The following is a 72,089-nucleotide window of genomic DNA, read 5'->3' as shown; positions in this document are numbered from 1 at the left end:
GAAACAGCCGGCTGGAAGATGTCTGGGAACCTTGTTGCAGGCACAGGACGAACAGGCCGTGACGAAGTCTACCACATCCTGGCGCAGGGTAGGCCACCAGTAATGCCGGGTAATGAGCAGGAAGGTCTTCTTCTGGCCAGCATGGCCGGCTAGTTTGGATGAATGACCCCAGTGAAGAACCTTCTTACGATCCGTAACCGCTACAAACGTCTTACCGGGTGGGAGATGAGACAAGTCCAAGGGGGCCACATTCATCACTTTGGAGGGATCGATGATATGCATAGGCTCCTCCTCTTGATCGGAAGACAGGAAGGATCGGGACAAGGCGTCGGCTTAAACGTTCTTGTCCGCCGGGCGGTAATGTAGGGTAAAGTTAAAGCGGGCGAAGAAAAAAGACTACCGGGCCTGACGCGGATTGAGTCTTTGGGCATTCTGTAGATATGCCAGGTTTTTGTGGTCAGTATAGATGACCACCGGGTGCAGAGTCCCCTCGAGCAGGTAACGCCACTCCTCCAGCGCCAATTTGATGGCTAACAGTTCTCGGTCTCCTGTGGAGTAGTTGCGCTCAGACAAGGAGAAGAGCTTGGAGAAGAAGCCGAAGGTTACCATTCTCCCGGATGGAGATTTCTGGGTGAGCACTGCTCCGGCTCCGGAAGAGGAAGCATCAATCTCCAGAAAGAACTGTTTGTTGCTATCCGGACGGTGCAGCACAGGGACAGAAGAGGTTTGTTTAAAGGAGAGGAAGGCCTCCTCCGCTTCGGACGGCCATTCCTTAGGATTTGCTCCCGTTCGGGTGAGCGTAGAGATGGGAGCAGTCCGGGAAGAGAAATGTGAGATTGTCATGGTTGTGTCGCCACGAAGATCGTCACGATTGCACAGCCTGACTTCTCGCAGCTGAGTTTTTGGTGTTTTGTGCTTTTCGGCAGTGAGGGAGTTAACTCTCTCTCTCTGTGCTAGACAAGGTCCAGCCTCGCCCAGCTGCAATCAATTCTGCAGTAGTGAGATTCCTTCATATGTCTGCTGCTCTGTTAGGGAAGTTGTCGGTGAAAGCATTTCATGCAGACTAACAGAGCGGATCGTGGTATTTGGAGTTTCAGAGCTAAGTGTATTTGGAGTGATTTTTCCCTTCCTCGCTTTATCATTTATCTCCTTTCCCGTTGGTGTTCCCTCTGTTGTAGTTGTGTAGTTTTTGTATGCAAGGTGGTTTTGGTTTTACCCTTGTACTGTCTCGTTCGTCTAAGTACTGAGTGTTGGCATATTATTACCTGTCCCCTTTTGTTGTGATCGGGGTCCTTCTCAGGACTAGATTACTTAGGTGCAGGGATCCTCAGGAGGTAGGGGTTACGCTGGCGGCCTGGACCTCTGTACCTTTAACAGTACCTCCAGGTAGAGGGATTAGTCAGGGCCCCAGCTCAGGGTCAGCTTAGGCCCCCTACCTCCAGTACACAGAGACAGCGTGACATTTTCACCGACCACTTAGATTTTCTCCAGCTACCATGGATCCAGTAGCCGGTCTAGCTCGGCAGTTGCAGAGTTTGTCCATGGAGCTGGCAGACGTTAGGTCCAAGGTTTTGTATCCCCAGGAGCAAGCCGGACCAGAACCTAAGGTAGCTCTCCCTGACAGGTTCACTGGGGGGCGGGACAAGTTTTTTGTTTTCCGGGAGGCATGCAAGTTGTACTTTCGGCTGCGGCCTCGGTCATCGGGGAGTGAAGAACAAAGGGTGGGAATTGTCATCTCGCTCCTACAAGGGGACCCACAATCTTGGGCGTTCTCTCTTCCCCCGGGCTCCCCGGCTCTCCAGTCAGTGGATAGGTTTTTTGCTGCTCTGGGTCTTGTATATGATGACCCGGATCGGATCTCCCTTGCTGAATCTAAGTTACGTAGGATCCAGCAGGGAGATCGTCCGGCGGAGGAATTCTGTTCGGAGTTCCGTAGGTGGGCCACTGACACCCAGTGGAATGACCCCGCTCTTAGGAGCCAGTTTTGTCAAGGTTTATCCGACAAATTAAAGGATGTGTTGGCACAGTATGACTCTCCCGCGTCACTGGAAGCCGCTATGGCCCTTGCTATTCGCATTGACAGACTGCTTCGGGAGAGGTGCAGGATAACTCCACCCCCTGTGATGACTCCACCTCCTACAAGGTCCCCTCATATGGTGGTTCCCCTGGTCAGTCCAGAGGAGCCTATGCAATTAGGAGGGACATCATTTTGGGGGAGGGGACCGGTGGCACACCACAAGACTGGAAGGTGTTTCTTCTGCGGGAGAAAGGGACATTTTATTGGGGGGTGTCCATCCCGTCCTTTGCAGAGTAAAGAGTCGTCGGAAAACTTTTAATCCCAGGTTGTGTGGTGGACGGCAATCTGGAAGTAGGTATTTCGTCCCTGTGGTCATCTCAGTTTCTCGTAGTTTCCCTGGGGCCGGGAATACGGATGACCCGGTTCCTATCCTTCAGGAGGGGGTGGTAGTGTCGGCAGTATGCTCTGAGCTTGAGGAGGAGGTATTGGAGGCTCAGGGGGACGCCCCTGTTGGACCTCCAGGGAGACTGTTTGTTCCAGATCAGCTACGACAAAAGGTGATCGAGGCACACCATAACTCAGCTTTAGCCGGACACCCAGGAAGTAAAGCAACTGTGGATCTCCTCTCGCGTCGGTTTTGGTGGCCTAACTTACATAAGGAGGTGGTAACTTTTGTTGCGTCCTGTGGGGTTTGTGCGCGCTCTAAGACCCCACATACCCGTCCGTCTGTGGCCCTCTTACCTTTGAAGATCCCGGAGCGTCCTTGGACTCATCTGTCTATGGACTTTATTACGGACCTCCCGTCGTCTTCGGGTAAAACTGTCATTCTCGTTGTAGTAGACAGGTTCAGCAAGATGGCACATTTTATCGCTCTTCCTGCTCTTCCTAATGCTAAAACTCTTGCGCAGGTGTTCATTGGGGAGATTGTGAGGCTTCACGGGGTACCCTCCGATGTGGTGTCGGATCGGGGGTCTCAGTTTGTGTCCAAGTTCTGGAAGGCATTTTGTACTCGGCGGGGGATGCATTTGTCGTTCTCATCGGCTTTTCATCCCCAGACCAATGGTCAGACGGAACGTCTGAACCAGAGTTTGGAGACATATTGTTACAACTCTCCTGTTAGGTTTTTTTTAGTTTGCTGGTCACATGACCATTTTGCCTATTTAATCCGGCTCCGCCCTCCTGGCTTTGCTGGACTTCATTTGTATTTACTACTGTTGAGCTAGCTTGTTGCTCTATTGCCGTTCTCTGTTAGTTTTGCTAGGTCTTCTGACCTCTTTGCTTTTTGTTGTGTGTTTGTCTTTGACTGCTACTATTTCTGCTAGGAGGTGTCCAACTTATTCCAGTCCCTAGATCTTGTAGGGATCCCTCCCCCACATCTATAGGTCTGCGTTCAGACTAGCCGAGGACTTTAGCGGGTCTGATCGCAGGATCAGGTTCCCCGTTACATCGTAGGGATCTAGTTTAGTTCTATTGTAGGGACAGATCTCCTGCCTTTCCTTAGTTTCTGTAGCAGATCATAACAGTAAGTCCAGCCATAAAAAAATAATAATAAAAACAAAAAATAATAAGGGGAAAGGATTTTCTCTGGGGAAAGACCTCCAGTTTTCCATCATGATCTCGGTGCAAGATTTGGCTCAACGCTTGCAGGGACTCTCTCTGGAGGTGACCAAGCTCCAACAACACGTGAGTAGCTGTTCTGGAGCGCATTTTGTGGAACCAAAGGTACGTCTGCCTGATTTATTCTTTGGCGAACAACAAGATTTTTTTTCTTTTAAAAATGCTTGTCTATTATATTTTCGTTTGAGACCCGGATCCTCTGGTGATGAATCACAGCGCATAGGGTTCATAATGTCACTTTTGCGCAAAGATCCTCAGGGATGGGCCTTCTCTCTCCATCCTAGTGATCCGTGCTTTAGTTCAGTGGATAGTTTTTTTTCTGCTTTGGGTTTGTTGTACGATGATCCTGATCGTGTCTCATCTGCTGAGTCTGAATTAAGACGTTTGAGGCAGGGATCAGGTAATGTGGAAAAATATTGTTCTCACTTCCGTCGGTGGTCTGCCCAGGTGGGGTGGAACGATTCAGCTTTGAAAAGCTTGTTTCTTGCAGGCCTAGGTGAAAGGTTTAAGGATTTACTGATTGCTTATCCCACACCTGGAAACTTGCAGGAGGCAATGCAATTAGCTATACGGGTGGACAGAAGACTGCGTGCAAGGGTTAATGAGAGCAAATCCTCTGCTATGTCAGCTTCGAGTCCTGAGAGGTTCTGTGCTGACAATGGAGAGCCGATGGAAATTGGGGCGATGGCACCCCGCTCTCAGGAAAAAGACCGCCGACTTTCTGAAGGCTTGTGCTTCTATTGCGGAAGTTCTGGTCATTTTATTAAGAGCTGTGTGCTTCGTAAGAAGAAAGAAAAAAAAAAAGGTCAGTCATGCTCGTATTGCCTGTTTAAATTCTAAGGGGGTATTCCTATCTGCCACTACTGCTGCTCAGGATGAATTAATTGAATTTCGGGTATTTGTGGATTGTGGATCTACTCTGAATGTGATTGATGGGGGATTCTTGGAAAAACTTAGATTAGAACCTAAAACTTTGTCATCCCCTATTGCTGTGGTTTCTGTCGATGGCTCTCCCTTGAAGAGTGTTACTCACAAGGTCTGTGAATTTCCCCTCACTATTAATGGTATTCATCAAGAGAATTTGGATTTGGTGGTATTGGATAATTTGCCTTCTCCAGTAATATTGGGGTTACCCTGGTTAAAATTGCACAATCCTGTACTCAGGGCCGGCGTCAGCACCCGGCGCACCCGGGCAAATGCCGGGGCCCTGAGCAGGCAGAGGGGCCCTCTGGCGGTCGCGCACCCCGCTGGGCTATGGGCGGAGGAGAGCGGTGTCAGCGCCCGCCCTTCTCCGCCGCTTGCTCAGGGCCCCGGGAGCTGGATACTTACCTCTCCCCGTGCCTCCGCAGATCAGCTGTCTTCCTGCTCTGCGCTCCCTGTGACGTCTCAGGTCAGAGGGCGCGGTGACGCCTTTACACCGCACCCTCCCCTGAGTCATCACAGGGAGCGCAGAGCGGAAAGACGCCGCCAACGCTGGAGTTCGGACCCGGACAGCGGGCAGCGGGCAGCAGGCAGCAGGTAGCAGGTGAGGAGAAGGGAGGTGAGTATTTGATTTTTTTTTTTTCATGTTTGGAGGCATGGGGCAGTATAAAGAGAGGGGGGGACATCCTGCATGGGGCATTATAAAGAGGAGGGGTGACAGCCTGCATGGGGCATTATAAGGTGGGGAACAGCCTGCATGGGGCATTATAAAGGGGGGGCAGCCTGTATGGGGCATTATGTGGGGGGTAACAGCATGCATGGAGCATTAAAAGGGGGGGGGGCTGTATGGGGCATTATGTGGGGGGGAACAGCCTGCATGGAGCATTATAAGGGGGGGGCAGCCTGTATGGGGCATTATGTGGGGGGTAACACCCTGCATGGAGCATTAAAAGGGGGGGGCCTGTATGGGGCATTATGTGGGCGGTAACAGCCTGCATGGAGCATTATAAGGGGGGGACAGCCTGTATGGGACATTATGTGGGGGGTAACAGCCTGCATGCAGCATTATATGGGGGCCAGTATCCTGTACGGAGCGTTATAAGGGGACCGGTATCCTGTATGGAGCGTTATATGGGGGCCAGTATCCTGTATGGAGTTTTATAAGGGGACCAGTATCCTGTATGGAGCGTTATATGGGTGCCAGTATCCTGTATGGAGCTTTATAAGGGGACCAGTATCCTGTATGGAGCGTTATATGGGGGCCAGTATTCTGTATGGAGCCTTATATGGGGGCCAGTATTCCGTATGGAGGCCAGTATTCCGTATGGAGCCTTATATGGGGGCCAGTATTCCGTATGGGGGCCAGTATTCCGTATGGAGCCTTATATGGGGGCCAGTATTCCGTATGGAGCCTTATATGGGGGCCAGTATTCCGTATGGAGCCTTATATGGGGGCCAGTATTCCGTATGGAGCCTTATATGGGGGCCAGTATTCCATATGGAGCCTTACATGGGGGCCAGTATTCCATATGGAGACTTATATGGGGGCCAGTATTCCGCATGGAGCCTTATATGGGGGTCAGTATTCCGCATGGAGCCTTATATGGGGGTCAGTATTCCGCATGGAGCCTTATATGGGGGTCAGTATTCCGCATGGAGCCTTATATGGGGGCCAGTATTCCGTATGGGGCCTTATATGGGGGCCAGTATTCCGTATGGGGCCTTATATGGGGGCCAGTATTCCGTATGGAGCCTTATATGGGGGCCAGTATTCTGTGTGGAGCAATTCACCGGTTTCTGAGCTATTGTGCAATTTACAATAGATATCACTCATGTAATGTAAGTAGTGAAATCTTTGCATTGTAATATATATATATATATATATATATATATATATATATATATTTCTCCGCCGTATCTCTGCATCATGAATCGTGGTATGTGTTAAAGGGGCCCACTGAGACTCTTTCGCCCGGGGCCAAGAAAAACCTGGAGCCGGCCCTGCCTGTACTGGATTGGTCTACCAATGAAATTAAGTCCTGGAGCCCTAAGAGTTATGACAAGTGTTGTAACGGGCGCATTGCTGCTGTGGATAGAGGGGAATTGCCTGTACCTATTCAGGATTTTTGGAGAGTTTTTTCTGAGGAGGAGTCGCAGGTTTTGCCTCCCCATAGAGACTATGATTGTACCATTGAATTTGTCCCTGGAGCGACTCTTCCTAAGAGTCGTTTATTTAATCTTACTATTCCTGAGAGAAAGGCTTTGGAGGAATACATACAGACAAGCTTGGCCGCTGGTCACATTAGGCCTTCCAAGTCTCCTGTGGCTGTTGAGTTTTTTTTTGTGAAAAAAAAATATGGCGGTTTACGTCCTTTTCTGGACTTTCGTGAGATTAATAAAATTACTGTACGCAATCCTTACCCACTGCCATTGATTCTTGATTTATTTAACCAGTTAGTGGGGGCCAAGTGGTTCTCTAAAATTGATGTCCGGTGGGCATACAATTTGTTGCGCATGAAGGAGGGTGATGAATGGAAGACTGATTTTAACACTCCTGTGGGTCATTTTGAGAATCTGGTTATGCCTTTTGGTCTTACCAATGCTCCAGCATTTTTTCTGAATCTTATTAATGACATCCTTAGACCTTTAATCGGCAAAGATGTGGTTGTGTATTTGGATGACATTTTGATTTCTTCGCCGGATCTGGAGTCTCATTGGCGGAGCGTACGTGAGGTATTACAGTTATTAATGGACAATTCGCTTTTTGCTAAGCTGGAGAAATGTGAGTTCGCTGTACAGAGAATTAGTTTTTTGGGCTACATTGTCTCCAGTGAAGGTTTTGAGATGGACCCGGTTAAAGTTCAGGCTGTACAGGAATGGCCTAGGCCTATTGGTTTTAAATCTATACAGAGGTTTTTGGGTTTCGCTAATTATTACAGAAAATTCATAAAAAAATGTTCTATTATTGTCAAACCGCTGACCGATCTCACCAGGAAAGGTGCTAATGCGGTTCAGTGGACTTCTGAGGCCATTGAAGCTTTTGTGTTTTTAAAGGAGAGGTTCACCTCTGCTCCCATCCTTATGCAGCCTGATGTGACTAAGCCGTTTTTGGTTGAGGTTGATGCTTCTTCTGTGGGGGTTGGTGCGGTGTTGTCTCAGGAAAACAAGGATGGAGTACATCCCTGTGCCTTTTTTTCAAAAAAAATTTTCCGAGACTGAACTTAATTACGATATTGGTAATCGGGAATTGCTGGCGATTAAACTCGCATTTGAACACTGGCGTCACCTCTTGGAAGGTGCTGAATTTCCCGTTCAGGTTTTCACTGATCATAAAAATCTGATCTATCTTGATGCTGCCAAGCGCTTGAATGCCCGTCAGGCTAGGTGGGCACTTTTTTTCTCGCGGTTTAATTTTTCCGTTACTTACATCCCGGGTACCAAGAATGTTAAAGCGGATGCTTTGTCTCGCAGCTTTTCTCCCATGGTCGGTGTTGAGGAGGAAGAGGCGACCATTTTACAAGAAGGTGTTGTGATTGCTGCTTTGGACTTCGTTTTGGAGGATGAGATTCTTAAAGCACAGGAGAATGACCCATCTAACACTCCCCATGGGAGGTTGTTTGTGCCTAGGACCTTTAGGAGAGATTTGTTTGTTGAGTGTCATGAGTCTCGGTTGGCAGGTCATCCAGGAATTTCTGAGACCAAGAGACTTGTGGGTCGCAGTTTTTGGTGGCCTGGATGGCAGAAGGAAGTCATTAAGTGGGTGTGCCAATGTACTGTGTGTGCAAGATCCAAGTCTTCGCATGCTCCTGCTGCGGGGTTGCTTTGCCCTCTGGAGGTTACTAGTGCACCTTGGACACATCTGGCTATGGACTTTATTACTGACCTTCCTCCCTCTGAAGGTTTCACGGTCATCTGGGTGGTCGTGGATCGTTTTAGCAAGATGTGTCACTTGGTTCCCTTCATCAAACTGCCTTGCGCTAAGACACTCGCTAAGGCCTTTGTCAAGGAGATTGTCAGACTACATGGTGTTCCTACTGACATTGTTTCTGATAGGGGACCTCAGTTCGTGGCTCGTTTTTGGCGTGCCTTTTGTGACAGGTTGGGAGTTCATTTGTCGTTTTCATCCGGATATCATCCTGAGTCTAATGGCCAGACAGAAAGGAAGAACCAGGATGTTGAGCAGTTCTTGCGTTGTTTTGTGGCAGACAATCAAGAGGGGTGGTCTGAGTTTCTGCCACTTGCTGAATTTGCTCTTAACAACCATACATCCTCTTCTGCTGGGTGTTCGCCTTTTTTTTGTTGTTCTGGGAGACATCCGTCTTTTGGGTCATTTTCCAAATTGGTTTCGGCTGTGCCTGAGGAGGAGAGTTTTTCCGGTGATTTGGAGAGAGTTTGGACGGATGTGAGTGGTAATCTTCAGGGGGCTAACAAAAAAGAGGTACTTTGATAGGAAACGGCAAGAGGTTTTGTTTGCTGTTGGTGACAAGGTTTGGTTGTCCTCTAAGAATCTGCGATTGAGGATTCCTTCTAAAAAATTGGGTCCCAAGTTCGTAGGGCCCTTTAAGGTACTTCAGATAGTTAACCAATCTGCTGTTAGGCTGGAGGTTCCTACGTCCTGGAGGATTAATCCGGTGTTTCATGTTTCTCTGTTGAAAAAAGCTGATGTGTCGGATGGTGACGCCTCTGCCACTGTTCCTCCGGTGGTGGAGGACGGGGAATATGAAATTTCCCGCATCCTAAATTCTAGACGGTATAGAGGGAGTTTGCAGTATCTCGTCGCTTGGAAGGGTGTCGGACCTGAGGATAACTCATGGGTGCGGGCGGATGATGTTTCTGCCCCCAGACTTGTCCGAGCGTTTCACAGGAGGTTTCCTGGTAAGCCTGGGCCTAGGGGATCCGGAGGATCCTCTTAGAAGAGGGGGTACTGTTACAACTCTCCTGTTAGGTTTTTTTTAGTTTGCTGGTCACATGACCATTTTACCTATTTAATCCGGCTCCGCCCTCCTGGCTTTGCTGGACTTCATTTGTATTTACTACTGTTGAGCTAGCTTGTTGCTCTATTGCCGTCCTCTGTTAGTTTTGCTAGGTCTTCTGACCTCTTTGCTTTTTGCTGTGTGTTTGTCTTTGACTGCTACTATTTCTGCTAGGAGGTGTCCAACTTATTCCAGTCCCTAGATCTTGTAGGGATCCCTCCCCCACATCTATAGGTCTGCGTTCAGACTAGCCGAGGACTTTAGCGGGTCTGATCGCAGGATCAGGTTCCCCGTTACATCGTAGGGATCTAGTTTAGTTCTATTGTAGGGACAGATCTCCTGCCTTTCCTTAGTTTCTGTAGCAGATCATAACACATATCTCCGGTGTTTTGTGTCAGAGAACTAGGAGGACTGGGCTTCTTTCTTACCTCTGGCGGAGTTTGCTCTTAATAATAGGCGGAGCGAGTCCACTGGTAAGTCCCCGTTTTTTGGGGCATATGGTTTTCACCCCCAGTTTTGTACTTTCAGTAGAGGGGGCTCTTCGGGGGTTCCTGAGGAGGAACGATTTTCGTCATCACTCGCTTCTGTATGGAGAGGGGTACTGAATAATCTGAGTACTATGGGGAACCGTTACAAACGTATGGCTGACAGGAGGAGAGTGTCTGGTCCGGACCTAAGTGTGAACGATCTGGTATGGTTGTCTACTAAGAATATAAAACTTAAGGTTCCTTCCTGGAAACTGGGTCCCAGGTTCATCGGGCCGTACAGGATCAGTTCTATAATTAATCCGGTGGCATTCCGTCTTGATCTCCCCCCTACGTTTAAAATTCACGTGTTCCACAGATCGTTGCTTAAGAGGTATGTGGCGCCGGTGATACCGTCACCTTTACCTCCGCCTCCAGTGGTGGTCAATGGTAACTTGGAGTTCCAGGTATCGAAGGTCATCGATTCACGCTTTAATCGTCGGTCCCTTCAGTACCTGGTTCATTGGAAGGGGTATGGTCCTGAGGAGAGGATGTGGGTTCCTGCGTCAGATATTAACGCAGACCGGTTAATTCGGGCCTTCCACACGACTCACCCGGATAAACCTGGCCCTGAGGGTCCGGAGGCCCCTCGTAGAAGGGGGGGTACTGTCATGGTTGTGTTGCCTCGAAGATCGTCACGATTGCACAGCCTGACTTCTCGCAGCTGAGTTTTTGGTGTTTTGTGCTTTTCGGCAGTGAGGGAGTTAACTCTCTCTCTCTGTGCTAGACAAGGTCCAGCCTCTCCCAGCTGCAATCAATTCTGCAGTAGTGAGATTCCTTCATATGTCTGCTGCTCTGTTAGGGAAGTTGTCGGTGAAAGCATTTCATGCAGACTAACAGAGCGGATCGTGGTATTTGGAGTTTCAGAGCTAAGTGTATTTGGAGTGATTTTTCCCTTCCTCGCTTTATCATTTATCTCCTTTCCCGTTGGTGTTCCCTCTGTTGTAGTTGTGTAGTTTTTGTATGCAAGGTGGTTTTGGTTTTACCCTTGTACTGTCTCGTTCGTCTAAGTACTGAGTATTGGCATATTATTACCTGTCCCCTTTTGTTGTGATCGGGGTCCTTCTCAGGACTAGATTACTTAGGTGCAGGGATCCTCAGGAGGTAGGGGTTATGCTGGCGGCCTGGACCTCTGTACCTTTAACAGTACCTCCAGGTAGAGGGATTAGTCAGGGCCCCAGCTCAGGGTCAGCTTAGCCCCCTACCTCCAGTACACAGAGACAGCGTGACAGGGATAAAGAGACGGTAATAGTTGGCGAAGCCCAGGAATCACTGAATCTCCTTCAACCCCTCCGGACGGGGCCACTTTAAGACGGCAGAGACCTTCTCGGGGTCCATCCGTAGACCTGTCTTAGAGATAATATAGCCCAGGAACGGAAGAGAGGTCTGCTCGAAGAGGCATTTTTCAAATTTCGCATATAGGTGATTCTGCCTGAGCCTAAGCAGGACCTGACGAACATCCCTCCGGTGTGTAGGAAGATCCGGAGAGAAGACCAAGATGTCGTCCAGGTACACCACCACGCAAGAATATAAGAGGTCATGGAATATGTCTTTAACTAATTCTTGGAAGACGGCGGGAGCATTACAGAGACCGAAGGGCATCATATGGTATTCATAGTGACCGTCCCGGGTATTGAATGCCATCTTCCACTCGTCTCCTTGGCGGATCCGGACCAAGTTATACGCCCCACGAAGATCGAGCTTGGTGAAGACCTTTGCACCTTTAAGGCGGTCGAACAGCTCAGAGATGAGCGGCAGGGGGTATTTTTTCTTGATAGTAATTTGATTGAGTCCTCTATAATCGATACAGGGGCGTAGTGAACTGCCTTTCTTTTTTACGAAGAAGAATCCGGCTCCAGCCGGGGAGGAAGATTTGCGGATGAATCCCCTAGCCAGATTTTCTTCAATGTACTCCGACATGGCCCGGGTTTCGGCCAACGACAACGGGTAAATACGCCCACGGGGTGGAGTGGCACCGGGTACCAGGTCGATAGGGCAATCATATAGCCTATGAGGTGGCAGAGTCTCTGCCTCCTTCTTTTTGAAGACATCAGCATGGGACCAGTAAGGTGCCGGTAGACCAAGTAAATTAGCCGGAGTAGATGGAGGTCGAGCCGGGCGAACCGGAACCAGGCAGGTCTCATGGCAATCCTGCCCCCAACGGACCACCTCACCGGATTGCCAATTCAGAACGGGTTCATGTCTCTGTAGCCAGGGTAGACCTAGCAAAAGGGGGTGAGAGTGTTAGAACCTTGGTCTTAGGTCATTTTTCCTTTGCTGGTCACATGACCTTGTTGGCCTATTTAATCCTGCTCCGCCCTTCTGGCTTTGCTGGACTTCATTGTATATCTACTTTCTAGCTAGCCTGTGCTCTGTGTCTTGCTCTGTTAGTTTGCTTGGTCTACTGACCTCTATGTTCTATATATTTTGTTTGTTCGTCTGTCTGCTACTATTTCTGTTAGGAGGTGTCCCATATTCCTCCCAGTACTTAGTACTTGTAGGGATTCCTTCCCCACATCTATAGGTCTCCGTACAGACTAGCTTAGGACTTTAGCAGGTCTGATCGCAGGATCAGGTCCCCTGTTACATCGTAGGGATTAAGCTGAGTTCTATCGTAGGGACAGATCTCCTCTCTTTCCTTAGCTCTGGTAGCAGAACATAACAGTAAGTCCAGCCAGCAAATTCTCTAAGGAAAGATTTTTCTGTTCCATCATGGTGTCGGTTCAGGATTTGGTTCATCGCCTGCAGGGACTCTCTCTGGAGGTGGCCGAGCTCCGTCAGCATGTGAGTAACTGTCCTGGAGCACATTTCTTGGAGCCTAAGGTATGTTTGCCGGATTTATTTTTTGGTGAACACCGAGAATTTTTTTCATTTAAAAATGCTTGCTTATTGTATTTTCGTTTGAGACCTAAGTCCTCTGGGGATGAATCCCAGCGCGTAGGGTTCATAATGTCACTTTTGCGCAAAGAGCCTCAGGAGTGGGCCTTTTCTTTGCAACCTAGTGATTCATGCTTCAGATCAGTGGATAGTTTTTTTTCTGCTTTGGGACTATTATATGATGATCCTGACCGCGTCGCATCAGCTGAGACTGAGTTGAGACGTTTAAAACAAGGATCAGGTAATGTGGAAAAATATTGTACTCATTTCTGTCGTTGGTCTACTCAAACAGGGTGGAACGATTCTGCTCTGAAAAGTCTATTTCTTGCTGGGCTCAGTGAAAGGGTTAAAGACCTGCTAATTGCTTATCCTACACCTGAAGATTTGCAACAGGCTATGCAATTAGCTATACGAGTGGATAGAAGACTGCGTGCAAGGGTTAATGAGAGCAAATCCTCTGCTATGTCAGTTTCTGGTTATGAGAATGTGTGTACTAACAGTGGTGAACCGATGGAGATTGGATCGGTGGCACCTCGCTCTCAAGAAAAAGATCGTCGATTTTCTGAAGGCTTGTGTTTCTATTGCGGAAAATCTGGTCATTTGATTAAAGGCTGTGAGCTTCGTATGAAGAAAGAAAAAAAAATGGTCAGTCACGCCCGTATTGCCTGTTTAAATTCCAAGGGTATATTTTTAGCTGCTTCCACGATTGCTCAGAAAAAATTTATGGAATTTCGGGTGTTTGTTGATTGCGGGTCTACACTGAATGTAATTGATGGGGGATTCGTGGAAAGACTCAATTTAAAACCTGAACCTTTATCATCCCCCATTGCTGTGGTTTCTGTGGATGGTTCCCCTTTGAAGAATATTACTCTCAAGGTCTGTGAATTTCCTCTCACTATTAATGGTGTTCACCATGAGAAATTGGATTTGGTAGTGTTGAATAACTTGCCTTCTCCAGTAATATTGGGATTGCCCTGGTTAAAATTTCACAATCCTGTACTGGATTGGTCTACCAGTGAAATTAAATCCTGGAGCCATAAATGTTATGACAAGTGTTGTAACGGGCGTATTGCAGCTTTGGATAGGGGAGAATTGCCTGTTCCTATTCAGGATTTTTGGAGAGTTTTTTCTGAGAAGGAATCGCAGGTTTTGCCTCCCCATAGAGACTATGATTGTTCTATTGAATTTGTCCCTGGAGCGACTCTTCCTAAAAGTCGTTTATTTAACCTTACTATTCCTGAGAGGAAGGCTTTGGAGGAATACATACAGACAAGTTTGGCCGCCGGTCACATTAGGCCCTCTAAGTCTCCTGTGGCGGTTGGATTTTTTTTTGTAAAAAAAAAGGACGGCGGTTTACGTCCTTGTCTGGATTTTCGTGAGATTAACAAAATTACTGTACGCAATCCTTACCCACTGCCATTGATTCCTGATCTGTTTAACCAGTTAATGGGGGCCAAGTGGTTCTCTAAAATTGACCTTAAGGGGGCATACAATCTGTTGCGCATGAAGGAGGGTGATGAATGGAAGACTGCTTTTAACACTCCTGTGGGTCATTTTGAGAATCTGGTTATGCCTTTTGGTCTTACTAATGCTCCTGCATTTTTTCAGAATCTGATTAATGACATCCTTAGACCTTTGATCGGTAAAAATGTGGTTGTGTATTTGGATGACATTTTGATTTATTCGCCAGATCTGGAGTCTCATTGGCGGAGCGTGCGTGAGGTATTACAGTTATTAATGGACAATTCGCTTTTTGCTAAGCTGGAGAAATGTGAGTTCGCTGTACAGAGAATTAGTTTTTTGGGCTACATTATCTCCAGCAAAGGTTTTGAGATGGATCCGGTTAAGGTTCAGGCTGTGCAGGAATGGCCTAGGCCTATTGGTTTGAAATCGATACAGAGGTTTTTGGGTTTCGCCAATTACTACAGAAAATTCATAAAAAAATTTTCTAGTATTGTCAAACCTCTGACTGATCTCACCAGGAAAGGTGCTGATGCGGTTCAGTGGTCTTCTGAGGCCATTGAAGCTTTTGTGTATCTCAAGGAGAGGTTCACCTCTGCTCCCATCCTTATGCAGCCTGATGTTACTAGGCCGTTTTTGGTTGAGGTTGATGCTTCCTCTGTGGGGGTTGGCGCAGTATTGTCTCAGGATAACGGGGATGGATTACATCCCTGTGCCTTTTTTTCAAAAAAATTTTCGGAGACTGAACTGAATTACGATATTGGTAATCGGGAATTATTGGCTATTAAACTCGCATTTGAACACTGGCGCCACTTCTTGGAAGGTGCGGAATTTCCCGTTCAGGTTCTTACGGATCATAAAAATCTGATATATCTTGATGCTGCCAAGCGCCTGAATGCCCGTCAGGCTAGGTGGGCACTGTTTTTCTCGCGGTTTAATTTCTCCGTTACTTACATCCCTGGTACTAAGAATGTTAAGGCGGATGCCTTGTCTCGCAGTTTTTCTCCCATAGTCGGTGCTGAGAAAGAGGAGAACATTTTACAAGAAGGTGTTGTGATAGCTGCTTTGGACTCCGTTTTGGAAAATGAGATTCTTAAAGCACAGGAGAATGCCCCTTCTAACACTCCTCATGGGAGGTTGTTTGTGCCTGGGACCTTTAGGAGAGATTTGTTTGTTGAGTGTCACGAATCTCGGTTGGCAGGTCATCCCGGAATCTCTGAGACCAAGAGACTGGTGGGTCGCAGTTTTTGGTGGCCTGGATGGCAGAAGGAAGTCATTAAGTGGGTGCGTCAATGTACTATATGTGCTAGATCTAAGTCCTCACATACTCCTGCTGCGGGGTTGCTTTGTCCTTTGGAGGTTCCCAGTGCTCCTTGGACACATTTGGCTATGGACTTTATAACTGACCTTCCCCCCTCTGAGGGTTTTACTGTCATCTGGGTGGTCGTGGACCGTTTTAGCAAGATGTGTCACTTGGTTCCTTTCGTCAAACTGCCCTGCGCTAAAACTCTCGCTAAGGCCTTTGTCAAGGAAATTGTCAGACTTCATGGCGTTCCTACTGACATTGTTTCTGATAGGGGTCCTCAGTTCGTGGCTCGTTTTTGGCGTGCCTTTTGTGATAGGTTGGGAATTCATTTGTCGTTCTCGTCCGGATATCATCCTGAATCTAATGGCCAGACAGAAAGGAAAAACCAGGATGTTGAGCAGTTCTTGCGTTGTTTTGTGGCAGACAATCAAGAGGGGTGGTCTGAGTTTCTGCCACTTGCTGAATTTGCTCTGAACAATCATACATCTTCTTCTGCTGGTTGTTCGCCTTTTTTTTGTTGTTCTGGGAGACATCCGTCGTTTGGGTCGTTCTCCAAGTTGGGATCTGCCGTGCCTGAGGAGGAGAATTTTTCCGGTGATTTGGAGAGAGTTTGGACGGATGTGCGTGGTAATCTTCAGGAGGCCAACAGAAAATCTAAAGACTACTTTGATAGGAAACGACAGGAGGTTTTGTTCGCTGTTGGTGACATGGTTTGGTTGTCCTCTAGGAATCTGCGGTTGAGGATCCCTTCAAAGAAATTGGGTCCCAAGTTTGTAGGGCCCTTTAAGGTGCTTCAGGTTGTCAACCAATCTGCTGTTAGGTTGGAGGTTCCTACCTCCTGGAGAATTAATCCGGTATTTCATGTCTCTCTGTTGAAAAAAGCTGTTGTATCGGATTGTGACGCCTCTGCCTCTGTTCCTCCGGTGGTGGAGGACGGGGAATATGAAATTTCTCGCATCCTTAACTCTAGACGGTATAGAGGTAGTTTGCAGTATCTTGTGGCCTGGAAAGGTTTCGGTCCTGAGGATAACTCTTGGGTGAGGTCGGATGATGTTTCCGCGTCCAGACTTATCAGAGCGTTTCACAGGAGATTTCCTGATAAGCCTGGTCCTAGGGGATCCGGAGGATCCTCTTAGAAGGGGGGGTACTGTTAGAACCTTGCTCTTAGGTCTTTTTTCCTTTGCTGGTCACATGACCTTGTTGGCCTATTTAATCCTGCTCCGCCCTTCTGGCTTTGCTGGACTTCATTGTATATCTACTTTCTAGCTAGCCTGTGCTCTGTGTCTTGCTCTGTTAGTTTGCTTGGTCTACTGACCTCTATGTTCTATATATTTTGTTTGTTCGTCTGTCTGCTACTATTTCTGTTAGGAGGTGTCCCATATTCCTCCCAGTCCTTAGTACTTGTAGGGATTCCTTCCCCACATCTATAGGTCTCCGTACAGACTAGCTTAGGACTTTAGCAGGTCTGATCGCAGGATCAGGTCCCCTGTTACATCGTAGGGATTAAGCTGAGTTCTATCGTAGGGACAGATCTCCTCTCTTTCCTTAGCTCTGGTAGCAGAACATAACAGAGAGAGTCTGGAAAGCACATGGAAGGAGATCCTCTCTGAGTGCAGCATTCCCACCTGCAGGGTTACGGGCTCTGTGATAAGCAAGATGGTCACCGGAAGGAGTCTTCCATCCACGGAAGTGACTGCCAATGGTTCAGCCTGAGGTTTGGTAGGAATCTGATACTTCTCTACAAGGGACTGGGAAATGAGATTCCCAGAGGCTCCGGAATCCAGATGTGCGGTTTCAACTAAACAACTAAACAGTTCTCTCCACAGGAGATAGAGACGGACAAAGTCAAGAACGGAGAGGATTTACTCTTGTCTAGGACGACCTCTCCGAGCAGTCCTAGACACTGGAATTTCCCGGCATCACCCGACAGGAACGGATCAGGTGCTCCTTACTACCACAGTAGAAACAGCTCCCCTCGGCTCGGCGTGTTTCTTGGCGAGACTTGACCATCTTGGTCTGGTTGATCTGCATAGGTTCGGGCGAGCGTGCCTGGGGAGTTGCTGGTTGGGAATCCCGTTTCTGGAAAACAGGAGCAAGACGAGGAAATCTTCTCTCCCGGGTAGTCTCCTTAGCACGTTCTAAGAAACGGATGTTAATCCGGGTAGCTAGTGACATCAGGTCATCCAGGGTGGTAGGAATGTCCTGGCCGGCTAACTCATCCTTAATCCGACCAGAAAGGCCCTCCCAGAAGGTGGACACCAGGGCCTCGTCCCAGGCCAGCTCAGAAGCGAGGGTACGGAAGCGTATGGCATTCTGGCCCACGGTGAGACTCCCTTGGCGGAGACGGAGCAATGAGGAGGCAGTAGAAATCCTTCATCCGGGTTCATCAAAGACCCTCCGGAAGGCAGTGAGGAAAGCCGGAAGATCAGACACCAGGGAATCCCCTCGCTCCCATAGAGGGTTTAGCCATGCCAATGCTTCCCTGGTGAGGTGAGACATGATGAACGCCACCTTAGCCCGGTCGGAGGGAAACTGATGTGCCAGAAGTTCAAAGTGCAGCGTGCACTGGTTCAGAAAGCCCCGACATAAGATGGGGTCACCTCTAAAACGAGGAGGTGCAGAAAGCCGGGGTCCTATGCTGGATGCCGGGGTATTGGTAGGCAGCGGCGCTGCCGGAGCGGGTGTCGCTCAACTCGAGGCGGGCACAAGTGGGACAGACTGCGTGTCTAGGCGAGAGTTGACAGACCGCAGATAGGTCAGGATGGTTTCCTGTTGGGATCTCTGATGAGAAACCTCCTGGTACAGGTCTGCAAGCGAAGGGGCCTGGGGGCCACCGGGTTCCATGGCCCATGCAAACTGTTATGGATCCGGGTGGTGGAACCTCTGTGCTACGGTGCAAGGAGAGACCAGAGGGGCGTAACTAGGTATCAACTCAGACTGACCAAGGTCGTACGGCGGCTCAATCGACTCCGTGACCAGGCAAGGACGGAGCAGAGGGACCAGGTGCTACTCTGGGCCAGACCGTGTATGAGAGCAGGTGACTCCCACGGGTCAGAAGGCAGGGACTGACCGGTACAGCAGATGAGCATGGTAGGCAGGCTGATGGGTGATCTGGCTAGACCTTACCTGCCGTGTCTGCCAGTCCAAGCAGGAGCATCCAGGTAGGCTGACTGGTAGGCACGGCAGGTAACAAGCAGGAGCCTCCAGGTAGGCTGACTGGTAGGCACGGCAGGTAACAGGCAGGTGCTTCCAGGTAAGCAGGCGGGCAGGGCCCATAGACAGACTGGCGGACTGGACTGTAGACAGACTCTCGGGCTGGAGAGTAGACAAGATGGCGGACAGGACTGGTAGTCAGGCTTGTGGACTGGACTGGTAGTCAGGCTTATGGACTGGACTGGTAGTCAGGCTTATGGACTGGACTGGTAGTCAGGCTGGCGGACTGGACTGGTAGTCAGGCTGGCGGACTGGACTGGTAGTCAGGCTAGCCGTGGGACCTGAGGGCTGAAGCAGAGTTTAACCCATAAAGCTACAACCTTGCACGGGCACCTCCATCTTGGAGGAGGTGCCTTTTATATGAGAGGTCCTCCGGCCATTGGCCAGGGACTCCTTAGGATGGCAGGAGCGTCGGAGGACGCCAAGCGGGGAGCGCGGCGGTAAGAGGGACAGCGTCTCTGCCTGTCAGGGGGCAGAGACGCCGATACTATAGGTAGAATACTTTGCCAACAGTTTGGAAACAGCTAATATGCCCATACTGTGTGGGATACACGAGTAGAAATTTTTTTTTGCAGTGTAAAGGCATATCTATGGAAGCGAAATACTCCCAATTCTGCCATTGAGCCCCTGGCAGCGATTATTAGGGAGCATCCAGGAATAATTGAGTTCTGTAGGGGAAATAGAGAAGAGAAGGGTGCTCTCTATGCCGATGACAATTTGTTATTCTTGGCTAAAGCTTCTGAGTCCCTTCCTATAGCCATGAAAACGATTGAAACATTTGGAAAATATTCGAGTCTAGTGATAAATTGGAGCAAATCAGTTATACTTCCATTAGATAGATAATATAGATGAGAATGCTTCCGACTACACTAACTCAGGCCTACAGGTGGTATTAGAGTTTAAGTACTTAGATTTTGACAAAACGGCTAAAATACAGGGTGGGCCATTTATATGGATACACCTAAATTAAATGGGAATGGTTGGTGATGTCAACTTCCTGTTAGTGGCACATTAGTATATGAGAGGGGGAAAACTTTTCCAGATGGGTGGTGACCATGGTGGCCATTTTGAAGTCGGCCATTTTGGATCTAACTTTATTTTTTTTCAATGGGAAGAGGGTCATGTGATACATCAAACTTATTGAGAATTTCATAAGAAAAACAATGGTGTGCTTGGTTTTAACGTAACTTTATTCTTTCATGAGTTATTTACAAGTTTCTCTTTGTTTACAGCAATTGACATGTCGCAGAGGTTAACACGTGAGGAGCAGATAGAAATTGTGTAGATGTTTGGTGAATGCAGTACCCGGGTGATTACAACAGATTTCAATGCAAGACACCCTACGAGACCACCAATCTCCCATGCTACAGTTAGCAAACTGCTTGCCAAATTTCGTGAAACAGGTTCAGTGCTGGATTTGCCAAAATGTGAACGCAAGAAAACTGTCACTAATGAAGAAACATCAGTGGCTGTCCTAGCTTCATTCAGCAAGAGCCCACAGCGTAGCACTCGCCGCATGTCACTGGAGAGTGGCATCAGTCGAACATCTCTTCGGTGGATATTAGCTACTCACAAATGGCACCCTTACAAAATACAGCTGCTGCAGCATCTCAACGAGGATGACCCAGATCGGTGCACTGAATTTGCAGAATGGGCAAAGCAAAAATTGGAACAGGACCCTCAGTTTAAACAGTGATGAAGCAAACTTTTTTTGTGAATGGTGAAGTTAACAAACAAAACCACCACTATTGATCTGACACTAACCCACAGTGGATAGATCCCTCCAAGACTGTTCGAACTCAAAAATCAATGGAAACCTCAATGCCACTGGATATCTGAAATTGCTACATGATGATGTGTTGCCCTCTTTATGCACTGAAGATGGCACTTTCCCTGAGTTTTTCCAACAAGATGGTGCACCACCATATTATGGGTGTCAGGTCCGAGCATTCCTACATGAACAGTTTCCTGGAAAGTGGATTGGTCATCGTGGGCCAGTTGAATGGCCACCAAGGTCTCCCGATCTGACCCCCTTAGACTTTTATCTTTGGGGTCATCTGAAGGTAATTGTCTATGCTGTGAAGATACGCGATGTGCAGCATCTGAAACAACGGATACTGGAAGCCTGTGCTGGCATTTCTTCTGTGGTGTTGCTATCAGTGCGTCAAGAGTGGGAGAAGAGGGTTGCATTGACAATCCAACACTATGGGCAGCACTTTGAACAGTTCATAAACTTGTAAATAACTCATGAAAGAATAAAGTTATATAAAAACCAAGCACACCATTGTTTTTCTTATGAAATTCTCAATAAGTTTGATGTGTCACATGACCCTCTTCCCATTGAAAAAAATAAAGTTGGATCCAAAATGGCCAACTTCAAAATGGCCACCATGGTGACCACCCATCTGGAAAGTTTTCCCCCTCCCATATACTAATGTACCACAAACAGGAAGTTGATATAACCAACCATTCCTATTTTATTTAGATGTATCCCTATAAATGGCCCACCCTGTAGATGATTATGAGAAGCTGAACCTTGACCCAATATTAACAAAGTTTAAAGGTAAATTAGGGGCTTGGTCCAAGTTACCGTTATCGGTTGTGGGCCGTGCTAATCTGATCAAAATGATTTGGATTCTGCAGTTGCTGTATGTTCTACACAACTCCCCAATATGGATAAATCAGAGATATTTCTTTAAAGTTAATCAGGAGTTTAGAAAATGAATATGGGGCAAACCGACAACAAGAATTAAACTGGAAATACTGCAAAGGAATAAAACAATGGGCGGCCTTGCAGTCCCCAATCCATGGGTTTATTATGTGGCATCTCAACAGGCCAAAAATGGATAGCAGACCATGAATCTGTGACATCAGAATTTATAGACAAAGTTAATTGGATAGTAAATATGGAAAAAGGTATATACCTAAAAAGAGACTCTATATAAGAGATCTATAAATTTGATAATTTATAGAATTTATGGATTGATAGCTCCGGTTTTGGGGTCTAGGGAATTGCAGAGATTCCGCATAGGTCTGTTTGACTCCACATTTTATGTGACACCTTAGATTTCCCTAAGAATAAACAAGTATTTTCATATTATTTTCATGAACTATAAAAAGCTAAAATGTTTATTGTTAATGTGACCCAGCAAACTGCTATCTACACCTGGAAAAGAATATCCTTATTTTCCAGAACCAAGAAACATAAACACTATGTGTGAAATGTTTGTTACTGTTGAGGGGTAGAGGACTACGTTCCTCTAATCTTTATGTTGATGTTTTTTGGAAAATTTTATAAAAATCACTAAAAAACATTTGATTTAAAAAAATAAGGCTGTTGGCTTCCTAGATCCCTGATATCTTATTGGATGAATCCACCTTCTCTCCCTTCTGTGCTGTTGAATGTCCTCATATGGTCCCTACAAGACCAGGTCCAGTCTTTATGACCAAACTTCACTTTTATGATCGATAACATTAAATGTGCAGTGAGGCCAAGTGTGAATTTCTGTACAATAACAACAGAGTTTCCCTTTATCCTGACTGTTCTATTTCTTTTTAAACCAACTAACTTCAAACAGGATTGTGATAAACTATACAGAAAACATTACACCTGTGCCATGATATATCTCTAAGCTGTGCGTGGCTGATGGCTGTAATATACATTTATTCCCGCCTGCAGGAGATGTGCTGGCATGGCTCCAGCCCTGGTTTCATGGATTCACTCCACGTCATAAATTACATTATGTTTTCAATCCTAAGGAATTCAGATTACTGCACAATCTCTCCTGAAATGGGGGCGCTAATACTTTCTCTACTCTTCTGGTCGGGACTGCACTATTATAAAAAGTTCTCTTTGAATGTCAAATATTTCTGACAGAAAATATTGTCCCTTACGATAGTTTAGATTCCCAAGAGCCACCGAGCCCCATACTCCAATTGCCCCAGAGAGGTTTCACTACTAGTTACTGATTTATTACTGATGGAGACTGTTGAGTTTGATCATGTCAGTAGATGTGTTATTGTCTATAGTCACAGTTTTTCACTACAGTAGTTGGTGCCCAAAACACTCTGATTTAACCCCTTCCTGCAGCCAGTTTTGTGTTCCTGATCAGGTCCCATTTTTCAAATCTGACTTGTGTCACTTTATTTGGTGATAATATTGAGATTCTTCATAAACGATTAAAGGAAACAAATGAACCTTACAAATTATTTTCCAACTTCTCTTGAATCCGACAATACCCTGTATGCAATTGTACACTACTGTCTGGGCACATGGCAGGTTAAGAAGGGAAGGAGCACCATTTAGCTATTTGAATGCAGATTTTGCTGGGATAGTTTGCAGACACAATGTATTGTGGACACTGTTCATGGTCACCTAGCAGCTCAAAAGATGGCTACCACGAACAGGCTTGGCGTCATCTACTCCATTTTCCAGATCCCAGGATTATCTTGCTCATCATCCTTTATCCCTTCTACATAGATCTGGACTTACACAGAGACCCCTAGGCTTGGGCCACGGTGTTACCTGCTGTTCTGTGGAGTGAGATGGCAAGAATAGTCAGATTAGCACATATTAAGATAATATTATATACGTTGTGCATCCACTGGAACCAAACAACCTATATATTAAATACACAACAAAATAATTTTCAATTTAATTTTCCCTCATCAAAGCCCAGGTGAAACGCACGTTGGGAACGGAAATGAAATGTAAAAGAATATGAATGAAAATAAAAAATATTCAATAGTGCACATAGTGTTTTTACAATTTGTAGGAAGAGAATAGTTTTGTGAAGCTGACTGTCAAAATGTTTATAGATAAAAGACAAGCGTGATGACATTAGTGAATAAGAGTGGGTTAGGTGGGGTGTGGGAGGGAAGCTAAAAAACAAAACAGAAAGCATATATAAATGCATGATACAGTGTTGATATTACAGTCCTGTCTCAATCAAACATTATACTTATAAAGAACTCCTTCAGCCCAAAAGATGATCCCCCAAAAAACCTTAAATGAGGTTTAAATCAGAATATAAAAAGAGGAACGAAGTATGTCCAACAAAGGTTGGTACTGTCTTATCTTGAGGATGAAATCCATGAAATTAAAAACTCCCACTATCATTTAGTGCTTCGTTGATTTCCTCCAGGGTTTGTGGTTCCACGATGGAAATCATGTCAGAAAAGTGCAGTCAAGAAGCTTCAGACGTTTCTCTGCTGGAAAGGATCGGCTCCCTAAGAGACGGCCCAGTAAAAATCCAACCAAGCAACTCTGGGGATCAGTCATCAGGGGAACGCAACAGCAAACCAAGATGAGTGGAAGAAAATACGTATATCTCTTAGTTACTTCAGGAAAAACCAGCCACGTTCTGTAGGTATCAGGAATAACAAAGCTTGAAAAGTAGAAGAAAAATAGATGTTAAATCATTTAAAAACACCTAAAATGAAACCCCTGCATTCTTAATGCTTCCATGTGTTGTTAGAGAAATGCCCCAAACCCTAAATTTTCATTTCGAAAAATGTCATTTGTGGTGCTAAGGTACCGAACCTATAGATCCATTTACTTTCTTATTTAGCTAGAAACTTCCTTAAGTCCCCCCTCTAAATCCCAGGGTCACAGCATCAATTCCTTTATATTTCAATAGATGTGGTAATTTCTTAAAGGGTTTTTTCTATTTATTTAACTCACTTATATATCGCCATTAATTTCACAGCGCTTTACAGATATTATCAGTAGTGTTGAGCGAATTTGTTCGGCATTTCAAATTCGTGTTCGGGATTCCGGCTTGTTCGCGCCAAAAAATTGGTGGTTCTGCCCACGAACATCCCTGATTTGCCACGCTGTCACCCAGATCTGTGTGACAGCGTGGCAAATCAGGGATGTTCCTGGGTGGAGCCGATTTTTTGGAGCGAACAAGCCGGAACCCTGAACATGAACCCGAATTTGAAATGGCAAACAAATTTGTTCAACACTAATTATCAGCACTGTCCCCATTGAGGCTCACAATCTACATTCCCTATCAGTATGTCTTTGGAGTGTGTGAGGAACCCGGAGGAAACCCGCGCAAACACGGAGAGAACATACAAACTCCTTGCAGATGTTGTCCTTGGTGGGATTTGAACCCAGGACCCCAGCGCTGCAAGGTGTTTTGCTTCGATTCACGGGGTAGGTAATAATATCTGTTTTAGTATGGGATCTGTAAAGAGAATATTCCAATGCTTTTTAATTATTTCTTTGAAATCGTACCACTGATTATAAAAATTTGAGACCAATCGTACCTGATCATCTATAGCAGGTTGTTTATGTAATGCCTTGTTCTTATATAGTAGAAGATCCCTGGGTGTGTTTTTGGCTCTTTGATAGCCTTTCCGAATGATTCTGCGGCTGTATCCTTCCTTTTTTGTATATAAAGCATCTTCACTCTCGGCTCTTACAAACAAAATGGTGGGAAAACGAAACACTTTTTTTTAATCAGTTATTTTTTATTACAGTTTTTTCTAAAAAATGAAATTACAATAAAATGTCTTCAATCCCTTTTTCTCCGTCTCCCAATCCATAATGCTGGGGTAAGATTATCTCTAGAGACCCCTGTACAGACTCCGCACACACGTCTCCGTAAACACACAGCTCCGCTCCGTACACCTTGTACACACATGACTCCGCTCCGTACACCTCGTACACACACGGTTCCGCTCCGTACACCTCGTACACACGCAGCTCCGCTCCATACACCTCGTACACACATGGCTCCGCTCCGTACACCTCGTACACACGCGGCTCTGCTCCGTACACCTCGTACACACGCGGCTCCGCTTCGTACACCTCGTACACGCGCGGCTCCGCTCCGTACACCTCGTACACGCGCGGCTCCGCTCCGTACACCTCGTACACGCGCGGCTCCGCTCCGTACACCTCGTACACGCGCGGCTCCGCTCCGTACGCCTCGTACACGCGCGGCTCCGCTCCGTACACCTCGTACACGCGCGGCTCCGCTCCGTACGCCTCGTACACGCGCGGCTCCGCTCCGTACGCCTCGTACACGCGGCTCTGCTCCGTACACCTCGTACACGCGGGTCTGCTCCGTACGCCTCGTACACGCGCGGCTCTGCTCCGTACACCACGAACACACACGGCTCCGCTCCGTACACCTCGTACACACACAGCTCTGCTCCGTACACCTCTTACACACGCGACTCAGCTCCGTACACCTCGTACACACGCGGCTCCGCTCCGTACACCTCGTACACACGCGGCTCCGCTCCGTACACCTCGTACACACACGGCTCCGCTCCGTACACCTCGTACACACGCGGCTCTGCTCCGTACACCTCGTACACACACTGCTCCGCTCCGTACACCTCGTACACACGCGGCTCTGCTACATCCACACTGTAAACCCCTCCTGACCCCACACATAAACTTCAGCTCATCCAGCACCATGACAACCAGCACAGCAGAGTCCTGCATCCACTGAGGCCCCTGATCATGTGACCCCTGACTCCTCCCCTCCTGTGACCTCATCACAGCTCCTGTGCGCACAGAGCAGCCATATATGTGGTGGCGGCTCTGCAGGAGGAGGTATGTGGAGACCCCATTACTGGGCGCAGGGGGCATTAACCCCTTCAGCACCGAGACTCTTTTGGGGTCTTGTGTTGCCCCTTTATAAGAATCATAAGGTTTTTGTTCTGTTTCCTGTAATAGATACATACGACCCAACTATGGAGACAGGAAGAAGGAAACGTATTGTTCTCATAGTACAGGACCCCTTTACTGCCCCACAGTGTAATGCCCCCATTATGCCCCTTATGCAGGATGTATGATGCCCCCCACAGTGTAATGCCCCCATTATGCCCCTTATGCAGGATGTATGATGCCCCCACACAGTGTAATGCCCCCATTATGCCCCTTATGCAGTATGTATGATGCCCCACACAGTGTAATGCCCCCATTATGCCCCTTATGCAGGATGTATGATGCCCCCACAGTGTAATGCCCCCATTATGCCCCTTATGCAGGATGTATGATGCCCCCCACACAGTGTAATGCCCCCATTATGCCCCTTATACAGTATGTATGATGCCCCCACACAGTGTAATGCCCCCATTATGCCCCTTATGCAGGATGTATGATGCCCCCACACAGTGTAATGCCCCCATTATGCAGGATGTATAATGCCCCTACACAGTGTAATGCCATTATGCCCCTTATACAGTATGTATGATGCCCCCACACAGTGTAATGCCCCCATTATGCCCCTTATGCAGGATGTATGATGCCCCCACACAGTGTAATGCCCCCATTATGCCCCTTATGCAGGATCTATGATGCCCCCACACAGTGTAATGCCCCCATTATGCCCCTTATGCAGGATGTATGATGCCCCCACACAGTGTAATGCCCCCATTATGCCCCTTATGCAGGATGTATGATGTCCCCACACAGTGTAATGCCCCCATTATGCCCCTTATGCAGTATGTATGATGCCCCCCACAGTGTAATGCCCCCATTATGCCCCTTATGCAGGATGTATGATGTCCCCACACAGTGTAATGCCCCCATTATGCCCCTTATGCAGAATGTATGATGCCCCCACACAGTGTAATGCCCCCATTATGCCCCCACACAGTGTAATGCCCCTATTAGGCCCTTTATGCAGGATGTATGATGCCCCACAGTGTAATGCCCCATTATTCCCCTTATGCAGTATGTATGATGCCCCCACAAAGTGTAATGCCCCTTATGCAGGATGTATGATGCCCCCACACAGTGTAATGCTCCATTATGCTCCTTATGCAGTATGTATGATGCCCCCACACAGTGTAATGCCCCCATTGTGCCCCTTGTGCAGTATGTATGATGCCCCCACACAGTGTAATGTCCCCATTAGGCCACAGCCCCACTATCAGTATTTGGTCAGTATTCGGTCAGTACTTTTTCTCAGGAGTGGGAGCTAAAACCAGGAGTGGGTGATAAATTCAGAACTGGTGTCTTGTTTCTATTATACCTTTTCTCTGATTGTTTCTCACCTGATTTTGGCTCCCACTCTTGAGAAAAAATACTGACCAAATACTGATAGTGGGACCTACAAGCACTAATAAACTATTGAAGTGGGATAGTCACCACCCCATCCCCCTAGAAAAGGAAAAACCCAAGGGCCAATTTGTATGGTTGAGAAGGAATTGGTCTACTGTCACAGATTTTAATATACAGACAATAGACATGAACACCAGAAAAGGGGTCCCCACAGTACATTTTGGATTTCGCACAGTCGTTTGCAGAAAGATGGGCGAGACAGACACTCCTCCATACCTAACCAAGAGACCAATAAAAAGATGGAATTGAACAAGTAATATGAACTTATGACAATCAGAGTGACCGTATTTTTAAAATCCTTAGAAAGCACTGAAATATTCTTGCGACCTGTGGGTGCTGTGGGATTTACTCCTACAATAACTTTCAGAAAAGGTTGGTCAATTAGGGACTATTTAGTGCATAGTTTCTATTAAAAACTCTCCACCAAAGGTGACTTGGCTAGATAGAAGAATCTACGGTTTCTTTAGATGTGGAGAAAGTTGTACATGTAATCGGATGAGACCATATAAATCTTTCTCAAGTTCATCCATGGATAAAACCTTTTTCCAGAGGGGTTATTCCAATTGTAAAACACCAGGAAATATACGGTTGAAACCAGAAGTTTCCATGCACTATATTTCAAGGCACATCTGCATGTTTTACTCAATATTTAACATGAAATCAGAATAAACTTTTCCCGTATTAGATCAATTAGGATTACAATAATTTTTAATATTTGCCAAATGCCAGAATAATGAGAGAAAGAAAATGTTTTAAGGCATTTTTATTACTTACTGCAAAGTCAAAAGTTTACATACACTAAGATTACTATGCCTTTAAACAATTCTGGACTACCCATATGATGATGTCATGGGTTTGGAAGCTTCTGATAGGTTTTTTGCCAACATCTGAGTTAATTAGAGACACACCTGTGAATGTATTTTAATGCACACCTGAAACACACTGCTTCTTTGTGTAGCATCATGGGAAAGTCTAAAGAAATCAGCCAAGATATCAGAAAGAGAATTGTGGACTTGCACAAGTCTGGCTCATCCTTGGGTACAATTTCAAGATACCTGAAGGTGCCTCGCTCATCTGTACAAACAATTATATTCAAATACAAACAAGATGGGAATGTCCAGCCATCATACCACTCAGGAAGGAGACTGGTTCTGTGTCCCAGAGATGAATGTGCTTTGGTCCAACATGTACATATCAACCCAATGGCAAAAGCAAAAGACTTTGTGAAGATGATGGCAGAAGCTGGTAAGATTGTGTCAATAACCACAGTGAAATGAGTACTGAATCAACATGGGCTGAAAGGCCACTCTGCCAGGAAGAAGCCATTACTCCAAACGAAACGAAAAGTCAGATTAATGTTTGCAAATGCACACAGGAGCAAAGTCCTAAAGTTTTGTGGACATGTCCTGTGGTCTGATGAAACTAAAATTGAACTTTTTGGGCATAATGACCATCGTTATGTTTGGAGGGAAAAGGGAGAAGATTGGAAGCCTAAGAACACCATCCCAACTGTGAAACACAGGGGTGGCAGCATCAAGTTGTGGGGTTGTTTTTGCTTCAGGAGGGATTGGTGAACTTCACAAAATAGATGGCATCATGAGAAAAGAAGATTATGTGGCAATACTAAAGCAACATCTCAAGACATCAGCCAGGAAGTTAAAGCTTGGGTGAAAATGGGTCTCCCAAATGAACAATGACCTGAAGCATACTGTCAAAATGGTAACAAAGTAGCTTAAGGATAATAAAGTCAATGTTTTGGAGTGGCCATCAAAAACCCCTGATCTCAATCATATTGAAAATTTATGGGCAAAGCTGAAAAGGCTGGTGTGAGCAAGGCGACCTACAAACCTGGATCAGTTACACTAGTTTTGTCAGGAGGAATGGGCCTAATTTCCGACCAACTATTGTGAGAAGCTTGTGGAAGGATATCCCAAATGTTTGACCCTAGTCGTTCAGTGTAAGGGCAATGGTACCAAATACTAATGAAATGTATGTAAACTTTTGACTTTGCAGTAAGTAATAAAAATGCCTTAAAACATTCTCTCTCATTATTCGGGCATTTGGAAAATATTAAAAATTATGGTAATCCTAATTGACACAAACTAGCGAAGGCCAGAAACTTGCTATGAAAGTTTCAACTAGATATAGCAAACAAGTGCATATAAAATATAACTTTTATTAATGAAATATTTAAAAAAGAATTTTTGCAAGATGCCCATATGGTGTATAAATATATCGTGAGTAAAAAGATATAAATATCCAGAATATAGCTAGACAGAGTATCAAGCCCTATCAGGTCCAGCACAGGTAAGGATCCAAAAAGGTACTCAAACTGTGAAGTCCAAAAAGAACCTTACATATAAGCAATAAGCCGAAGTACACATCACCAAATACCCATATAGCAATATATACGGTGATCATACCTATATCTGCATATACCCATAAACATAACAAGCCATTATTAAATGGTAGGTATGTATACAGAAATAGAACTATGAGGAGCCTTCTATTACCATCCAGGCATTAAATCCTCATAGAAAATGGAAACATCTCACCCGGGGTCTTTTTATGTATGTTCCCCCTTTACATTACAGGTGATCAGTTGATCCACGGAACATCCCGACGCGTTTCAATCCTTCATCAGGGGTACATAGTTCCTCTTCATCAAGGGTATATAGTTCCTCATTCCCGCATTAGTTCCTCAATTACATCCTAATGCCTCGGATGGGTACATATGTTGCCGTGCTTTATATACGTGCATCAAGCCGCGCTCCTACATAATTACCGCGCTAACCGTGACGTACTTCCGGTCCCAGAATACCCAGTTGCCGGAAGCCAACATCACGCGTTCCTATGAATAGGGAACGCACTTCCGGTCCCAGAATACCCAGTTACCGGAAGCCAACGTCACGCGTTCCTATGGACATGGAACGCAAGCGTGATGCTAAGAGACACGCATCACCTTCCCAATACGTGGTACCGCCTCACGCCATGCTGGAGCGCACAGACTCCTCCCCTATGCGGTCCAGCAGTCATATTGAATGGGGTAAGAGATATTCAACAGAGGGAAAAGAAACCCTAAGCTGTCCACATCTCTATTATAGGAAATGCCCCGTATTAATGGTATGTAAAAAGGCTCTATCTGATGATCACCAGAAAAAATGCCTAATTGCCTAAACAAACACATACAGTTCTCTCCATATATATTTTTTACAGATAGATCACGGATTGAGAAGGTTTGTATCAAGATAGAAAAGACCATAAACGTACAATGCATCAGTATATTAAATGGGGGTTCCCATAGGACGAATGATTAGACATGGGACCAATAATTAGATAAGAAATATTATATTAATTAGTCGCCAGAACCACAACGGACCTCTCAAGAGGAGCAGAAGAAAAAAGGGGGGGCCCTATTAAAACGAACAACTCATCTGCTTACCCTACCTACGTGTGGGTTGGCACCCTACAAATCCTGCGCAAATGGCGCCCCCACTCTACGGTGGCTCTCCCTATCTAACTATCCCTATTCTGTCCCTATTCTGGAAGGAATGGGGCAAAGGATAGAATCTCATTCATGCCAAGTGGGGTAGTGGTGCCCAGGGTAAAGATCCATCGAGTTTCCTTTTGTAGTATGCGTAAATCCCAGCTTCCTCCTCTTATCGGTGGTGTCACCTTCTCAATGCCCATAAATTTAATGACATTGGCATCACCCAGGTGCATAGTATTTACATGATTGGCTATTGGGGTATCTTTCTTGTTTTTAATATCACGTAAGTGTTCTAATATCCTTTTCTTTAACTCCCTTCGTGTCTTCCCAATATATTCCAATTTGCATATACATGTGGCCTTGTATATCACTCCCTTCGATCGACAGTTGATGAGTTCCCTGATCTTAAACTCCCTCCCCTTAACAAAACTCCCAGATAAACTGGCCCTACAACCACAAATTACTTATCGTAGAGGGAGATCCCTTAGGGGTCGTCTCGTCCATAGTCATTTTATGTCCGAGCGTAGTCCTACATGGTTGGATCGAGGAGTTTCTGGCTGTTATCGGTGTAACAACTGTAAGGCATGCTCTGCCATGACCCAGGGGAACACTTTCAGGAGTTTTGTTAAGGGGAGGGAGTTTAAGATCAGGGAACTCATCAACTGTCGATCGAAGGGAGTGATATACAAGGCCACATGTATATGCAAATTGGAATATATTGGGAAGACACGAAGGGAGTTAAAGAAAAGGATATTAGAACACTTACGTGATATTAAAAACAAGAAAGATACCCCAATAGCCAATCATGTAAATACTATGCACCTGGGTGATGCCAATGTCATTAAATTTATGGCCATTGAGAAGGTGACACCACCGATAAGAGGAGGAAACTGGGATTTACGCATACTACAAAAGGAAACTCGATGGATCTTTACCCTGGGCACCACTACCCCACTTGGTATGAATAAGATTCTATCCTTTGCCCCATTCCTTCCAGAATAGGGACAGAATAGGGATAGTTAGATAGGGAGAGCCACCGTAGAGTGGGGGCGCCATTTGCGCAGGATTTGTAGGGTGCCAACCCCCACGTAGGTAGGGTAAGCAGATGAGTTGTTATCTAGTCGTTTTAATAGGGCCCCCCCTTTTTTCTTCTGCTCCTCTTGAGAGGTCCGTTGTGGTTCTGGCGACTAATTAATATAATATTTCTTATCTAATTATTGGTCCCATGTCTAATTATTCGTCCTATGGGAACCCCCATTTAATATACTGATGAACTGTATGTGTTTGTTTAAGCAATTAGGCATTTTTTCTGGTGATCACCAGATAGAGCCTTTTTACATACCATTAATACGGGGCATTTCCTATAATAGAGATGTGGACAGCTTAGGGTTTCTTTTCCCTCTGTTGAATATCTCTTACCCCATTCAATATGACTGCTGGACCGCATAGGGGAGGAGTCTGTGCGCTCCAGCATGGCGTGAGGCGGTACCACGTATTGGGAAGGTGATGCGTGTCTCTTAGCATCACGCTTGCGTTCCATGTCCATAGGAACGCGTGACGTTGGCTTCCGGTAACTGGGTATTCTGGGACCGGAAGTGCGTTCCCTATTCATAGGAACGCGTGATGTTGGCTTCCGGCAACTGGGTATTCTGGGACCGGAAGTACGTCACGGTTAGCGCGGTAATTATGAAGGAGCGCGGCTTGATGCACGTATATAAAGCACGGCAACATATGTACCCATCCGAGGCATTAGGATGTAATTGAGGAACTAATGAGGGAATGAGGAACTATATACCCTTGATGAAGAGGAACTATGTACCCCTGATGAAGGATTGAAATGCGTCGGGATGTTCCGTGGATCAACTGATCACCTGTAATGTAAAGGGGGAACATACATAAAAAGACCCCGGGTGAGATGTTTCCATTTTCTATGAGGATTTAATGCCTGGATGGTAATAGAAGGCTCCTCATAGTTCTATTTCTGTATACATACCTACCATTTAATAATGGCTTGTTATGTTTATGGGTATATGCAGATATAGGTATGATCACCGTATATATTGCTATATGGGTATTTGGTGATGTGTACTTCGGCTTATTGCTTATATGTAAGGTTCTTTTTGGACTTCACAGTTTGAGTACCTTTTTGGATCCTTACCTGTGCTGGACCTGATAGGGCTTGATACTCTGTCTAGCTATATTCTGGATATTTATATCTTTTTACTCACGATATATTTATACACCATATGGGCATCTTGCAAAAATTCTTTTTTAAATATTTCATTAATAAAAGTTATATTTTATATGCACTTGTTTGCTATATCTAGTTAATCCTAATTGACCTAAAACGGGAAAGGTTTATTCTGATTTCATGTCAGATATTGAGAAAAACACGCAGATGTGTCTTTTTATTTAGTGTGTGTAACATTCTGGTTTCAAATGTGTATGGCTACATGCACCTGCCCCCTAGATAATGTAGGCACGGCCAAGAGTTTGGTTTAGCACGAGGGTGGGGAAGGGGCCATTTGGGCGATATACACCATGGTCAGGACTAGTGATGAGCGAATTTGTTCAAAATCTAAACTTACGACTTAAATTCAACACTAATATGGCACATTCGGATTTGTGATTGGAAAGGCGAGCACAATTGATTAAATTCGGGAAAAATTGGCAACGTTCGGCGAATAAATGCGGGAACGTAGTAGTGAAAGTGGCAGAAACAATTTCTGTGAGTCCTTTCACACATTTTTTAGACCAACTCGTGCACCTGCACAACAGAGTGCAAGTCTGACGACTGGAGAGGATGGTGCACTCCTGGTTGAGTCTCCATCTGCTGGGTTGTCTGTAGAGGAAGAGGTTTTGGTTAGTAATTCTACAATTTCTACTGTAGTGAAATTGATGTCACTTTGCTGGTGTCTGCCACAAATTTTTGGAAAGTGGAGAATCCTGATTGGGTCTGCATCTATTGTGTTGGCTAGGGTGGAAGAGGTTTCTGTCTCCATTAAACTACTTCTACTCTGGTGAAATTGATGCCACTTTGTTAGGCCCTAATTTAGGGAAATATGAACGCTTCTGGTTAGGTCTCCATTTCCTGGATTGGCTGTAGTGGAAGAGGTTTTGGTCTCCATCCATTAGTATAGTTATAGTGTAGTAAACTTAATTATTTGGTGCAGATATTGTTCTCCACAAAGGGGTACACAAACATGATAAACTCAAAACTGGTTTTCAATAAGCAACCATCAAACACATCTGCTGCTTCTTCCTCCTCCTTTGTTACCGTGTCAAGTATTGTCACGCAGGTCTCCGAAACTACGGTTGTATACTTGCTCCAGTCAGGCTGAGTGAAAGCCCATCAGCTGTAACAGAAGCGGACATGCTTGATGTGTTTATTTCACTGAGCACACCACATGTTTCTGAATCCACCGTAACATCTCCGCCTGCACCTCACTCACGGTCTAGCAGTTTGTCCGTTTCACTGTACTCCGCCCTCTCTCAGCACCGGAGCCAGCATTCAGTCCTGCAGTTGTGGTCCGTAAAAGATTGTTTACTCCTACAAATGACAAAGCTAAAAGGTTGAACTCCACCATCTCCAATCTGTAGGCCGCAGAAATAATGGTCCTGATTGTGTCTCCATCTACTGGGTTGGCTGTGCTGGAAGAGGTGTTGGTCCTAATTACACTATTTCTACTGTAGTGAATTTAATGCCACTTTGCTGGTGTCAGCCACTAATTTTTGGAAATGTGGGGTGTCATGGAAATATTAAGAAAAATATTAAGGATTTCTCTTTTTCCCTGAAACCTCTCTTCATCCCCCTCCCCTATAATATTTGTCAAAGGACCAAGAGCTGACACTTGGACCAACTGCTTCCATGCAAATTAACACACACAGCAGAAGTCACTTGTAGACAAATGCATCACAAAAGGTGCTACAAACCCAATCAGCATGCGAGTGTATTTCCGCCGGCAGAGGCAGGGAATAATTAGACACAGGATTACGATAAATCTACATATAGGTGAGAAGGTTGTACTCCCAGGACGTCAAAAGGAATTTAAGAGCGGTCTCCAGATGTTCGGCACCAACACGAAATATGGAATAACTAAAGTTCCATAATTCCAATAACAATGGGGCCCACATTTTTAGTGACAGAGTCAGCTAAGGAACAATATGCTTATTTTTTCATAGCCGTACGCCCCTCCGGGGAGCTGTGGCGCAAAAGTATCAAAATAGCAGACCGCAACTATGTCATCGAGAGAAAGGTAAAATCATAACGGAAAATATGGCATCGCTTGCAAGTCTCTACGATCAACCAGTGTTAAGTTATCGCAAAAGCCAGCTATTTTAATAAAAATGTGAAGGCTGGAGTCCAGCCCACGTGATGCCATCCCAGGGGGTGTGTGGGCAGGTCTTTCTCTTCAGCATAAAAGAATCCACTGAGGATGGATCAGTATTCATTGCTGGGAGTATATATTTATTATAAGCAATGGATCCCGTTCAGTAGCGGACAAATCTGGAGTGCTTCCCTCTTCCTATATTGAATCGTCTCTGCTATCTTATAGTAAGTTTCTTCTTTAATCCTTATTATTTTGTGTAACTGCATATGTATTGTAATGTCTCCTTTGTAAAATCCTTTTATATTTTTCCTAAACACTGCCTCCCTTTTGGAAGTCTTGCCTGCTTACAAGTCTTGATGCCCTCTTTCAGTCTGTGGGAAAGCTGTATGAGTTTCACTTAATGACCTTCAGTGGCCTAAACCGTGCCTTTGCTTATGCATGTTATTTCTCAAAACGCATTGCAGATCAGGCCATAGTCCAACTCTGTAATGATTAAATTCAAGGCATAAAGAAAGATCTTTGTCTGTGACTAAGCGCCACCGAGAAGTGTGAGCTGATGTTGGACGGGCTGCCATTGCTTATTCAACAAGCTGCATTAGAGGACTTTCTGGGAGAAATGACAGCCAGAGTAGATACGGTTTCCCCCTATGCCAGTCCTTTCACCAAGCTAAAGAATATGAATGTGGTAAAATACAATTCTCACCGAGAAGCAGTGTCAGACTGAAGAACATTGGGCTCACCAGAGGATTTGATTCTGAGGGACCACCTTTCTCCCCTGCTAAAGAGCCCTATAGCAGCTGCAAGGTTTGCGCTATGAACTCTCCTGAAAGAGAAGCCAGGGCCCACTGGAGGATTCTCCGGTTCTCTGGTGGGCGAGTCCAACCCTGCCCTGGCTAAGAAAAGTCTGTGGGAAGGTTCCCGGACACTTTATGGCTGCTTTTTTACTGTGGACTGGCTCCAGTGAGATGTATCATCCCTGGTCACATTCACTTGTCCACATGTTTGTGGTTGGGCAGTCCTTCCCACTAAGTGCACTGAGGAGGGCATGGGTAATGTTCTGCGACCCATGCTTGTGGAAGGCGGGGACAACCCGGGAAGAAATAGTGGTGGCTGGGGACCGAGTATGGATACTTGGCCGCTGCCATGAGGTTGTGAAAAGTTTCCGCCTCCAAGAACCTTAAAGGCAACATTTCAAGTGCAAGCAGCTGTCCAGAAATGTGGCAGTTTAGTATTGCGGCCTGTGGATGGGTAGCTGGCTGCATACTTGCGCTTCCATTCCAAGTAACAGAAAACGAAGGAGCTTGATGGCCCCATCATTATCACAACCTGCAAGGTGTGCACTATGAACTCTCCTGATGGAGAAGCCAGGGCCCACCGGAGGATTTTCCGGTTCTGGTGGGCCCATCCAACCCTGCCGAGAAGCAGTTAAGAAAAGTCTGTGTTAAGGTTCCCGGACACACTATGACTGCTTTTTTACTGTGGACTGGCTCCAGCAATCCATAAGATTGCAATCTGTAAGATCCCTTCACTGGCCCCTAATTGTCCCGCGTATCTAGTTGAAACTACTAACACTACCATGCCATCCATAACCTTTCTTCTCCGTACATTTCTGAACTAATCTACCGATATATTCCCTTACGTAATCTCCGGTCCTCCCAAGACCTCCTTCTCTCCACACTTATTTGTTCCTCACCCAATTGCCTCCAATACTTCTACCAAATATCCACCATCCTCTGGAATTCTGTGTCTCAACACATCCAATTAGCCACCACATTTGAATCCTTCAGACACAACCTGAAAACCCATCTCTTCAAGACAGCTTACAGCCTGCCATTGCCTCACTGCCACCTCGACACCACCGGAGCTAATGCAACTCCACAACCTACTGTCCCCTTCCCCACCGTCCTGTAGAATGTAAGGCCTCAAGTGCAGGGTCTGTAAGACTAAAGATGCAATATGGCACCTTGGCAAAGCCCAGTTATGTTCTCCCTCTGATATCTAACAATAACAAACAGGTCATGCTGGAGAAACTTGCACCTACTGCCACTTATTGTCTTCAGCTCCTTTGTGAGAAGCTAATGTTTGTTCAGCCAGTCTACCAAATAAAATTCCTGAGGTACGAAAATTGTGTATGGCTTTGCTTCTGGTACTGGTTGCTAATACCAAACCATGGCGTTCCATTCACTGGATATTCCTGGCTAGTTGGAGACAAGCTCATTCCCACAGAAAAGTACAATCAAGCTAAGGAGATGGTGGCCTCTATCATCATGAAGGAGTTTGCTCGTTTTCTAGTAATCTGGCTTTTATACAGTGGGTATGGAAAGTATTCAGACCCCTTTAAATTTTTCACTCTTTATTTCATTGCAACCATTTGGTAAATTCTAAAAAGTTCATATTTTTTTCTCATTAAAGTACACTCTGCACCCCATCTTGACTGAAAAAATGGAAACGGAAACGAAATGGAAAAAAAGAAAAACTGGAATATCACATGGTCATAAGTATTCAGACCCTTTGCTCAGTATTGAGTAGAAGCACCCTTTTGAGCTAGTACAGCCATGAGTCTTCTTAGGAATGATGCAACAAGTTTTTCACACCTGGATTTGGGGATCCTCTGCCATTCTTCCTTACAGATCTTCCCAAGTTCCGTCAGGTTGGATGGTGAACGTTGGTGGACAGCCATTTTCAGGTCTCTCCAGAGATGTTCAATTGGGTTTAGGTCAGGGCTCTGGCTGGGCCAGTCAAGAATGGTCACAGAGTTGTTCTGAAGCCACTCCTTTGTTATTTTAGCTGTGTGCTTAGGGTCATTGTCTTGTTGGAAATGTGAACCTTCGGCCAAGTCTGAGGTCCAGAGCACTCTGGAAGAGATTTTCATCCAGGATATCTCTGTATTTGGCCGCATTCATGTTTCCTTCAATTGCAACCAGTCGTCCTGTCCCTGCAGCTGAAAAACACCCCCATAGCATGATGCTGCCACCACCATGTTTCACTGTTGGGATTGTATTGGTCTGGTGATGAGCAGTGCCTCGTTTTCTCCACACATACCGCTTAGAACTTTTTGGTAATAATTCTATCTTCGTCTCATGAGACCAGAGAATCTTATTTCATGTTATGCACACGCCCGGGCTAAGCGGCGTGTGCGTGTGATTGGTAGTGATTCCACTGGACCATGCCGGAGAGTGAATGCCTGGAGGGGCGTGACTAAGTATTCACCCGATCCGACCAGGGTCGCACGACGGCATACGACGCCAGTGCACCAAGGAGGAACCGAGCAGAGGGACCAGGTGCTACTCCAGGACAGACCCCGGACACGGCTGTTGACCCACACAGGGGAATACAGGAACAGGCTGGTAGGCTGGCACACAGACTGGTGGGTATAGGCAGGCACGACTGGTATGCAGGCAGGCGGGTATGCAGGCAGGGGGGTAAAGGCAAGCACAGCTAGAGTGCAGACAGGGAGGCACTAGCAGGTAGGAACACAGGCGGAATAGGACCCAGTACACACCGGGACTCAGGAACAATACAGGCAGAGGGTTACAGGCAAGCACAGCTAGAGTGCAGACAGGGAGGCACTAGCAGGTAGGAACACAAGCGGGATAGGGCCCAGTACACACTGGGACTCAGGAACATTACAGGCAGAGGGGTACAGGCAGGGCAGGACAGGACTGCCGGAGCAGCGGGCAGAAGCAGGGCAGGACAGGACTGCCGGAGCAGCGGGCAGAAGCAGGGCAGGACAGGACTGCCGGAGCAGCGGGCAGAAGCAGGGCAGGACAGGACTACCGGAGCAGCGGGCAGAAGCAGGGCAGGACAGGACTCTGTTCACACGGAACAGACAGGAAGGGAAAGACAGAGCCAGACACCCACAGGGTACTTGCAGTGAAGTAGCGAGTGGACCACAAACTCACAAACGGGAGTACAGAGACAACAGGCAGGAGTTAGGTACGAGTTCAGACTCTGCAGAAAAAGGAAGGGAACGGACATAGAGGCAAAACAGGTAAAGGATAGGAGAGAGTTCAGACTGGAACTGAGTGTACGGAGGAGACCTACACTGCAGCGGGATACAGGAGCGGGTCTGGGAATACTGCCCCCAGAGAGGCGGGACGAACAGGCAAGGAGCGTGTTCAGACAGGACAGACAAGATACAGGAGCGGGTCTAGGTAATCGGCCCCTAGAAGGCGGGAGGAACAGGCTAGGAGCGTGTTCAGACAGGACAGACAAGATACACAGAAAGGACTCAGTTCAGACACGGGAACTAATACCGCAAAGCAGGAGACATACAGGACTCAGTTCAGACACGGGAGCTGATACCGCAAAGCAGGAGACATACAGGACACAGTTCAGACACGGGAGCTGATACCGCAAAGCAGGAGACATACAGGACTAAGTTCAGACAGGCCTGGAAATACAGCCTCCAGGAAAGGCAGACAAGGAAACAAAGACGGGACCTGGCACCTTCAGAGTGCAAGCACACACTGAAGGAAACACTATGCTCAGGCAGGGATAGAAGGGAGCTGCTGAGCTATATACCAAGTGACAGACAGCAATAGGCTGAGGACGCACAAGGGGCGTGACCCACAGCAGGTACAAAAAGCAGGAAGTGATCGGGCGCCGCCCTTAAGCAGCAGAAACAGACACAAACAGACAGCATGGAGGGAAGCCAGAGAGACATTCTGGACAGGAGATCAAGTGCGCTCTCTTGCACAGTGGGAGATGGACCACCATGCAAGGACGCCGCCAGGTATGTTACATTTCACATAGTCTGGGAGTCCTTCATGTGTTTTTGAGCAAACTCTATGCGGGTTTTCATATGTCTTGCACTGAGGAGAGGCTTCCGTCGGGCCACTCTGCCATAAAAACCCGACTGGTGGAGGGCTGCAGTGATAGTTGACTTTGTGAAACTTTCTCCCATCTCCCTACTGCATCTCTGGAGCTCAGCCACAGTGATCTTGGGGTTCTTCTTTGCCTCTCTCACCAAGGCTCTTCTCCCATGGTTGCTCAGGTCTAGGAAGACTTCTGGTGGTCCCAAACTTCTTCCATTTAAGGATTATGGAGACCACTGTGCTCTTTGAAACTTTGAGTAATGCAAAAATTCTTTTATAACCTTGGCCACATCTGTGCCTTGCCACAATTCTGTCTCTGAGCTCCTTGGGCAGTTCCTTTTGAGCTCATGATTCTCATTTGGTCTGACATTCTCTGTGAGCTGTGAGGTCTTATATAGACAGGTGTGTACCTTTCCAAATCAAGTCCTATCAGTTTAATTAAACACAGCTGGACTCCAATGAAGGAGTAGAATCATCTCAAGAAGGATCACAAGGAAATGGACAGCATGTGACTTAAATATGAGTGTCTGAGCAGTTTGGCATACCAAGCCATCGAAAACATGTCTCCTCCATACATGTGTGACCTAGTCTCCCTGCATGCAATCGCCCATCCTTCCAAGATCTTCTCTACTTCCCTCTTATCTCTTCTTGCCACAATCGCATACAAGATTTGTCCCGTACTTCTCCCCTACTGGGTAACTCTGTACCCCAACACATCAGACTGTCGCCTACCCTGGAAACCTTGAAAAGGAAGCTAAAGACCCACCTCTTACGACAAGCCTACAACCTGCAGTAACCTTCGTTCCACGACTAACTCTACCCTCGCCTACTGTATCCTCACCCATCCCTTGTAGACTGTGAGCCCTCGCAGGCAGGGTCCTCTCTCCTCTTGTACCAGTCAGTGACTCCTTTTCACATGTAAAGCGCCACAGAATAAATGACGCTGTAATAATAATAATAATAATAATAATAATAATTATAGTACTTGTACTCTGGTTCAATTGATGGCACTTTCCTGGTGTCTGCCCCTAATTTGATGCGTTTTGGCAGCTTTTGGGCCAGTTTGAAGGTGTTGTGTTTGCGTTTGTTGTTGCCCCCCATTGAATCCTATGACGTTCGTCAATGTTCGGCGAATTTTGCAAATTCGACAATCGTAATCTGACCCGAACATTGAAACATTCACTCATCTCTGCTCACTAACATATCCCGAACAGGAACACATACATTCTTACCAGAGGCATAAGTAAAGTCTGATGGGCCTGGTGCAAGATTTGGACCATACCCCACCCAGGAAAAAAAAAAAAAAAAAAAAAAATATATATATATATACCAGACTTACATCTGGTATATACAGTACAGACCAAAAGTTTGGACACCTTCTCATTTAAGGATTTTTCTGTATTTTCATGACTATGAAAATTGTACATTCACACTGAAGGCATCAAAACTATGAATTAACACATGTGGAATTATATACTTAACAAAAAAGTGTGAAACAACTGAAAATATGTCTTATATTCTAGGTTCTTCAAAGTAGCCACCTTTTGCTTTGATGACTGCTTTGCACACTCTTGGCATTCTCTTGATGAGCTTCAAGAGGTAGTCACCAGAAATGGTTTTCACTTCACAGGTGTGCCCTGTCAGGTTTAATAAGTGGGATTTCTTGCCTTATAAATGGGGTTGGGACCATCAGTTGTGTTGTGCAGAAGTCTTGTAGATTCAAAGCTGATAGTCTACTGAATAGACTGTTAGAATTTGTATTATGGCAAGAAAAAAGCAGCTAAGTAAAGAAAAACGAGTGGCCATCATTACTTTAAGAAATGAAGGCCAGTCAGTCGGAAAAATTGGGAAAACTTTGAATGTGTCCCCAAGTGCAGTTGCAAAAACCATCAAGCGCTACAAAGAAACTGGCTCACATGAGGACCGCCCCAGGAAAGGAAGACCAAGAGTCACCTCTGCTTCTGAGGATAAGTTTATCCGAGTCACCAGCCACAGAAATCGCAGGTTAAGAGCAACTCAGATTAGAGACCAGGTCAATGCCACACAGAGTTCTAGCAGCAGACACATCTCTACAACAACTGTTAAGAGGAGACTTTGTGCAGCAGGCCTTCATGGTAAAATAGCTGCTAGGAAACCACTTCTAAGAACAGGCAACAAGCAGAAGAGACTTGTTTGGGCTAAAGAACACAAGGAATGGACGTTAGACCAGTGAAAATCTGTGCTTTGGTCTGATAAGTCCAAATTTGAGATCTTTGGTTCCAACCACCGTGTCTTTGTGCGACGCAGAAAAGGTGAACGGATGGAGTCTACATGCCTGGTTCCCACCATGAAGCATGGAGGAGGAGGTGTGATGGTGTGGGAGTGCTTTGCTGGTGACACTGTTGGGGATTTATTCAAAATTGAAGGCATACTGAACCAACATGGCTACCACAGCATTTTGCAGCGGCATGCTATTCCATCCGGTTTGCGTTTAGTTGGACCATCATTTATTTTTCAACAGGACAATGACCCCAAACACACCTCCAGGCTGTGAAAGGGCTATTTGACCAAGAAGGAGAGTGATGGGGTGCTACGCCAGATGACCTGACCTCCACAGTCAACAGACCTGAACCCAATCGAGATGGTTTGGGGTGAGCTGGACCGCAGAGTGAAGGCAAAAGGGCCAACAAGTGCTAAGCATCTCTGGGAACTCCTTCAAGATTGTTGGAAGACCATTTCCGGTGACTACCTCTTGAAGCTCATCAAGAGAATGCCAAGAGTGTGCAAAGCAGTCATCAAAGCAAAAGGTGGCTACTGTGAAGACCCTAGAATATAAGACATATTTTCAGTTGTTTCACACTTTTTTGGTAAGTATATAATTCCACATGTGTTAATTCATAGTTTTGATGCCTTCAGTGTGAATGTACAATTTTCATAGTCATGAAAATACTGAAAAATCTTTAAATGAGAAGGTGTGTCCAAACTTTTGGTCTGTACTGTATGTCCCTCATCATGGTCCCTTATCTTAGAGCCCCATACTGGTATATACGGTATATATCCCCCATTCTGATGCTGTTCTTTACTGTATAGAAAAAAAAGCTAAGCATTACACTCCCCAGAGGTGAACACAGAAGTCATAGTGCCCCATAATCCCCCCTACAGTATTATGCTCCTACTTATAGTAATGCACTCCCCATACTCCTCCATACACTATAATGAACCCCATAGTACTCCATACAGTATAATGCACAGCCCATAGTCCTCCCTATTGTATAATGCACTCCCTATACTCCTCCATATAGTATAATGCACCCTCAATAATCCACCATACAGTATAATGCACACCCTATAGTCATGCATGTAGTATAATGCACAGCCTATAGTCCTCTGTATAGTATAATGCACAACCCATTCTAAAATATGTTCCCCATCCTGGTATGTGGCCCTCATCCAGGACCCCATCCTGGTATATGGCCCTCATCCTGGTATATATTCTCCATCCTGGTGTATGGCCCTCATCTTGGTATATGGCCCTCATCCTGGTATATGTCCCCCATCCTGGTATATGGCCCTCACCCTGGGCCCCCATCCTGATATATGGCCCCGCTGTTGGTCAATACACAGAAAAAAACAATAAACGCTCCTACTCACCTTCCTAGCACTCACCATGCTGTGCGGCGTCCACATCTGAAGCTGGCAGCTGATTTAGGTTGATTTTGACAGGAGCACATAACATCACTGCAATGCACCCCCGGTCGCCTCTGATTAGCCAGCAGCATGTATTGCGGAGCACGGATTTTGCAAGTGTTTGCGCTGCAATACACTTCACCTGAATATGTGTTCTAGGATGCACATTCAGCTGAAATAGGGGCTGGCACCGGCGGGCCCCATGTCCGCCGGGTACGTTACGGCCCTGATTCTGATGTTCTATTGTATACCTGGCAGGAGTCAATATATTGTGATGACTTCACTATTATATACCACCAGGAGCCCTTACATTATAGTGTCTTTAACAGTGAAACGGCTAGAATGCATGGGCTGCAGTCAAGACCTGGAAGGAGACCATACATTGCAGGCTACATTCTGCTAGCTTCATTAACATATACCTGGGAAGAGATCATAGATTCTGCGGCCTCCAATAATATATACCTAGCAGGAACCCATAGGTTCTCCTGCCTCCAATAATATATACCTGACAGGAGCCCATACATTCTCCTGCCTCCAATAATATATACCTGACAGGAGCCCATACATTCTGCTGCCTCCAACAATATATACCTGACAGGAGCCCATAGATTCTCCTGCCTCCAATAATATATACCTGACAGGAGCCCATACATTCTCCTGCCTCCAATAATATATACCTGACAGGAGCCCATACATTCTGCTGCCTCCAACAATATATACCTGACAGGAGCCCATACATTCTCCTGCCTCCAATAATATATACCTGACAGGAGCCCATATATTTCCCTGTACTAATTACATGCACACAACCTCCCATCCTTCAAGATCTTCTTCTCTACCTCCCTCTTATCTCTTCTTGTCACAATTGCATACAAGATTTGTCCTGTGCATCTCACCTACTGTGTAACTCTGTACCCCAACACATCAGACTGTCGCTTACCGTGGAAACCTTGAAAAGGAAGCTGAAGACCCACTTCTTGTGACAAGCGTACAATCTGCGGTAACCCTCGCTCCAGCATACCACTGCACGACTAGCTGTACCCTGACCTACTGTACCCTCACCCATCCCTTGTACATTGTTTTTGCGCCCTCACCGGCAGGGTCCTCTCTCCTCTTGTACCAGTCGGTGACCCCTTTTCACATGTAACGCACAATGGATTAAATGTCGCTGTAATACTGATAATAATTATAGTACTTGTACTCTGGGTCAATTCATGGCACTTTCCTGGTGTCTACCCCTTATTTGATGTGTTTTGGCAGATTTTTATGCCCATTTAAAGGTGTTGCATATGCTTTTTTTTTCGTCCCCCCTTTGAATCCTATGGTGCTTGGTAATGGTCGACGAACATTCGACCAATAAATTTGGCGAATGTCTAAATATTCGGCGAACATTGAAATGTTCACTAGTCTCTAGCCAGAAGGTCTAATTAAAGGGGATTAAGTTAAGGAAGGATTCCTTATCTTGGACAAGCAGGATTTAAACAAAAAAGTGTCTATACTAGAGAGGAAGCTACAGTGTCACCAAACAGGGACACCAGTTCTCCTATGGAGAGCTAAAGATGCAGTGCCACAGCAAGGAGTATGTGGCCCTCATCGGATGGACTTTGAGAGTATGAGTGACATGCGCACGAAGTAATCCAGTATGAGTTACAATATTGATGTTCTTTCTTTGAATTTGTTTCCAGTATGGAATCATTTAAAAGTTATATCTCTATTTTCATATGATCTTATAAATTTTTATGTAAATGAGTCTCTGATTTTTCCCTTCTTCCTGCTTATTTTACAGGTCACTCATTAATTCTACTCACGTAGTGCATTAAATAGTAACATAGATTGCACTAAAATAATATTTTTTGCCCACCGATTACTATATTGCTATCCTTGCTTCGCTAATTGCCTAGTCCATGCTGACAGCGATTCTGCGCAAGCCAGGAAGCTCCTTATAGTGCATTCCACTGCAGTGTGCGCTCCAATAGTGGATATCTTAGTGCGCATGACTAGTAGCTTTACTGCACATGTCCGGAAGTCTTCAGCATTGTGCTCCACCGGCGTGCTTTCCAACAGCCAGACTTCAGAGTGCTCTGGACTGGAAGCTCCCTGACACGTCCAGAGACAGCGCGCACTCGATCACTCACTAAATCACCAATGGCACCACAGGGTATTTGAGGAGCATTATCCTCCCCTTGGCACCTACAAACACCGCTCATTTCCACAGCCACCCCATATTCACCCCACGCAGCAGGTATGTGTGTTCATATGTATATTGCTGTTATGACATGGAACTCTCTGATCCATTAGATCCAGCAAATCTATTATTTTGCAGTTACAGATTCGTGACCTTCTTTATACTCTGCTTTATGCCAGGGCATTACAGGATCCTTTCTGACTACTAGGCCCCTCGTCCTGATTTCCACTAAGCCTTTTTTCCAGCATACTAGGTATTCATTCTTTGTTTTATTCTTATTCCTTAACAATTAGGTGCTCACCATTTAGGCACAATTCCCATGGAATATATATTCCTATGAATAAGTTGTTTTGGTATCACCACTCTATGAATTTATATTACTCTTATTAAATTGCCTGATCTTATATAATTGACAATATGAAATTACATCATGTATGAAGTAACCCTGATGAAGTATAATAATGTTCACATTAGAGTATATCCTATGTCTTTAAGTTGTCTTAACTCGGCAAAAAATGTCTATGAAATGTTTGTATTTTCATAAGATTTTGATTTCTTTATTCTTTATATATTTATTTAGACATATACCCTGCTTTTCTATATGGGGTTCTTCAAAAAAGTATTTTAAAAAGTATCATCATTGGACTGCCAAAGTTTTTTCTATTTGATTTCTGGAGTGGACGAGGTCTCTCATGGCAGTTTTTGACTGGTGGGTATTGTCGTGGGTAGCTTGAGCCATCATAGGATACAGAACTCAGGGAAGCCAACCTTTGTCCCCCACGTGCCACAGTCCTTCTGGTAACTGCACGGCTCCCTTCTCTTGCCATCTGGCCAATTCTTTAACACCAGCCTGTTGTTGTCGTAGGCCACCGGTGGTTCTGTGGCTGAGTACACCTGTGCAGCTGTCACCCTGGCAGGGTTGTCTCTTTGTTGGTAAACTGCAGAGTTTGCAGCCTGGTCGGGCAGGTGGTTGCCTTTAGCTGTAGTTGAGTTATCCTTTGCATGACCTTTGACTTTCACCATGGCAACTTTCTCTGGTAAAGGTAGGTCCTCCATCAGGAGTTGGACAGGTTTATCATTCTTGATAGACTTACTTTCTTAAGATCCAGCTCTCCATATAGGTCCATAGTCATGAAAGCATAGCGGCTGGCTGTATAAATCGTAGCAGTCTGATCTTTAGCATGTCTGCAGGCTTCTTCAAGGGCACGAAGCTCAGCTTTCTGGCTGGATATGTGTGGAGGAAGCTGCTCTGCTTCTATGGTTTCATGAAAGGAAACGGCAGCATGTCCAGTGTAGAACCGGCCATCAACACCATACTGCGATCCATCCACAAAGCTCTCATGGTCTGGGTTATGTAGTGGGACATCGGTAACATGACTGAAACCCCCCCCCGTGGGACATTATTTGTAAACAGTCATGTTCCTCTTGTGTCTTAATAAGCAGATCACCCACATTATCACTACTACCCCTCTCACTACCTCCAGAGGCAACAAGGTGGCTGGATTCAGAGTAGTGAAACATGAATGGTGATGTTATCAGGCATGAGAAGGGCACATTAAAGTCTGAGATGTCAAGCAGTAAGAGAAAGTTAAAAGAAATTCCTGCAGACTGATACAGCAGAAATAGATTCTTAGTGAGACACTGACTGTCCCCCCTCCCTGAAGAGACTGGAGAAGGGGAAGGAGGGGGGGTTATCATTAGTCTAGCACAGCTGCAGTTTCTGTGTGTATTTAGGCTTCGCACAATTAGAACGTGAAATTTCTTTGTCCTTGCCAGGACTGGTTGTACATAATAGGGGCTCTGGACCAGGTTTTTGCCTTGTTATTAAGTGCATTTGTTGCTACCACACCCTTGGCTATTTGGAGTATTACGGCTGGGGACATAGACAGGTACTCCGGGTAGGACACTATTTGTGGCTCTTTAATCATGGGCTTTAAACTTTCAACAGAGGCACAGGACAGTAAACGGGTGTGAACCTTAGACATGTTCTCATATACTAAGTACTGCCATCTTCCAGAGCCAGGTATAATATTTTTCTACTAACAGGAGAAAGCATTTCTAATTTTCTCTACTTTCTCTAACAAATGGCATGGGAAACATTTCAGGGTCTGTCATTCTACTCATCATGGCCAGCATTTCAGTAGGATTCCAGTGACGCCACACACTCCTGGGGCTCTAGACTGGGGTGTGAGGTTTGGTGGTAGCAGTCTGGGCGAGAGCTGCGAGCGGGGTTAGGGTGAGCTGACCACCCTGACTAATTGTCCTAGTGAGTCTTTCATGGCTGCAAAAGGCTGACGTATAACTACTGTATCCATTTGGGTTGTGTTAGGGGAGCTTCTGGAGGGCAGGGTCTGAAGGGGCGTTGGTCCCATCCAGTGCAGGCATAATATTCAGTGGGGGCCTGACCAAGACTTATGGGGGGATTGCACATGGGGCTCTGGCCAAGGGGGGCACACTATGCAAATGGTTTGTGGGGCGTTAACAAAAAGGGTGCAATACTGTTTTAGTAGTAGGGGGTTTAATGGTTCCTATGTGCCAACAGTGGGCACAACATACACAACAGGTCTCCACCCAATCTGGATTCTGATTCCTATATACACAACATGTCCATCCTTCAGGGACAATGTATGGGGGTGGAGTCAAACTGGGAGGGGCAGGGGAATGAACGCCATCTTTGTTACATACTTCAAAATACAAAAACTTATCATCACGTTTTTCTTCCTCCAATCGCCTCTATTTACAGATTTAGAGTTTTTCCACCATATCTCAGTCTGTTTTAGTAAACCAAGATCATTTAAAAAACCTTGCTGTTCCTCCAACACTTTCAAGAAACCTTCATCAAATCTGCCACCCGGTGGATAACCACACACTAAACAAAACCTATGCATTTTCTGCACAAATTTCTTTTCTTTCTTTCTGTTTCTTTAAAAACAGGAATACATGAGTAGACACAAACCAGTGAGAAGTCATACCTTTCACTATGGATTGTGTACTCTATACAGCACCTCTACCATGCTCAATCTGTTTCTTACTAAACAGATTAATACCCATGTTCTGTTTCTTAAAAAAGAAACAGGAATACAGGACTAGAGAGAAAAACCAGTGGGGACTCTTACCTTTCACTATGGTCTCCTACTCTGTCACGCCATGCCTGACTTATAATCAGATGACAACCATCAGCCCCTACGTCTAGGAGCCTGAACCATATGGGTTTCCTTAGCAATACAAGAGGCTGCTGTAACAACCAACAATCTGCTCCACCGGGTACAATCAACTAATCACTACAATCCAACTGCATGTACAGATGACCAGTGAAACACCAAATCCACACTCCCCATACAACATACAGCACAAGAATTCAACACAGTACACAAGGTCTCATCAGGGTTCTTTGTCTAACAATAATGGACCCACTTACTATGAACAGATCAAATGACCTGTGACTACTTACCCAACGCGTACTGCAACCCATGAAAACAGAGGGATAAATTCAGGTAGTGTAAGAATAATGCTTCTTACCAATTGCTGCAGCAGTCCCGGATATCTGTCTGTCTGGGTTCCATCAAATTGGTTGGGTCAGCAGTCTTTTGCATTAGTGGGTCCCTGTTCATTGCGCCAGGTTTTGTTTTCGCCACATAACGTGAGGCGTTCTGAGACGTTGTGCCTGTTCCAAATTAAATTGTAAAATTCAAATACGTGCACGGCAGAACTACGACTGATACATTTGAGCATCAGGCTAGATCTACTTTTACATGCTCTGGTCCAGGTTTATATAGGTTATTAGTATTCATACTTTAAACAATATAATTTGCTCAGCTTATCTCTAAATATGTGCTGGCATTAGCATACATACATCTAATTGGCTAAGTTAACACTACTGACACCCAGCTTTCTGACTTTCGTTTCTTCCTTATGTTTTCTCTGGTCTCTAGACAAAGACATTCCTGAGGGACATCTTATCTCACACACACATACTGACTCAAACTCCATTTTAGTAAGCAGAAGATACACTTACAAAAATCAAAATGGAGTCAGGATAGATAAAGTATAACTCCTGCTCTCACACTGTACTACTATAGTGCGGTATATTATCCCTGCCAGTCAGTGTAATACTAACGACCCCATATACATGAGATAAGTGTTGGCTGAATGGTCATTTGGCAGACGGCTATCTCTCCTGACTCCCCCATACACACAAATATTCCAGCTTTCCTGTGATCTGTATGAGGGAGTCACCTCCAGACTACTCTATCGGAGGATTATCTACAGGAAGAACAAACGGATTAGCCTCTGAAATTCATGATGCCAGATCCTTCTCTACCTTGATATCATCTGTCAGGAGGCCCCCAAATACATTATATAGTTGAGTAAACCCCCAAAATCAGTGCTTTCATGCAACTCTAATCTAATGTGTACTGGGAGGTTAAAAGGTAACTTATTGGACGTTGTCTCTGGCCCCGGCCTAATAGAATTTCATACATTTCAGGCCCAGACACCATTATTAGGCATTTAACTATGGTAGTAACTGGGCAGCCCCATACTATCGAGTACTTGGGGAAAGAGGGGCATTCAGCTGAACTCTGTCAAACCTTCTTAGATGCCATGTTTGTTTTTGACAGCAGAAAATGGTTAAACTGCCAGGGGTTTTGTTGCAGCCGCACCTGTGCCATCATTGTGGTGTACATCTATGTCCTGATGCCCAAAATTTTTTATTTTTTTTAAAACAAATGTTTAACCCCTTTAAAGCCTGGGGCGTAATAGTACGCACCAGGCCATCACCTCCGGTTCAGTGAGGGCTCCGGCACTGATCGCGGGTCACTGATGGGTGGGCATGACAACCCTGGGTCTGTAATGATCGCTATGAGCACCACCTAGTGGTCGGCGCTCATAGCACAGGAGCATTTCTGCTACATAGAGATGATCTTATCATCACCTCTATGTAGCAGAGGCGATCGGATAGTTGCTGCTTCTAGTCTGCTATGGAGACTATAGAAGCAAGCAAAAAGTGTAAAAAAAAAAAATGTTTTTTTAAAAAATAAAAAAAATGTAAAAGTTTAAATCACCCCCCTTTCGTCCGATTCAAAATAAAATAATAGAAAAAAAACACATACACATTTTTGGTATCACCGCGTTCAGAATCGCCCGAACTATGAATATAAAAAAAGAATTAATCCAAGCGGTAAACGGCGTAACGAGAAAAAAGTACTAAACATCAGAATTACATTTTTTGGTCACCACAACATTGCAATAAAATGCAATAACGGGCGATCAAAACATCGGATCTACCCCAAAATGGTATCAATAAAAATGTCAGCTCGACATGCAAAAAATAAGCTCTCATCTGGCCCCAGATCCTGAAAAATGGAGACGCTATGGGTCTTGGAAAATGGCGCCATTTTTTTTTTTTTAGCAAATTTTGGATTTTTTTTTCACCACTTAAATAAAAAAGAACCTATACATGTTTGGTATCTACGAACTCGTAATGACCTGGAGAATAAGAGTGGCAGGTCAGTTTTAGCATTCAGTGAACGTGGTAAAAAAAATTAAAAATAAAAATCTGCAGTATTGCACTTTTTTTGCAATTTCACTGCACTTGGAATTTTTTCCCCATTTTCTCTTACACGATATGGTAAAACCAGTAATGTTGTTCAAAAGTACAACTCATCCCGCAAAAATTAAGCCCTCACACGGCCATATTGACCAAAAAATAAAAACGCTATGGCTCTGGGAACAAGGAGAAAAAAACAAAGATGCAAAAAACAGAAAATCCCAGGGTCTTTAAGGGGTTAATGTTTTCAAAAATAATAAAATGTGTCTTATTCTTTTTGCATGTTTTTTCTTTTTGCAAGCATTGTTGGTGCCAATTTTCTTTTGAAACATTTAAATTTCTGCTTTTTTTTCTGGTGTTTTTCTTGTAATATAGGAAAGCCTAAGGCCAGAAATAAACCCCATAATACACTGTACAAGAAAACTTTGGTGTCAAATAATTTCTGCCTGCGGTGTTTGTTCAAACAAAAAGCTTTTATAAAAGCCTCAAACTTCTATGTGTAAATCAGACATGATATCTAAATGTGGTAGAAGAAGACAGTCTGGGGAAGACGGGAAACATTCATATAGACGGCCGATGGAGATGTAGTCAGTGATGGACTGTGGCCAAATATGTTTCTAGAGCCTTAGTAAAAGATGAAGATGTCGTCCTCATCATAAAGTAGTTATTTCTCATGTCACGTGTAATGAATATCTGTTGCAGTATTACTAATGCCGATTCCAGTGTTGGTAAATGAGTCAAGAATTAACATTATGGAAGATGAGTCTATGAGAAAGGTATTCAGCTACAGACTCCAAGGAAGAAATTACTTGTTGTCTGTGTCCTAAAATATTTAGGTTTTATTACTAGATGTAAAGAAGAAAACTAAATACTGTAAAATAATAAATCTCATACTTCCCCTTATTATCTCCAGTAATTGTATTATTACACAGGATTTTTATGATGTTACATCGGCTCATCTTCTTCTCATTCAGGTCTCTACAATATCAGATCCTCTCAGTGAAGATCTTCTACATAAGAGAATCTTCCTGATTTACCCATCAAATATGGACAGAGACAAGATGGTGGAGAGGATATTACACCTCACCCTAGAGATCCTCTTCCGGCTTACTGGAGAGGTGAGAGATTCTGATGACGTCACATTACATCATTCTTATCTATGGGAATAACAGATGGACAGAACTGGAGAGGTGAGGACTCTGGAAATGTCTGTAGTGAGATTTATTAATGTGTCTCTACATAACCAGGATTACACAGTAGTGAAGAAGACCTCTAGTGAGCGCTGTCAGGACCCTGTGTCTGAAGGATTGGGAAGACCCCTGAGCCCAATGACAGGGCCTCTACCTCACCCTCTGATGCATGAGGACATCAATGACCAGAAGATCCTAGAACTCACCTACAAGATGATTGAGCTGCTGACTGGAGAGGTGACACTGCTGGGAATGCTGGGATATTATACAGTAATGCTATGAAGGGAAAGGGGGGTGACGTTATCATTGTATGTGTCAGGTTCCTATAAGGTGTCAGCATGTTGCCGTTTATTTCTCCATGGAGGAGTGGGAGTATTTAGATGGACACAGAGATCTGTACAAGGATGTCATGATGGAGGTTCCCCAGCCCCTCACATCACCAGGTACTCTTCCTTCCTTTGTTTACCTTGTCTCTGCCCCCTTGATGATGTTACAGTCACGTGACCATTTCTAGCATTTCTATTGGTGGGTGGCCTGTAGCTGATTTTTGCCCTTAGTTTGCCCTGAGCCAAGGTGGCGGATTTGTTTACCTTGTCTCTTCCTCTTTGATGATGTTACGGTCATGTGACCACTTCTAGCGTTTTTATTGGTGGGAAGAGCTGATTTTGCCCTTAGCTTGCCCTGAGCAAAGATGGCCGACTTGGCAGCACGCATAGGTTCTCTGGGGCCGGGAATGAGCATGTGGACGGTTGGTCATGTGTCTCTGGCGTCACAGGATGTCATTCTTCCTGACCCGTGGCCTCTCGGAAACGCCCCCTCACTGTTCCTCTGCCGGCCTGACACAGCCCACATGCGCCGGTGATGCCAATTAAGCATCAGAGGCGCTCCTATAAAACTCCCCCTTTGCACACTCCTCTCCACATGCCCCCGGAAGCAGCATCTAGCGAAACATGTGTTGGGCCTGCACTTTGACACGGAGGGACAGCACAACTCCTGGATACACTATGGGTGAGCAATAATTTACATTTGGGGACCTGTTAGCACTTTAGAGAGGAATATAGGAACGGATTCTTATACCCTTGTTATATACCTTGTCATAATACTGGGTCCCAATTTTGTTACTTTGCAAAAGGACCTTAACTGTACCAGATGCACTTTATCTTCCCTCTGTTGCCTTCGTGTTATTCTTTTCCCCTACCTTGCCTCTCTGCTCAGTCCTTTGTTTATCCCGTTATTGCCTCCAAGATTTGTATAAGCTGTCCACAATGTAACCGATTATTAAACGGAATTGCATTTTGCACACTAGCATGGATATTCTTGGTGTTCTTATTTGGACTCATTATTTTTTGGTTTAAATTTGCATATGGAGTAGAAGGCCCTTCCTTAACTATGTTGATGTCCTGGTTGTGTCCTTTTATTTATTATAAAGATCTGTACAAGGGTGTCATGATGGAGGTTCCCCAGCCCCTCACATCACCAGGTAATAGACAGGACTAAATACACACGACCTATAATTATCTGTATGTAAAGAATGGATTCAGTCCCTGTATGTGTTTTCTTCAGATCTATCCAGTAAGAGAATAACACGAGCGAGATGTCCCCGTCCTCTTCTTCCACCGGACTATAAACAAGAAGATCCCAATGTTCCTCAGGATCATCAGGTAGATGGAGAGAAGGTGTCATGAGATCTCCCCTATGATGTGTAGACGGCTGTGAAGGTCTTGTGCTCAGTCTTGTTTTATCCACCAGTATTTTATGTTTTATACTTGTGCAATGAGAACGGTGGAGATACCAGGATTAGAGCTGATGTGACTTCTTCTCTCTGTGACTTTTTTTTGTTTCAGGGTGAAGGTCTGACCCATATTAATATTACAGAGACATATGTGAGGGGTGATGAGTGGTGTAAAGAGGAGATTCCTATATATGACTATCCGGGTGAGTAGTAACCACTAAATGTAGAGAAGTCACCGATTATTCTCAGTCACCGGCTGTGGCTGCTTTATCATTGGTGTAGGGTCTGCTGTATCACAATCGTGTGATCACCATTTTGCCTCTAGACCACAACATTTTCCTCCACCCAAAACTTTTCAAATGACTTTGGGTATTGAAAACCCTTTGAAACCTGAACAATCCACCTACACTCTGATATTAGAATACGCTGACCGTTACCTGCCCAGATCTGTGATTTACAAAGCCAAATGACAGCGTATGTAGAATGTGCTGACAAGTTAGAAAATCACTTGAAGAAAAATTACGATGGACCTCTTAGAGAAAGCGAAAGGTAATGATGCTGTTGGCTTTCTAGAATCCTGATATCTTATTGAATGAATCTGCCTTCTCTCCCCTCTGTGCTGCTGAATGTGTTCATATGGTCCCTAAAAGACCAGGTCCAGCCTTTCTGGCCAAATTCTTCTTTAATAATCGACAATATTCTTCTTGAAACTCTTCTGATAGAAAATATTGTTCCTTACGATAGTTTAGATTGCCAAGAGCCACCGAGCCCCATACTCCAATTACCCCAGAGAGGTTTCACCACTAGTTACTCATTTTTACTGATGAGGACTGTTGAGTTTGATCATTTCAGTAGATGTGTTATTGTCTATACTCACAGTTTTTGAATACAGTAGTTAGTGCCCAAAATACTCTGATTTAACCCCTTCCTGCAGCCAGTTTTGTTTTCCTAATCAGGCCCCATTTTTTAAATCTGACGTGTGTCACTTTATGTGGTGATAACTTTGGAATTCTTCACAAAGGATAATAGGAAACAAATGGATCTTACAAATTATTTTCCAACTTCTCTTGAATCCAACAATACCCTGTATATGGTTGTACACTACTGTCTGGGCACATTTCAGGGTTAAGAAGAGAAGGAGCGACATTTAGCTATTTGAATGCAGATCTTGCTGAAAGTTTGCAGACACAATGTATTGAGGGCACTGTTCATGGTCACCTGGCAGCTCAAAAGATGGCTGCCACAAACAGATTTGCCACTCTCTACTCCGTTTTCCAGATCCCACTTATTGCTTTGCTCATCACCCTTTAATCCCTCTACATGGATCTGGACTTACATAGAGACCCCTAGACTTGGACCACGGTGTTACCTGCTGTTCTGTGGTGTGAGATGGGAAGAATAATAGTCAAGTAGCTGGGTCAGAACCATGAGGGCAGAGAAAAATCAGAAGACACAACAGTAGTCAGTAAATGGGCCTGGCTCACAACAGGAAACAAATACACAAGCCAGGAGCTGAGCACAGAGGATTGAACCAGAGGAGAACAAGGCTGTATCTGGCGGCTTCTAGCAATATGCTCCGAGCTTTAGTAGGGTGTGGTGCTTTCTGATTGGCTGAAGCAGGCAGCAGGTTACTCCAGCTGGACAGCACACACACCCATACTGCAAGACTGGATGGTGCAACTGGTCCCAGCAACCCTAATCTTAGTGGCTGGACAGAACCTGTGCCACCCAGAGCTTCTGGTTCCTATGTCTCTTCCATAACCTGTGCTGCCTGCAGAATGAATAAGGCGGCTCCTGGTGAGAGAAGCAGACGACGCAGGAGCAGATCCCAGAGGAGATGGGACACACCATTTGCAGAAGCCCTAATATAATAAAATGGCAGAAAAACAGAGCAGTAGAAATCCCCATAAAGTGATTCTATTTTGGACATTATAACTCTCATTGAATTAATCTACAGGAGTAGTGACTATTTTGACTCCACAGGCACTTTCAAGAAATTATCATGCAGTGGATATTGCAGAGTGAAAATTACACATTTGCCATTTTATTCCCCAACACATAGTGCCCAGATTGTGCTCCAGGAGACTAAGTTAAGTGGGATCTTCTCACTATAGTAATGCCAAATACATGGATGCTAAATGTAATTTGGGTACACTGCAAGGCTCAGAAGCGAAGGGGGATTTGACTTTGTGAGTGGATATTGGTGGATTGGTTTATGGAAGCCATGTTGCATTTCAAGATCCTTTGAGCTGCAAATGTGGAAACCTCTGTTGTTCCACTAATAGATGATGAACCAGAGTGGGGACTTGTTTTTTGTGAGATGAGTAGAAGTTTTTATTGGTATCATTTTTGCCAACGTAACATTGTTTGGTGGCTTTTTATTCCTTATTTGAGGGGCAGAATGAACAAACAGTTGAACACCACGCTCCACTGGTTCATCCTATGAGGTTTCTGTGATTGAAACAGCTTCAAATCTTAATCAGCCAGACATGTAGATTTGTTAAGCAAAGACACATACAGTTGTGCTCAAACATTTACATACCCCGGCAGAATTCTTGCACTCTTGGCCTTGTTCAGAGAATATGAATGATAACAAAAAAACTTTTTCTCCACTCATGGTTATTGACTTGGTTAAGCTATTTATTGTCAAACTACTGTGTTTTCTTTTTTTAAATCTTAATGACAACCAAAAACATCCAGATGACCCTGATCAAAAGTTCACATACCCTGATGATTTTGGCCTGATAACATGCACAGAATTTGACACAAATGGGTTTGAATGGCTACTAAAGGTAACATCATCGCCTGTGACCTGTTTGCTTGTAATCAGTGGGTGTGCATAAAAGCTGAGTGAGTTTCTGGAATCCAGACAGACTCTTGCATCCTTCATCCAGCCACAGATGTTTGTGGATTGTGAGTCATGGGGAAAGCAAAAGAATTGTCAACGGATCTACGGGAAAATGTAGTTGAACTGTATAACACAGGAAAGGGATACAAAAAGATATCCAAGGAATAATGCCAGTCAGCAGCTTTCAAGCTATGATTAACAAATGGAAAATCAGGGGCTCTGTAAAAACCAAACCATGGTCAGGGAGGCCAGTGAAAATTTCGGCCACAACTGCCAGAAAAATTGTTCGGGATGCAAAGAAAAACCAACTAATAACATCAGCTGAAATTCAGGAGTCTCTGAAAACTAGCGGTGTGGCTGTTTCAAGATGCACAATAAGGAGGCACTTGAAGAAAAATGGGCTGCATGGTCGAGTCGCCAGAAGAAAGCCATTACTGCGCAAATGCAACAAAGTATCTTGCCTACAATATGCCAAACAGCACAGAGACAAGTGTGGTCTAGCAACAAGCTCGGCTGTATGCGGAGGTAAAACTCGGGATACTGTCTCTTTAAATTTTCGGGTTAGTTTATTTAGCAGTTATAAACTAACCTCGAGTCCATAAAGAAAAACACAGCCCATTCGGCTAAAGAGACAAAACAAACTACAAAACTTGCAGCAAAGTGCATATCCTGGGCCAAGGTCTGGCCACACACAATTAGTCACACACTGGTTCAGCACAGTACGTGTGAGCTCCTTTCTGTAGCAGAGTTTACCCGGGTACTGAACCCACCTGAGTGTCAGGGCTAGCTATTTAAAGCCCAGATTCTCCCTTGATTGGGAGGTAGGGTGGATAACGTCCCTCCCACCACTTTTGTTATCCACTTAAAACATTCCCTTGTAAATGTGGTTCTCTTAACCCTCTCTGCACCGATTGTGCAGGAGAACTTGCATGTTTTCACATGACTGATCTTAAGAGTCTCAGCGACAGATACCTCCCTTCAGACACACTACCAGTGACTTTATCACACAAGCCTAAAAACTTCTGGAACAAGGTAATTTGGAGTGATGAGAACAAAATTTAACTTTTTGGCCACAACCATAAACATTACATTTGGAGAGAGGTCAACAAGGCCTATGACGAAAGGAAGACCATTCCTAATGTAAAGCACGGAGGTGGATCGCTGATATTTTGGGGATGAGTGAGCTACAAAGGCACAGGAAACTTGGTAAAAATTGAAGGAAAGATAAATGCAGCATGTTATCAGCAAATACTGGAGGCAAATTTGCACTGATCAGCCCGGACTCTGCGCATGGGATGTAGTTGGACGTTCCAACATGAAAATGATCCAAAACACAAGGCCAAGTTGACCTGTCATTGGCTAGAGCAGAACAAAGTGAAGGTTCTGGAGAGCTCTGGGAAGATCTCAAGCGCGCAGTTCATGTTAGACAGCCCAGGAATTTACAGGAACTGGAGGCTTTTTGCCAAGAAGAATGGGCATCTTTACCATCTGAGAAAATAAAGAACCTCATCCACAACTGCTACAAAAGACTTCAAGCTGTCATTGATGTTAGAGGGCGCAATACATGGTATTAAGAACTGGGGTATGTTAACTTTTGATCAGGGTCATTTAGATGTTTTGGTTGTCATTAAGATTTAAAAAAAGAAAACACTGTAGTTTGACAATAAATGGCTTCATTCATATTCTCTGAAACAAGCCCAAGAAAGGAAAAATTCTGCCGGGTATGTAAACTTTTGAGCACAACTGTACACTATTGTGTTTGTGTTGACTTGTGAATGTATGTGTTTTTCTTTGGCTGGTCAAGAAGGACATACTATTATGTGTATAAACCTGAACGTTGACTTCTCTTGGTCTGGAAACAATAATGTTTGTTAATATGCTAATTAGATATTGTACTAAAGCCAGCTAATTATTTACAAGAGTCCCCCTGCTATACCAACTATGTAAATTGATTAAATGCACAAACAATTAGACCTGAGCCCTGAGGAATAATATCATCCCTTATCCTTGACCTGTGGATGTGTACTTTAAAGGACAATTGTAACTATTTAAGGGACATATGCCTCTGTAGCAGTCAGAATTGAAAGAGAGAATCAAAGATCAGAAAGATTTCAGGACATCAGCTTGGTAGCATGGTTCCATCCAGAGAGGCACAGATTTGGATTCTACATGATTCCGGCCTAAGAGTACATGGCCCTGACTGGAAGGATATGGATCTGCTCCATTCACCATCAGAGAACCCATGGATACATTTGGGGAGACCAGGTTGGGACGATGAGATTGCCTGGCCCCATGGACATGTTGTTTGGGGTTGCCAGGTGGGACCCTCCGGTCACCTGAAACCCATGGAGACATTCGGAGAAGCCAGATTGGGACCCACTGGTCATCTGACCCCATGAAACTCTCGGAGACCAGGCTGGGACCCTCGCGTCTCCTGGCCTTGTACCTTGATGGACAGTCAGCTTCCAAAGCTTGACGCTACCTCCTTTCTGTGGGGGGCTGCCAAAAGTGGGGCCACTGGTTGAGGTAGTTGGCCCTTGAAGTCCCAAAGTCACAGCTGTTCTATCCCAGGCGGGCCAGAGGAAGGGTGAAACTGTGTAATTTTGCACTAACTTGGGTATTTGCTGGGACTGCCCTATGTGTTTATTGTCTGGTGGTTCAATAAAGTATTGCCACACTATTTTACCCTGTGTTGTCTGAGTAGTATTATGCCCATGGAAGACCGCGGGTCTTCCATGGAAGACCGCGGGTCTTCACAGTTTCTTATTAGACTATGAACTGTCATTGTCTTGGTGAATAATTCCATATTTTTACATAACTTGCTATTTTTATGGAGAGTTTAAGTAGAAATGTTCAAAAATATAAAATTCAAGGATATTTTTTGTTCAAAAATAATAATTTTGTTTTATTCTTGACAGATGACTGTACCAGGAGATCAGAGGGACAGCTGGTATCTCCAATTTTTAAATCAGATGTTCTTGAGATCCCACAGGATACAATTGAAGTGCATGCCATTACTCCAGATATACCATCATCCCTTCACAGCAAAGAGCTGTCATCATCTGATCTTTTGAAATGGATCCTGACTTCTGATTCATTACCAACTACTAAGGAAAATCTAAGTCACAAAATAAGCATTAAAAAACAAATTGCTCCTAAAGCAAAGATGCAATTTTCACGTTCAGAATATGAGAATAGTTTTCCTCTTGAAAAGTGGTTTCTTAAATATCAAAAAATTCATAAAACGGAAAATGGATTTTCTTGCTCCAAGTGTGAGAAATGTTTTAGCCAGAAATCAAATCTTGTTAGGCATGAGAGAATTCACGCAAGAGAGAAGCCTTTTTCATGTTCAGAATGTGGGCAATGTTTTAGCCATGAATCAGATTTTGTTTTCCACCAGAGAACTCACACAACGGAAAAGCCTTTTTCCTGTTCAGAATGTGGAAAATGTTTTGTGAAGAAATCATCTCTTTATAGTCACCAAAAAATTCACACAGGAGAGAAGCCTTTTTTCTGTGCAGAATGTGGGAAATGTTTCAACCGGAAAAGTAATCTTGTAATACACCAGATAACTCACACAGGAGAAAAGCCTTATTCGTGTTCTGAATGTGGGAAGTGTTTTAACCACAAATCAAATTTTGTTAAGCACCAGGGAACTCACACAGGGCAGAAACCTTTTTCCTGTTTCGAATGTGGGAAATGTTTTAACCACAAATCAAATTTTGTTAAGCACCTGAGAACTCACACAGGGGAGAAGCCTTTTTCCTGTTCAGAATGTGGGAAATGTTTTAGCTATAAATCAGATTTTGTTAAGCACCAGAGAACCCACACAGGGGAAAAGCCTTTTTCCTGTGCAGAATGTGGGAAATGTTTTAATCGGAAAAGTAATCTTGTGATACACCAGATAACTCACACAGGTGAGAAGCCTTATTCATGTTCAGAATGTGGGAAATGTTTTAACAATAGATCATATTTTGTTAAGCACCAGCGAACTGACACAGGGGAGAAGCCTTTTTCCTGTTCAGAATGTGGGAAATGTTTTAACCAGAAATCAAATCTTGTTAAGCATAAGAGAATTCACACAAGGGAGAAGCCTTTTTCATGTTCAGAATGTGGAAAATGTTTTAGCCATAAATCATATTTTGTTAAGCACCAGAGAACTCACACAGGGGAGAAGCCTTTTTCCTGTTCAGAATGTGGTAAAGGTTTTAACGATAAATCAAATTTTGTAACTCACCAGAGAACCCACACAGGGGAGAAGCCTTTTTTCTGTTCAGAATGTGGGAAATGTTTTAACGATAAATCATATTTTGTTAAGCACCAGCGAATTCACACAGGGGATAGCCTTTTTCCTGTTCAGAATGTGGGAAATGTTTTATCCAGAAATCAAACCTTGTTAAGCATAAGAGAATTCACACAAGGGAGAAGCCTTTTTCATGTTCTTAATGTGGGAAATGTTTTATCCATGAATCAGATTTTGTTATGCACCAGAGAACTCAAACAGGGGAGAAGCCTTTTTCCTGTTTAGAATGTGGAAAATGTTTTGTGAAGAAATCATCTCTTTTTAGTCACCAAAAAATTCACACAGAGGAGAAGATTTTTCCTTTTCAGAATGCCTTCATCATGTTCTTAATGTGGGAAATGTTTTTCATGGAAATCAACTCTTAATAAACATCAGAGAAGTCACACAGGGGAGAAGCTCTTTTCATGTTCAAAATGTTGGAATTGTTTCAACTTAAAATTGTATATTAAAGGAGTTGTCCACTACTAGGACAACCCCCTTATCATTCCTCATGTTTGACCTCGTTAAAATAAAAACACTCATAATCACCTTCCGTGTCGGCGCTGTTCTAGTGGTGTTGAGACTCCCATTCCCGGGGCTCATGTGAGGTTGTTACATCTCACGAGCCCTGCTTTCAATCTGCTTCACTGTCGCTGCCTTCGGACATGTTGAACAGCAACAGCAAGCCAGGGCTGCAGATGCTCTCTGACTTCCTCTTAATGTTCGATTTGTTCGAAGGTGGGGACAATAACACCAGCACTGATTGGGCGCAAGGTTCACAACAACCTCACATGAGCCTTGGGAACGCAAATGCTGACACTGCTGGATTGGGAAGTTTGTCTAATTTTGTTTTTATTTTAACAGGATCAAACATGAGGAACGAGAAGGGGTTGTCAAAGTAGTGGACAACCCCTTTAAACATCAAAAATCACACATAGAGACTAGTCATTATCATACCTAGTGTGTGAAAAATTATTTTCTGGAAAATTTGTTTTTTGTTGACCATCAAAAACAAAGAAGGGGAGAGAAACTATATATGTGATTGACAAACTGTTCAAAAACAGATAACAGACAGGTGTATAATTAAATGAGAAAGATATATTACTTTAAAACTGTATTTTTTAAACTATAAGACACTTTAAGCAAGAAAATAATCTTACTAATAAGTGAACGCATCTTTTAGACTGCAGGCAGATTCCTGTGACAGAGGAGAATAATGAGACCGTGTCCTTCCTGATCACTGAAAGAACTGCTCTCTCTCCGCCAGCCCCACACTTTTCTAACTGATTGGTGCAGAGCAGGAGAGGAAGGTACAAGGACCTGCACAGAGGCTGAATGTCCGAAGTGAGCAGCTGAAGAACCTTCTACCCGACTAGCTCACGGACCTTCCAGATCATGTAATGAATCACATGACCTTGAAGAAACTACAAAATGGGGTCATGTACAGTACAGACCAATTGTTTGGACACACCTCATTTAAAGATTTTTCTGTGTTTTCATGACTATGAAAATTGTACATTCATACTGAAGGCATCAAAACTGTGAATTAACACATGTGGAATTATATAGTTAACAAAAAAGTGTGAAACAACTGAAAATATGTCTTATATTCTAAGTTCTTCAAAGTAGCCACCTTTTGCTTTGATGACTGCTTTGCACACTCTTGGCATTCTCTTGATGAGCTTCAAGAGGTAGTCACCGGAATTGGTTTTCACTTCACAGGTGTCCCCTATCAGGTTTAATAAGTGGGATTTCTTGCCTTATAAATGGGGTTGGGACCATCAGTTGTGTTGTGCAGAAGTCTGGTGGATACACAGCTGATAATCCTACTGAATAGACTGTTAGAATTTGTATTATGGCAAGAAAAAAGCAGCTAAGTAAAGAAAAACGAGTGGCCATCATTACTTTAAGAAATAAAGGTCAGTCAGTGCAAAAAATTGGGCAAGCTTTGAAAGTGTCCCCAAGTGCAGTTTCAAAAACCATCAAGCGCTACAAAGAAACTGGCTCACGTGAGGACCGTCCCAGGAAAGGAATACCAAGAGTCACCTGTGCTTCTGATAGGCTGGGTGCCCACGTAGCATTTTTCAAGCGTTTATGCTGCGGAATTTCCGCAGCATAAACGCTTGTGAAACGCTAGGTAATCTGCACCCCATGGTCCCCAAGGGGATTCCGCATGTTCTATGCACATGCTGTGGATTTTTCCGCATCGTTTATGCTGCGTACAAAAATCCGCAGCATGTCATTTAATTTTGCGGAAGCGCAGCGGAACTCCCGCCATTAACTTGCATTGAGATGCATAGAAACCGCGACTGTACATTTGTACAAGCTTCTTCTATGCATCTCTATATGCGGATAGTACCCAGTTCTGAAGGAGAGAAGACTCTCATCCAGACCTGGGTATCATTGTACCTGTAAAAAAAGAATAAAATAACAAATAAAGTTTATACTCACCTTTCCGAAGGCTTCTCTCTGAATGCCGGCATCACTGAAGGACCTTCGGTGACATCACAGTCATGTGACCGCAGGCCCTTCACCGCTCTGTCTCGCGATATGCCGGCATCCAGGAACCAGACAGGAATGAGCGCTGCAGCCACGCCGGCATCGGGGGTGAGTATAGCTTATTTGTTTTAATTTTTACGGTTCACACTGTATAAATCCATGCTGTTTGCATGGATTTATACAGTGTGACCTAGTTGTCAAGCACTTTACAAGTGATGCTATCGTCTGGAAAGCGCTTGTCAATTTGCATGCGGAAACGCATGTGAATCCGCATGTATTCTGCAGGAAAAACGCATGCACAATCTGCATGCATTTTTTCTGCCAGGGAGATGCAGAAATGCTGCAGAAATTTTCTGCTTCATTTCTGCATCGTGGGCACATAGCCTAAGTTTATCCGAGTCACCAGCCTCAGAAATCGAAGGTTAACAGCAGCTCAGATTAGAGACCAGGTCAATGCCACACTGAGTTCTAGCAGCAGACATATCTCTTCAACAACTGTTAAGAGGAGACTTTGTGCAGCAGGCCTTCATGGTAAAATAGCTGCTAGGAAACCACTGCTAAGGACAGGCAACAAACAGAAGAGACTTGTTTGGGCTAAAGAACACAAGGAATGGACATTAGACCAGTGGAAATCTGTGCTTTGATCTGATGAGTCCAAATTTGAGATCTTTGGTTCCAGAACGCAGAAAAGGTGAATGGATGGACTCTACATGCCTGGTTCCCACCGTGAAGCATGGAGGAGGAGGTATGATGGTGTGGGGGTGCTTTGCTGGTAACACTGTTGGGGATTTATTCAAAATTGAAGGCATACCGAACCAGCATGGCTATCACAGCATCTTGCAGCGGCATGCTATTCCATCCGGTTTGGTTTAGTTAGACCATCATTTATTTTTCAACAGGACAATGACCCCAAACACACCTCCAGGCTGTGTAAGGGCTCTTTGACCAAGATGGAGAGTGATGGGGTGCTACGCCAAATGACCTGGCCTCCACAGTCACCAGACCTGAACCCAATCGAGATGATTTGGGGTGAGCTGGACCGCAGAGTGAAGGCAAAAGGGCCAACAAATGCTAAGGATCTCTGGGAACTCCTTCAAGATTATTGGAAGACCATTTCTGGTGACTACCTCTTGAAGCTCATCAAGAGAATGCCAAGAGTGTGCAAAGCAGTCATCAAAGCAAAAGGTGGCTACTTTGAAGAACCTAGAATATAAGACATATTTTCAGTTGTTTCACACTTTTTTGTTAAGTATATAATTCCACATGTGTTAATTCATAGTTTTGATGCCTTCACTGTGAATGTACGATTTTCATAGTCATGAAAATACAGAAAAATCTTTAAATGAAAAGGTGTGTCCAAACTTTTGGTCTGTACTGTATATACAGTGCATGCGTATGAAAATGTGCATATTTAGTAGAGCTGTATATATGTAAGTGTGCATACCGAGGCATGTAAAAGTTTGGTCAAAATTACTGTTATTGAGAACAGTTAAGCAAGTTGAAGATTAAATGATCTTTGAAAGGTCTGAAGTTAAAGATGACACATTTCCTTTGTATTTTAGACAAAAGAAAAAAATGTCATTTTTTAAATTGTAAAAATTACAAAAAGGAAAATGGGGCGATGCAAAAGTTTAAGCATCATTTGAGATTTGTGTGCTTAGATAACTTTGACCAAGGTTTCAGACCTTAATTAGCCTGTTAGAGTTATGTCTTGTTCACCATCATTATTTGTAAAGGCCAGGTGATGCAAATTTCCCAGCTTTATTAAAACCCAGCCTCCTCTAACCTTGTGCCAAAAAAAACAGCAGCCATGGATTCTTCTTAACAGCTTCCTAGCACTCTGAAAATGATACTGTACTACTTGAAAAAGGGGTGTATCTAGGTACTGACCATGCAGGGTGCCCAAAATTTAGCAGCGAAGCATTTTTGCTTTTGTAATTTTTAAAATGTAAAAAATGACAACATATATATTTTTTGCCTAAAATACAAAGGAAATGTGTCATCTTTAATTTTAGCTTTTTTAGAGATCATTTCATCTTCAACTTGATTAACTGTTCTCAATAGCAGTAATTTTGAACAGGGGTGCCCAAACTTTTACATGCTACTGTATGTAGCAGAGTTATGTGTATATGTGAATATACATATGTAGCAGAGATTTTGTATGAAAATGTGTGTATGTAGCAGAGCTGTGTGTATGTAAATGTGCTTATGTAGCAGAGCAGTGTGTATGTAAATGTGCATATGTAGCCGAGCCATGTGTATCTAAATGTGCTGTCGCAAAGCTTAGTGTGAGTGCACTGTCTATGCAGCAGTGTTGTGTGTGTGTGTGTGTGTGTGTATATATATATATGTGCACTGTAAATATTTGTGCTGTAGATGCTATATGTAAACAAAACACAGTGCAGCGAAACACTAACAAAATATTTATTACTTTGCTATTCTACACTAGTGCATTAGAGTCACGAGAGTCATTGGGTGTTCTCATCTGATGGTCTGGATTTATTTAGAGAGATTACACGGGCTGGAGCTCATCCCTCTGAATGCCTGTACTCCTTCCCCATGGGGCAGAACACTACTCAGACAACACAGGGTGAGGGTATCACACTTCGATAAGACTTTATTGGGTCACCAACATTTAACAACATATATTACATAGTAATAGTGCACAAAATAGTGCAAGTGACAGTCTCCTCCTTCGACTGGCTTGCTGTGGATTCGAACCTCTATGACTTCAGGGCTTCTAGTGCCAACTACTACAACCAGCAGCACCCTTCTTTTGGCAGACACCCACAGAGAGGAGGCAATTGCAAGCTTAGGAAACTGACCAAGCACAGTGAGGTATGTGGCTAGGTGACTGAATTGTCCCAAACTGGGTTATCTAAATAAACTCATGGGCTCAGTATTGGCCAGTTTTGTAATCCACCAGCTGGAACCATAGTCCCCAAGATGAAGTCCTGTGGAATCAAACCGGTGACAGGAGTAAGCTCCTATTTATAACCCTCAGATCCAATTTCAGGGCATTGTCTCACAAGATTGGGGGGAGATAGTCGTGACTGTTTCTCTCATTGTTCAATTGTTTAATTAGACTGCCTAATTATCCTCCATATGATGCAAACTAGTACACCGCTGGGGGCTGATGCAATCCATAATCAGCACACATTTCACAAATTTGCATATAAATATGGGCTTTGGACAGTCTCACATGAAACAATTGTGGCTCCAGGCAAAATGTGTATAATCTGCGCTGCTGATCAAGATTCCGGGACGCAGGTGAAATTATTCGTACAGGTTGAAAATCAACACGTTTCAAAGTCATACACAATATCTTCCTCAGGACATAACCTAATAGGTACCATGTATAACTTCATCAGTTTTATATGCGGTCTTTTTGAAAAAAACTCCAAATAGGAGCACATGATATGTCAATTTTATATGTAAGTCCATTAAAACAAGGTCGGTTGAAGTGTTAAAAGACAGAAAAATATTTGATATTAATTGCATTAAAACATAATATTGTATATTTATAAAAAAAAACTGAAAAATGTATTTCATACCATTAATGTAAAAAAAAGAAAAATTATATGAGTGCATTCCTAAATGGGGTGCGAACTGGTGCTCAATTGATTTATTGGAGTATGAATGTGGTTTAACAGTGCTGTATGCCACCAAAGAGTTTGATTGATCAGTATAGAGCTGCAAAATTGGTTCATTATGAAAGGGGAATGATATCCCAATGGTTTATACTTAGTAGTGTTGAGCCACCCCCGTAGTGTTTGGGTTCGGTTCGTCGAACACCCGTGTGTTCGCCGAACTGTTCGTTGAACACCTTCGAACACCGTTAAAACCAATGGCAGGCAAACAAAAACACATAGAAACACATAGAAAACACCTTCAAAGGTGTCCAAAAGCTGACAAACTGCTCAGAAGAAACAACTAACACATGGAAAAGTGACAAGTACATATAGTCATGCGAAAAGAAAAGAGGTGGAGGAGTAAAAGGAGGGGGAGACACAGATATAGGCATGTCATGCCCTTCTAAAATCCAAAAAGTGAGAAGCCGACACGGCCAGTCCGCTCCTGAACCCTGACGGCCAGCCCCCCTCTCCCAATACTGGTGCCTGTCCGCTGGTGGGTCGAGCGAGCCCCCCTGTGGTGGAGGCAGCTCTAAGCTTTTTAATTTAAATTGTCTCTCTAATTTGAATGAATACACTTTAAATCCATTTACAAGGATCTATTGGAGGGCAAGCCTCATGCCAGCAGCCGCGTAATTCCAGCTCCAGTAGCGTCCACTAAAGCTGCTGCAGTTAAAAAGCTTTTATAAGGATCGAGCTCGGCTGTCCACCGCAAGGCATCCTACTGCCAGTCCCAGCCCCTATGCCTTGGGGTGCCTCCTGATGCTCTTCACTGAGTATCCCGTGGTCCCGAAGCATTTCCTTTGAAAAAATTAAGTGTCCAAACTACAGGTGGTGTAGCTTGCTTAACAGCCGGGATAATCCGCTGACTAGCAGACACTGCTACTAGGCACAAAGTATTTCCTGGGCTAGATGCAGTTAAAAATTTGTAATTAGATACTCTCGTTGGATGCTGAGAAAGCATTCCATAGAGTCTCCTGGCACGCCATATATGATTCTTTTAAAAAGCTTGGGGTAGGGGTCTAGGGGACCCTTTTATAGCCAAAATCACGGCCCTGTATCGCAATACGTCACCTAGGCTGAAGATAAATGGAACTGTAGCACCCTGAGGGCTCGGTTGCTACAGAGGTATTGCACCTCACCCAGAGGTGTGATATCTCACTCTCAGGTCAGGATGGAGTGTGAATCAGGACCCGACACCTGCATGCATTACACCACATTGCCGTGGGGCAGGGCGACCAATATGCCCCTGAGATGGGCACGACAGTCCCTGTCCCTGGCTGGAGAGGGGGGAGGGAACACTGAGGAAGGGGAACCCTGTAGTGCAGGAGCAGGGAGGCAGCAGTTCCTGGGTGCATTGAGAAGGGAGTATAAAAGGTGGGCACCATCTTAGTTCAGTGCAGAGAAGTCTGAGCAGAAGTGACAGGGAGCAGGGGCTCTGCATGAGCTCTGCTCTGGAGGCGGGCCTAGTAACAGGCCCAGGCCTGGAAGAGGGAGAAGGAAGGAAGAGGAGCGGAGAAGGCTCCAGGGACGAGGAACGAAGGGATCCCAGGGGTGCGGACGGGCGAGTCGCCACCGCACGCCCGAATCCACCTGCGTGGAGGGGTCAGGCCAAAGGGGGAGACCGGTCCCCGAAACTAGTGGAGGCAGGAAACGACCCTCAGCTAGAAACCGGAGGCTGTGACATTTTATGTGGCGCAGCCCCTCGCTACACCCGCTAGGAAGGCACCACATAGGGTCAGGGAAACTGGCGCCAAGTTTACCAAGAGGAGGCCCGAGGCAGCCGGACAGAAGGGTTGGTAAGAAAAGCCAGACAAAGGACACACAAAGGGGGTCCTGTGAAGTGCTCCAAAGTTATCTGGGAGTTGTCTGAGCCCCTCACCTGGTGAGCACAGTACGACGTGGGCAGCCGTTACCTGCAGACGTGGTCTGGATAATAAGAACTGTGAGTAAAGGCCCTGGACTGCATCACTGACTCCGTGTCGTTACTGCTGCTGCCCTGCACCATCACCCCCATCCTCCGCATACACTGCCCTGAGGCTATACTCCTCCCGTGGGGAGTTATGCTACGCTCTGCTGCAGCCACAACACCAGCCTCAGCGGTCTGCCCTGCAGCGGCGGTTCACTCTGACCGCAATCCACGGGTGGCGTAGTCAGACATTTAAACATCAAAACCACATAAATAGTTCCGCCACTGGTTTGACCGCCCTGAGCCACGGAACCGGGTCGCCGCCACGGAGACTACAACCACCAGCATCCACCAAAAAGGGTCCGGCTCCGGGTGTCCCAAGGCCCAGGGGGTGCATCAGAACATTTTCATCACCTTTCACAATCACCAATGGGACAAGGCAGGGATGTCCTCTGTCCCCTCTCTTATACATCCTAGTGACGGAGCACCTGCTCTCATCAATTCGCCATAACCCCAATATTAGGTGGATTGAGGTGGGAGGCACCGAGTACAAGTGCTCTCTATTTGCTGATGATGTCCTAGTATATATCACTCAATCACATATATCCATCCATGCTGTTATGGCTGAAATAGATCACTTTGTTACATGGTCAAATTTTAAAATCAATGCAGCGAAGTCTGAGGCCCTCGATGTCTCCCTCCCCAAATCCATACAGGATTCCATCCAGTCCAACTTTCCCTTTGCCTGGCCCTCACAGGGTATCAAATACTTAGGAATTCCTATTCATAGAGACCTCTCCCATCTATGTTATCTTAATTTTGGGCCCTTTATTGAACAACTCCATACAGACCACGGTTGGCAAGTTAGAACTGTAAGATTCACTACGTGAACCACTGGTGTTTTGTGGAAAAGCACATGTACACTGTGTTCCAAATTATTATGCAAAAAGTGTTTAGGAGTGATAAGGGAAGAATTTGTTTGTTTGTCAGTTAAACTCATTGATGGTGATGTGTGTCAGGGCTCTTTATATCACTGTAAGCAATTGCAGACACCTGTGCTAATTAGTTTGGCAGGTGTGTCCAATGAAAGGCAAGACTACTTAAGAAGGCTGTCTCACATTATTAAGCAGCCTACATTTTCTGCCAAAATGGGAAAGAAAAAGGATGTGTCGGCTGCTGAGAAGCAACAAATTGTGGAGTGTTTAGGTCAAGGCATGACTACAATCAACATTGTGCGATGATCAGGATGAAGTGTCTTGGCAATCAAGAAGTATGTAGCTGATTCACAGTACACACGTGTGCGTGCTGATAAGGGCAAATTGAGGACTCTTTCCTACAGGCAATTACGTCAGGTTAAAAGAGCAGCGGCAAAAAAGCCTTGTCATAGCAGCAGACAAGTTTTTGAAGCTGCTGGTGCCTCCAACGTCCCCCGAACAACAAGATGCAGGGTCCTTCAGAGGTTTGCAGCTGTGCATACGCCATCCTGTCGATCTCCTCTATCCACTTCACACAAGCAGAAACGGCTCCAGTGGGCCAAACATTACATGAAGACTGATTTCAAAACTGTTTTGTTCACGGATGAGTGCCGTGCAACGCTCGATGGTCCAGATGGATGGAGTGGAGGATGGCTGGTTGATGGACACCCCACGCAAACACGGCTACAGCGCCAACAAGGAGGAGGTGGAGTAATGTTTTGGGCTAGAATCATGGGGAGAGAGATTGTCGGCCCCTTTAGGATCCCTGAAGGGGTAAAGATGAACTCCATAATGTATGTGGAGTTTCTCAAACAGCACTTCCTGCCATGGTTCAAGAAGAAGAACCGTGTATTCCACAGCAAGATCATTTTTATGCATGATAATGCACCGTCTCATGCTGCACATAAAACATCTGCATCTCTGGCTGATATGGGCATAAAAGGGGACAAACTTATGGTGTGACCCCCATGCTCCCCTGACCTCTACCC

General features: G+C 44.8%; 1 protein-coding gene across 1 annotated transcript; it reads left to right on the top strand.

Annotated features, from left to right (window-relative positions):
- Positions 1 to 26,423: 26,423 nt before the first annotated feature.
- On the top strand, positions 26,424 to 62,490 carry LOC141225673 (uncharacterized). The gene is made up of 8 exons (XM_073667079.1): positions 26,424 to 26,482; positions 53,009 to 53,152; positions 53,282 to 53,461; positions 53,544 to 53,667; positions 54,654 to 54,704; positions 54,788 to 54,885; positions 55,069 to 55,159; positions 60,723 to 62,490. Exons 2-8 carry the CDS (start codon positions 53,081 to 53,083, stop codon positions 62,330 to 62,332), a joined length of 2,226 nt encoding a protein of 741 aa, XP_073523180.1. The 5' UTR covers positions 26,424 to 26,482; positions 53,009 to 53,080; the 3' UTR covers positions 62,333 to 62,490.
- Positions 62,491 to 72,089: the final 9,599 nt, after the last annotated feature.

The sequence above is a fragment of the Phyllobates terribilis genome, unplaced genomic scaffold (assembly GCF_046119375.1).
Source record: "Phyllobates terribilis strain yellow unplaced genomic scaffold, ASM4611937v1 Scaffold_411__1_contigs__length_1673714, whole genome shotgun sequence".
In the NCBI taxonomy this organism is placed as follows: Eukaryota; Metazoa; Chordata; class Amphibia; order Anura; family Dendrobatidae; genus Phyllobates; species Phyllobates terribilis.
Note: the sequence above shows the minus strand (reverse complement) of the source record. Positions and strands in the feature narration are given on the sequence as shown.

Excerpts from the sequence above, each read along its gene's own strand:
- LOC141225673 (XM_073667079.1), top strand. The coding sequence starts at position 53,081 with ATGGACAGAGACAAGATGGTGGAGAGGATATTACACCTCACCCTAGAG. Across the intron at positions 53,462-53,543 it reads TTGAGCTGCTGACTGGAGAG|GTTCCTATAAGGTGTCAGCA; the intron begins GTGACACTGCTG and ends TGTATGTGTCAG. Across the intron at positions 55,160-60,722 it reads TCCTATATATGACTATCCGG|ATGACTGTACCAGGAGATCA; the intron begins GTGAGTAGTAAC and ends TATTCTTGACAG.